Source organism: Pristiophorus japonicus, unplaced genomic scaffold (assembly GCF_044704955.1).
Source record: "Pristiophorus japonicus isolate sPriJap1 unplaced genomic scaffold, sPriJap1.hap1 HAP1_SCAFFOLD_312, whole genome shotgun sequence".
NCBI classification, from domain to species: domain Eukaryota; kingdom Metazoa; phylum Chordata; class Chondrichthyes; family Pristiophoridae; genus Pristiophorus; species Pristiophorus japonicus.
The window spans coordinates 638271-710359 of NW_027252911.1; the positions used below are offsets into that span (position 1 = coordinate 638271).

At 46.5% G+C, this 72089-nt stretch overlaps 2 long non-coding RNA genes across 3 annotated transcripts; one reads left to right on the plus strand and one right to left on the minus strand.

Annotated features, from left to right (window-relative positions):
• The first annotated feature begins 4013 nt into the window (after window positions 1-4013).
• LOC139249394 (uncharacterized) lies at window positions 4014-39545 on the plus strand. 2 transcript variants are annotated; one of them, XR_011591166.1, is made up of 6 exons: window positions 4014-4097; window positions 5332-5418; window positions 25450-25613; window positions 27124-27204; window positions 28820-28945; window positions 39134-39545. It is a non-coding gene; the product is annotated as an uncharacterized lncRNA (long non-coding RNA). The 2 variants fall into 2 exon arrangements; XR_011591165.1 differs by lacking the exon at window positions 27124-27204.
• Window positions 39546-45021: 5476 nt separating this feature from the next.
• LOC139249393 (uncharacterized) lies at window positions 45022-56038 on the minus strand. The gene is made up of 3 exons (XR_011591164.1): window positions 55974-56038; window positions 52322-52408; window positions 45022-45404 (listed from the first exon to the last, which is right to left on the minus strand). It is a non-coding gene; the product is annotated as an uncharacterized lncRNA (long non-coding RNA).
• Window positions 56039-72089: the final 16051 nt, after the last annotated feature.

Below are 72089 nucleotides of genomic sequence, written 5' to 3' on the forward strand. Positions count from 1 at the left end.
ATTCAGTGGGAAATGGGATTAAATCTCACCGAGGGTAATGAGCAGCCACCCACCAGTCTCTGCACTTTATTGTCCAGTGATCACCTCACCATCACACAGAAGATCCTAGATTTACCTCCAGTGTGGATGACTTGTGTAAGTGATGTTAAAATTTAATTGTAGGGGTAAAAGAGGAGTTGGGGTGAGGGATGTTTGGGGAGTAGGGGTGAAAGAGGAGTTGGGTGAGGGGTTTGGAGAGTAGGGGTGATAGAGGAGTTGGGTGAGGGGTTTGGGGAGTAGGGGTGATACAGGGTTTGGAGAGTAGGGCTAAAAGAGGAGTTGGGGTGAGGGTTGTTTGGGGAGTAGGGGTGAAAGAGAAGTTGGGTGAGGAGTTTATAAAGTAGGGGTGATAGTGGAGTTGGGGTGAGGGATGTTTGTGGAGTAGGGGTGATAGAGGAGTTGGGTGAGGGGTTTGGGGAGTAGGGGTGATAGAGGAGTTGGGTGAGGGGTTTGGAGAGTAGGGGTGATAGAGGAGTTGGGTGAGGGGTTTGGGGAGTAGGGGTGATAGAGGAGTTGGGTGAGGGATTTGGGGAGTAGGGGTGATAGAGGAGTTGGGTGAGGGGTTTGGGGAGTAGGGGTGATAGAGGAGTTGGGTGAGGGGTTTGGGGAGTAGGGGTGATAGAGGAGTTGGGTGAGGGGTTTGGGGAGTAGGGGTGATAGAGGAGTTGGGTGAGGGGTTTGGGGAGTAGGGGTGAAAGAGAAGTTGGGTGAGGGGTTTGTAGAGCAGGGGTGAGAGAGGAGTTGGGTGAGGGATGTTTGGAGAGTAGGGGTTAAAGAGGAGTTGGAGTGAGGGATGTTTGGGGAGTAGAGGTGATAGAGTAGTTGGGGAGGGGGAGTTGGAGAGTAGGGGTAAAGAAGGTGTATGAGTGATTGGGATTTACTGCCCATTACTTGCCTCTGTTGCACTATGATGGGGTTAATCTTCCCTTTAAAATGTCTTGTATGGTGTGTTTCACTGAAGTTAGACGTGGGGCTGCAGTTCCTTGCAGGCACTGAACTGTTTCTGGTGAATTAATGTGGGTAGTGTTAATTGGGAATAGATTTGAGTGGGATCATTCTGTGCTGAATGAGATGCTGGGCTGTGGGTTTACCATCAGTCCCAGTGACGAGATGCTGTTGACAACAAATCCAGGGACCACATACATTGTGACTCCAAATCCAGGGACCACATACATTGTGACTCCAAATCCAGGGACCACATACACTGTGACTCCAAATCCAGCGACCACACACACTGTGACTCCAAATCCAGGGACTACATACACTGTGACTCCAAATCCAGGGACTACATACACTGTGACTCCAAATCCAGGGACCACATACACTGTGACTCCAAATCCAGGGACCACATACATTGTGACTCCAAATCCAGGGACCACATACACTGTGACTCCAAATCCAGGGACCACATACACTGTGACTCCAAATCCAGGGACCACATAAATTGTGACTCCAAATCCAGGGACCACATGCACTGTGACTCCAAATCCAGGGACGACTTACACTGTGACTCCAAATCCAGGGACCACATACATTGTGAATCCAAATCCACGGACGACTTACACTGTGACTCCACATCCAGGGACCACATACACTGTGACTCCACATCCAGGGACCACATACATTGTGACTCCAAATCCAGGGACCACATACATTGTGATACCAAATCCAGGGACCACATGCACTGTGACTCCAAATCCAGGGACGACATACACTGTGACTCCAAATCCAGGGACTACATACATTGTGACTCCAAATCCAGGGACTACATACATTGTAACTCCAAATCCAGGGACCACATACATTGTGACACCAAATCCAGGGACGACTTACACTGTGACTCCAAATCCAGGGACTATATACACTCTGACACCAAATCCAGGGACTACATACATTGTGACTCCAAATCCAGGGACTACATACATTGTGACTCCAAATCCAGGGACCACATACATTGTGACACCAAATCCAGGGACGACTTACACTGTGACTCCAATCCCAGGGACTATATACACTCTGACTCCAAATCCAGGGACTACATACATTGTGACTCCAAATCCAGCGACGACTTACACTGTGACTCCAAATGCAGGGACTACACACATTGTGACTCCAAATCCAGGGACGACTTACACTGATGCATCAAATCCAGGGACTTCTTACACTGAGGGACCAGTTACAATGAGACATCAAATCCAGGATGAATTACATCGTGACACCAAATTGAGGGATTACTAATACCGTGACAACAAATCCAGGGACCAATAACACTGAGACATCAAATCCAGGGAGCACTTACACTGAGACTACAACATTACATAGGATATACGGCACAGAAACGGACCATTCGCATTATCCAGTGCATGCCGGTGTTTCTGCTCTGCTCGGTAATTAGAGAGCATCAGTATGGGGAATGGCCATGCAGGTGAATCCAGCTCTAGTTAGGGTGAAAGGTGGGTAATGAATGAAGATATGATGGTGGAATCAAACGGTGACCAGTGGGGTCTGGTGACAGATTGTCAGAAGCCCTTTTCAGGCAGATGGATGATTAGATGTAACCAGCACAACAACTATATCCATCTGTTCTTGTCCAACATCCCCAAATCTAATGTCACTAATTAATTTTCCGTGAGAAATGTAGAGATGTGAAAGAACAGAGGAAATGAGGCTTGCACAGGAAAGAAGATTCCTTGAGTGAACACATTGTGAGGCTGTTTAGTGACTTGTCTGTGTGAGGTTAAAAACATGAAATGGAAAATGGCACGTCCAGTGACACTTATATTGCCAAAAGTGCTTTCTAAGTTAATCACTATATCCTAAGCCGAATATCCTACTGACTATCCCAATCACTAATCCCAGTCCTAAAAAATAACCATAAACCACACCCACTAACTGCTAAACCTACATCTAAACCCATTCCCTAACCAAGGCTAAGAACATAAGAAAATTCAATAAGTTCATGGCTTATATGATCTTGGCTTCAATTCCACTTCCCTGCCCTCTCCCCATAACCCTTGACTCCCCTATCTTACAAAAATTAGTACATCTGCAACTTAAATATCCCTCATATGCGGTCCCTCAAAATGAGATATATTCAATATCCAGCCTCCATTGCACTCTGGGGCAGAGAATTTCAAAGATTCACGACTCTCTGAGAGAAGAAATTCCTCCTCATTTCGGTTTTAAATGGGCGGCCTCTTATTCTCAGACTATGCGACCTAGTTCTGGATTCCCCCACAAGAGGTAACAAAGGTCAGTGGGGAAGATAAAGAGCTTATAAAGGAAGTATTTAAACAATTATGTTGATGCAAACATTACTGCAAGGTATGTTAGTAACAAGTAATTATAATCAACTAACCCATCAAAATTAGCAAAGACAATTACAAAGATTAGAACATTTCAATGTTGATCACATGCAGTATGTGTGGAGATCTATTAACCGCATCCAACAATCGTTAAACAATACAGAAAATAACAGATTTACAGTCTTAAGCCTTTAGTTCTTTCAAGGGTTGGTTGAAAGGAACGTCAAATGAGTGTAAAGTGAGACACGCCGATTCAGTCCATGACACCCACAAGCCGTATACTCAAATGAAACAAGTTTGGGATTTGATGTGGCAAAAGATGAATTACGTGAGAAGTGAAACAATCTAGAGTAAGAAAAGGCCCAAAATGGAAGGGACGGGAACATTAATGAGTCTATTTTTCTGGAGAAATCCAATATTGGACACAGGGTGTTTGAAACAATCCTGAGACAGAACATTACTGTCCAGCTCAGGGACAGGGTTATACAGAGCAGCAGGAACAATGACCGAGGGCCAGAATGACCATGTTCAGTGCCCAATGGGGGCCCAGTAAATCCTGTCCCAGTCATGACGTTCCATTCCTATTTACCCAGCATTCCCCGCGACGGAGAATGTGCCGAGCCCAGACTACAGGGGCCCAGTGCGCAGGTGCGAGACCGAGCTGTGTTTGGAGCATGCGCGGTGCGTGTAATGGCGGAAAGGACATGGTGAACATCTGTTCCGCAAAACAGCTCCATTTTCAGCGGGGCGGAGGTGAGTAATGGACCAGCGGGGAGCCGGGGAGGCTTCATAAACAACCGGTGCCCGCCGGAAGCCCGGAATAATAACCGGAATATCGGCGGCTGCAGCCTCGAGGCTTTCTCCCGGTCACAAGCCCATGGTAACGGCGGCCATCTTTGTACAGGAAGGCAGGGTCAGTCCTCCGCCATCTTGGTTCAGCGAGCAGCAAAGCGCATGCGCGGCCATCTTGGTAAAGTAACAGCTGAGTTCCTTTGCTCAGATTCTGATAAAAGTAAATTGGATTTTACAGATTGAATTAATACAGAGAGCTGCGCATGCGCGGTTCACCCCACCCCCTGTGTCATTCCCAGTGAGCAGAATAGCACATGCACCCTCCCCTGCCCCAGCCCTGCCTGGGATCACCATTCACTCAGTGAGCAGAAGAAGATGGTTTAAAACAGCCGGGAATGGAGGCACCGCGGCCCCGGGGTAAGGCAGCGAGCAGCAGCCTCCTTACAGCAGCGCAGCGCTTTGGGAGTGTGTCCGCAGATGGGCTCAGAGATCGGCATTGAGTCCGGGGGGAGTTCAGGGGGAGTCGGGGGCTGTGTGTAAGGGGCAGAGTGGAGCAAGAACCAGTGTCAGTGTGTGGTGTGAGTGGGGGAAGGGAGAGGCCATTCTCGGGCTGTGTGTGGACAGTGTGTGTCCAGGGTAAGGGAGACAGAATGATCAGAATCCGCTATTTATAACCTGCTGCTTTCTCTCTCCACACCAGGAGTGAACGTTCCTGGTTTAGTTCCCTCGGGGGCTGTGTGTAAGAGGCAGAGTGGAGCAGGAACTCGTTCCGGGACATGGTGTGAGTGGGGGAAGGGGGAGGCCATTCTCGGGCTGTGTGTGGACAGTGTAAGGTAACAGAGAAAGTAAATCACCTCGCAGTTTCAAATCATTGCTGCTTTCTTTCCCCAAATCAGTAGTGAATGTTCCTGATTCAGTTCCAATCTCACCGTGTCTGTTCTTGGGCAGTGAGCAGTGGAAACACAGTCTGACAGTGAGGATGTGAGGAATTTCACAAAGTGCATCTATTGCAGGTACCAGGAGAGGAGAGTGGGAGAAGATATTTTAAAGACGCGTTATATTTCGGTGAACTGAGTTCCCCAAAACCGTGTTGCTGATGATCGCGAGCTACATTGTCACTCCCTCAGATACATCGTATTGTCCCCCGAATCCATATCTTAGAACTAATAATGTTCTCGTATTATTATTCTCACAGCAAAATTCTTCAACCAGCCAGAACAAATTAGATCTTTCCTCCACCCAGAATACAAGGAACAGTGCAGGCAGCTCCTTCTCACACACAGTAAGTAGATTATCACTCAGAGTGCACAGACACACAGAACTGGCCTCAATCCTATTGTCACAGACAGCAGAAGCTGTCAGTCCCACAGTGATCCGAAGTGACAGAGTTACATTGTGAATCTTACAGCCACATGGAGCAGTAGAATCAGATGCTGTTTCACCATTGAAACAGATCCCACTGACAGGTACATTAAACACACACACTCACTTGCCAGAAACTGGCAGGTAGAGAATAAAAGACAATCATCTATCAGAAAAAATGTCAAACAGAAAGTATAAACCACACTCGCATATCAGAAGCTGACGGGTACAGAGCAAAAGCCATATTCATGTTTCAGAATCTGACGGATTCAGTATTTAACCCGCCGAACATACCAGAAGATGACAGGTGCAGAATACAACCTACATTCCCGTACCACAGACTGACAGATACAGTATACAACACACACCCACATATATGAAAGTGACAGTAACAGAATAAAATCGGCACTTACATACCAGAGAGTGACAGGTAAAGTGTAAATCCCATGTGCACATGTCGGAAAACTGAAAGACAGTAAGTAAAATTGTTACTTACATCGCAGAAACTGATCGGGGCAGAGTAAAACCCACACACACACATCTGAAAAAATGACACGTGGAAGGCAAAATCTTCACTAACATATCAGAGAAATACAGGTTTAAAAAGTTAAATTGATTATCACGTTCACATACCAGAGACTGGCAAATACAGATTAAACCCAGACTACCATCGCAGAAACTGAGAGGCACAGATTAAACCTCAACACACACCAAAACCTGACAGTTACAGAAAAATACACACACTTGCATATCAGAGACTGAGAGATACAGTATAAAACCCACACTCACATATCAGAGGCTCACATGTTAAAATCCATATTCCCATAACATAAATTGACATACAGTGACATGCCCATACTCAGGAACCAGGAATTGACAGGTACAGGGTAAAGAACTCTCTTTCATTCCAGAAACTGACAGGTACAAAGGAAAGTCCACTCAAAATTAAACAGAAACTGGCAGGTATAGAGTAAGGCCCACAATCACATATCAGAGCTTGACGGGTACAGAATAAAACCCAGGCTCCTATAACAGAAATGGAGAGATACAGAGAAAGGCCCACACTCACATACCAGAGGCAGCTCGATACAGAGTAAAACTCAGATTCAATTACCAGGACCGACAGATTCAGCATAAAACTCACCTCCATAACACAAATTGACAGTTGGAAAGCAAAACCAATACTCTATCAGGAATTGGTGGTACACAGTAAAACAATACCAACATACTGGAGAATGCCGGGTATGGAGTAGAGCTCACATTCACATAACAGAGATGGACAGATACAGCACAGAACACACACTCACACACCAGGAATGGAAAGAAATATAGAAACATAGAAAATAGGTGCAGGAGCAGGCCATTCAGCCCTTCGAGCCTGCACCGCCATTCAATATGCTCATGGCTGATCATGCAGCTTCAGTACCCCACTCCCGCTTTCTTTCCATACCCCCTGATCCCCTTAGCCGTAAAGACCTCATCTAACTCCCTCTTGAATATATCCAACGAACTGGGCTCCACAACTTTCTGTGGTAGAGAATTGCACAGGTTTACCACTCTCTGGGTGAAAAAGTTTCTCCTCATTTCAGTCCGATATGGCTTACCCCTTATCCTGAGACTGTGACCCCTGATTCTGGACTTCCGCAACATCGAGAACATTCTCCTGCATCTAACCTGTCCAGTCCTGTCATAGTTTTATATGTTTCTATGAGATCCCCTCTCATTCTTCTAAATTCCAGTGAGTGTTAGCCTAGCCGATCCAGTCTTTCGTCATATGTCAGACCTGCCATCCCGGGAATCAGTCTGGTGAACTTTCGCTGCACTCCCTCAATAGCAAGAATGTCCTTGCTCAGATTAAGACATCAAACCTGCACACAGTACTCAAGGTGTGGTCTCACCAAGGCCCTGTACAACTGTAGTAAGACTTCCCTACTCCTATACTCAAATCCTCTTGCTATGAAGGCCAGAATGCCAGTTGTTTTCTTTACTGCATGCCTACCTTCAGTGACTGATGTACCATGACACCCAGATCTCTTTGCACCTCCCATTTTACTAATCTGTCACCATTCAGATAATAATCTGCCTTCCTGTTTTTGCCACCAAAGTGGATAACCTCAATTTATCCACATTATACTGCATCTGCCATGCATTTGCCCATTCACCTAAGCTGTCCAAGTCACCCTGCAGCCTCTGAGCATCCTACTCACAGCTCACACTGCCACCCAGCTTAGTATCATCTGCAAACTTGGAGATATTACCTTCTATTCCATCATCTAAATCATTAATATATATTGTAAATATATGGGATCCCAGCACTGAACCTTGCGGCACCGCACTAGTCACTGCCTGCCATTCTGAAAAAGACCTGTTTATTCCTACTCTTTGCTTCCTGTCTGCCAACCGGTTCTCTATCCACGTCAATACATTACCCCCAATACCATGTGCTTTAATTTTGCACGCTAATCTCTTGTGTGGGACCTTGTCAAAAGTTTTTTGAAATTCCAAATACATCACATCCACTGATTCTCCCTTATCCACTCTACTAGTTACATCCTCAAAAAACTCTAGAAGATTTGTCAAGCATGATTTCCCTTTCATAAATCCAAGCTGACATGGACCAATCCTGTCACTGCTTTCCAAATGATCTGCTATTACATCTTTAATAATTGATTTCAGCATTTTCCCCACCACCGATGTCAGGCTAACAGGTCTATAATTCCCTGTTTTCTCTCCCCCTCCTTTTGTTTAAAAAGTGGGGTTACATTTGCTACCCTCCAATCTATAGATACTGATCCATAGTCCATGGAATTCTGGAAAATGACCACTAATGCATCTACTATTTCTAGGGCCACTTCTTTAACTACTCAGACTATCAGACCCTGGGGATTTATCGGCCTTCAGTCCCATCAGTTTCCCTGCAAACATTTCCTGACTAATAAGGATTTCCCTCAGTTCCTCCTTCCCGCTAGATCCTCGGGAGGTTATTCGTGTCTTCCTTAGTGAAGACAGAACCAAAGTATTTGTTCAATTGGTCTGCCATTTCCTTGTTCCCTATTATGAATTCACCTGATTCTGACTGCAAGGGACCACGTTTGTCTTCGTTAATCTTTTTCTCTTCACATACCTCTTGAAGCTTTTGCAGTCAGTTTTTAATGTTCCCTGCAAGCTTACTCTCATAGTCTATTTTCCACCTCCTAATTAGACCCTTAGTCCTCCTCTGCTGAATTCTAAATTTCTCCCAGTCCTCAGGTTTGCTGTGTTTTCTGGCCAATTTATATGCCTCTTCCTTGGATTGAACACTGTCCCTAATTTTCCTTGTTAGCCACGGTTGAGCCACCTTTTCGGTTTTATTTTTATGCCAGACAGGGATGTACAATAGTTGTAATTCATCCATGTGATCTTTAAATGTCTGCCATTGCCTATCCACCGTCAACCTTTTAAGTATCATTCGTCAGATAATCCTAGCCAAATCACGTCTCATACCATTGAAGTTTCCTTTAAGTTCAGGACCCTAGTCTCTGAGTTAACAGTGTCACTCTCCAGCATGATGAAGAATTCTACCATATTATGGTCACTCTTCCCCAAGGGGCCACGCATGACCAGATTGCTAATTAATCCTCTCTCGTTGCACAAGACCCAGTCTAGGATGGCCTGCTCTCCAGTTGGTTCCTCGACATATTGGTCTAGAAAACCATCCCTTATACACTCCAGAAAATCCTCCTCCACAGTATTGCTACAAGTTTGGTTAGCCCAATCAATATCTAGGTTAAGGTCACCCATGATAACTGCATTATCCTTATTGCACGCATCCCTAATTTCCTGTTTGATGCCATCCCCAACCTCCCTACTACTGTTTGGTGGTCTGTACACAACCCCAACTAACGTTTTCTGCCCTTTGGTGTTTCGCAGCTCGACCCATATAGGTTCCACATCATCCCAGCCAATGTCCTTCCTTACTATTGCATTAACCTCCTCTTTAACCATTAACACTACCCCACCTCCTTTTCCTTTCTGGCTATCCTTTCTGAATATTGAATTCCCCTGGATGTTATGTTCCCAGCCTTGGTTACCCTGGAGCCATGTCTCAGTAATCCCAATTACATCATATCCGTTAACAGCTATCTGTGCAGTTAATTCGTCCACCTTATTACGAATGATCCTCGCTTTGAGACTCAGAGCCTTCAGGCTTGTTTTTTTAACAATCTTTGTCCTTGAAGAATTATGTTGTAATGTGGCCCTTTTTGATACAGAATGAAACCCACAGGCAATTACCAGAAATTGACAGGGACAGGATAAAATCCACCTCTCGTATCAGAAACTAACATGCAGAGTAAAACCCTCATCCACATACCAGAGATGGACAGATACAGAGTCAAATCCACACTCCCACACCAGGCACCCACTATATAAGAAAATAAGAACAGAAGAAATAGGGGCAGGAGTAGCCATACGGCCCCCCGAGCCTGTTCCAGCATTTAATATGATCATGGCTGATCCAATCATGGACCCAGGTCCTCTTCCCTGCCCGCTCCCCATAACCCCTTATTCCCTTATCGGTTAAGACAATGTCTATCTCTGTCTTAAATATATTCAATGTCCCAGCTTCCACAGCTCTCTGAGGCAGCGAAATCCACAGCATTACAACCCTCTGAGTAAAAATTCCTCCTCACCTCAGTTTTAAATGGGGGCCCCTTATTCCAAGATTATTCCCCCTAGTTCTATTCTCCCCGATCAGTGAAAACATCCTCTCTGCTACCACCTTGTCAAGCTGCCTCATTATCTTATACGTTTTGATAAATCACCTCTCATTCATTCTTCTGAATTCAATGAGTAGAGGCCCAACCTCCTCAACCTTTTCTCATAAGTCAACCCCTCATCTCCGGAATCAACCGAGTGAACCTTCTCTCAACTTCCTCCAAAGCAAGTATATCCTTTCATAAATATAGAAACCAAAACTGCACGCAGTACTCCAGGTGTGGCCTCACCAATAACTTGTATAACTGTAGCAAGACTTCCCTGCTTTTATACTCCATTCCATTTGCAATAAAGGCCAAGATTCAGTTGACCTTCCTGATCACTTGCTGTACCTGCATACTATCCTTTTGTGTTTCATACACAAGTACCCCCAAGTCCCGCCGTACTGCAGCACTTTGTAATCTTTCTCCATTTAAATAATAACTTGCTCTTTGATTTTTTTTTTGCCATAGTGCATGACCTCACACTTCCCAACATTATACTCCATCTGCCAAATTTTTGCCCACTCACTTAGTCTATCTGTGTCCTTTTACAGATTATTTGTGTCCTCCTCACACATTGCTTTTCCTCCCATCTTTATATCGCCAGAAAACTTGGCTACGTTACAGTCAGTCCCTTCTTCCAAGTCGTTAATATAGATTGTAAATAGTTGGGGTCCCAGCACTGATCCCTGCGGCACCCCACTATTTACTGATTGCCAACCCAAGAATTAACATTTATCCCGAATCTTTGTTGTCTGTTAGTTAGACAATCCTCTATCCATGCTAATATATTACCCCCATCCCGTGAACTTTTATCTTGTGCAGTAACCTTTTATGTGGCACCTTGTCAAATGCCTTCCGGAAATCCATATACACCACACTCACTTTATCCACCCTGTTCATTACATGCTCAAAGACTTCCAGCAAATTTGTCAAACTTAACTTCCCCTTCATAAATCCATGCTGACTGCCTGACCGAATTATGCTTTTCCAAATGTCGTGCTAATGCTTCTTTAAGAATGAACTCTTCAACATTTTCCCAACCACAGATGTTAGGCTAACTGGTCTATAGTTTCCTGCTTTTTGTCTGCCTCCTTTTTAACTGAGTGCGGTTCTCAGTCCCCGGGCAACACCGAGTGTGGCTCTCAGTCCCCGGGCAACACCGAGTGTGGCTCTCAGTCCCCGGTCAACACCGAGTGTGGCTCTCAGTCCCCGGGCAACACCGAGTGTGGCTCTCAGTCCCCGGGCAACACCGAGTGTGGCTCTCAGTCCCCGGGCAACGCCAAGTGTGGCTCTCAGTCCCCTGGCAACACCGAGTGTGGCTCTCAGTCCCCGGGCAACACCGAGTGTGGCTCTCAGTCCCCGGGCAACACCGAGTGTGGCTCTCAGTCCCCGGTCAACACCGAGTGTGGCTCTCAGTCCCTGGGCAACACCGAGTGTGGCTCTCAGTCCCCGGGCAACACCGAGTGTGGCTCTCAGTCCCCGGGCAACACCGAGTGTGGCTCTCAGTCCCCGGGCAACACCGAGTGTGGCTCTCAGTCCCCGGGCAACACCGAGTGTGGCTCTCAGTCCCCGGGCAACACCGAGTGTGGCTCTCAGTCCCCGGGCAACGCCAAGTGTGGCTCTCAGTCCCCTGGCAACGCCGAGTGTGGCTCTCAGTCTCCGGGCAACAGCGAGTGCGGCTCTCAGTCCCCGGGCAACACCGAGTGTGGCTCTCAGTCCCCGGGCAACGCCGAGTGTGGCTCTCAGTCTCCGGGCAACACCGAGTGTGGCTCTCAGTCCCCGGGCAACACCGAGTGCGGCTCTAAGTCCCCGGTCAACACCAAGTGTGACTCTCAGTTCCCGGGCAACACCGAGTGTGGCTCTCGTTCCCCGGGCAACACCGAGTGTGGCTCTCGGTCTCCAGGCAAAACCGAGTGTGGCTCTCAGTCCCCGGGCAACACCGAGTGTGGCTCTCAGTCCCCGGGCAACACCTAGTGTGGCTCTCAGTCCCCGGGCAACACCGAGTGAGGCTCTCGGTCCCCGGGCAACACCGAGTGTGGCTCCCAGTCCCCGGGCAACACCGTGTTTGGCTCTCAGCCCCCGGGCAACACCGAGTGTGGCTCTCGGTCCCCGGGCAACACCGAGTGCGGCTCTAAGTCCCCGGTCAACACCGAGTGTGACTCTCAGTCCCCGGTCAACACCGAGTGTGGCTCCCAGTCCCCGGGCAACACCGTGTTTGGCTCTCAGCCCCCGGGCAACACCGAGTTTGGCTCTCAATCCCTGGGCAACAACGCGTGTGGCTCTCGGTCCCCGGGCAACACCGAGTGTGGCTCTCAGTCCCCGGGCAACACCGAGTGCGGCTCTCAGTCCCCGGGCAACACCGAGTGCGGCTCTCAGTCCCCGGGCAACACCGAGTGCGGCTCTCAGTCCCCGGGCAACACCGAGTGTGGCTCTCAGTCCCCGGGCAGCACCGAGTGTGACTCTCAGTCCCCGGTCAACACCGAGTGCGGCTCTCAGTCCCCGGGCAACACCGAGTGTGGCTCTCAGTCCCCGGACAACACCGAGTGTGGCTCATTTTCCCCGGGCAACACCGAGTGTGGCTCTCAGTCCCCGGTCAACACCGAGTGTGACTCTCAGTCCCCGGTCAACACCGAGTGTGGCTCACAGTCCCCGGGCAACACCGAGTGTGGCTCTCAGTCCCCGGGCAACACCGAGTGAGGCTCTCAGTCCCCGCGCAACACCGAGTTTGGCTCTCAGTCGCCGGGCAACACCGAGTGTGGCTCTCAATCCCTGGGCAACAACGCGTGTGGCTCTCGGTCCCCGGGCAACACCGAGTGCGGGTCTCGGTCCCCGGGCAACACCGAGTGCGGGTCTCGGTCCCCGGGCAACACCAAGTGTGGCTCTCGGTCCCCGGGCAACACCGAGTGCGGGTCTCGGTCCCCGAGCAACACCGAGTGTGACTCTCAGTCCCCGGGCAACACCGAGTGCGGCTCTCAGTCCCCGGGCAACACCGAGTGCGGCTCTCAGTCCCCGGGCAACACGGAGTGTGGCTCTCAGACCCCGGGCAACACCGAGTGTGGCTCTCAGTCCCCGGGCAACACCGAGTGCGGCTCTCAGTCCCCGGGCAACACCGAGTGTGGCTCTCAGTCCCCGGGCAACACCGAGTGTGGCTCTCAGCCCCCGGGCAAGACCGAGTGCGGCTCCCAGTCCCCGGACAACACCGAGTGTGGCTCTCGGTCCCCGGGCAACACCGAGTGTGGCTCTCGGTCCCCGGGCAACAGCGAGTGCGGCTCTCAGTCTCCGGGCAACACCGAGTGTGGCTCTCGGTCCCCGGGCAACACCGAGTGTGGCTCTCAGGCCCTCAGTCAGAGCCACTGGCCCCAGCAGCAGCAACCCCGGGGGCAGCACCTCCACCACAACAGGAAAACAACAACTTACATTTAGACAGCAGGCCCAGCAATTCCCAGCCGCTCTGTATCAGGGGGCGCTGGATGTGGAAGTCACTCACTGGCCTCCTGTGTGGGTCTGTTTGTTACATCAGTTTGAGCTAGATGGAGAGCGGGGAGAAGCTGCTAGGTTTCACCCCCAGTACCTCTGGGCCCAGTGGGAACAACAATTTCCCATGTGGGCCTGTCGAGGGAGGTGGGTTCCATTCCCTGAAGGACAACAGTGACCCAGATGTGTTTTTACGACAATCCGGCAGCTTTCATGGTCACTTTTTTCTGGTGCCGGCCCCACAAATGACCAGACTCATTAAGCTCAATTTCACAACCTGCCTTTGTGTTTTTGTGGGTTCTCTCTCTCACTCACTTTTCCTGTTTGAAATTCACTTTACACGGTGTTAAAAGGGGAGGATTTGTAGACTGGAAGCTCAAACCAAACATCACCTCAAGATCTGACAGTCACTCGGTACATCGGGACTGGAATATCATCAGCTTTTGACCATAGAAACATAGAAAATAGGTGCAGGAGCAGGCCATTCGGCCCTTCTAGCCTGCACCGCTATTCAATGAGTTCATGGCTGAACATGTAACTTCAGTACCCCATTCCTGCTTTCTCACCATACCCCTTGATTTCCCTAGTAGTAAGGACTTCATGGAACTCCTTTTTGAATATATTTAGTGAATTGGCCTCAACAACTTTCTGTGGTAGAGAATTCCACAGGTTCACCACTCTCTGGGTGAAGAAGTTCCTCCTCATCTCGGTCCTAAATGGCTTATCCCTTATCCTTAGACTGTGTCCCCTGGTTCTGGACTTCCCCAACATTGGGAAAATTCTTCCTGCATCTAACCTGTCTAACCCCGTCAGAATTTTAAACGTTTCTATGATGTCCCCTCTCATTCTTCTGAACTCCAGTGAATACAAGCCCAGTTGATCCAGTCTTTCTTGATAGGTCAGTCCCGCCATCCCGGGAATCAGTCTGGTGAACCTTCGCTGCACTCCCTCAATAGCAAGAATGTCCTTCCTCAGGTTAGGAGACCAAAACTGTACACAATACTCCAGGTGTGGCCTCACCAAGGCCCTGTACAATTGTAGCAACACCTCCCTGCCCTTGTACTCAAATCCCCTCGCTATGAAGACCAACATGCCATTTGCTTTCTTAACCGCCTGCTGTACCTGCATGCCAACCTTCAATGACTGATGTACCATGACACCCAGGTCTCTTTGCACCTCCCCTTTTCCTAATCTGTCACCATTCAGATAATAGTCTGTCTCTCTGTTTTTACCACCAAAGTGGATAACCTCACATTCATCCACATTATACTTCATCTGCCATGCATTTGCCCACTCACCTAACCTATCCAAGTCACTCTGCAGCGTCACAGCATCCTCCTCGCAGCTCACACTGCCACCCAACTTAGTGTCATCCGCAAATTTGGAGATACTACATTTAATCCCCTCGTCTAAATCATTAATGTACAGTGTAAACAGCTGGGGCCCCAGCACAGAACCTTGCGGTACCCCACTAGTCACTGCCTGCCATTCTGAAAAGTCCCCATTTACTCCTACTCTTTGCTTCCTGTCTGACAACCAGTTCTCAATCCATGTCAGCACACTACCCCCAATCCCATGTGCTTTAACTTTGCACATTAATCTCTTGTGTGGGACCTTGTCGAAAGCCTTCTGAAAGTCCAAATACACCACATCAACTGGTTCTCCCTTGTCCACTCTACTGGAAACATCCTCAAAAAATTCCAGAAGATTTGTCAAGTATGATTTCCCTTTCACAAATCCATGCTGACTTGGACCTATCATATTACCTCTTTCCAAATGCACTGCTATGATATCCTTAATAATTGATTCCATCATTTTACCCACTACCGATGTCAGGCTGACCGGTCTGTAATTCCCTGTTTTCTATCTCCCTCCTTTTTTAAAAAGTGGGATTACATTGGCTACCTCCACTCGATAGGAACTGATCCAGAGTCAATGGAATGTTGGAAAATGATTGTCAATGCATCCGCTATTTCCAAGGCCACCTCCTTAAGTACTCTGGGATGCAGTCCATCAGGCCCTGGGGATTTATCGGCCTTCAATCCCATCAATTTCCCCAACACAATTTCCCGACTAATAAGGATTTCCCTCAGTTCCTCCTCCTTACGAGACCCTCTGACCCCTTTTGTATCCGGAAAGTTGTTTGTGTCCTCCTCTGTGAATACCGAACCAAAGTACTTGTTCAATTGGTCCGCCATTTCTTTGTTCCCCGTTATGACTTCCCCTGATTCTGACTGCAGGGGACCTACGTTTGTCTTTACTAACCTTTTTCTCTTTACATATCTATAGAAACTTTTGCAATCCGTCTTAATGTTCCCTGCAAGCTTCTTCTCGTACTCCATTTTCCCTGCCCTAATCAAACCCTTTGTCCTCCTCTGCTGAGTTCTAAATTTCTCCCAGTCCCCGGGTTCGCTGCTATTTCTGGCCAATTTGTATGCCACTTCCTTGGCTTTAATGCTATGTCTGATTTCCCTTGATAGCCACGGTTGAGCCACCTTCCCTTTTTTATTTTTACGACAGACAGGAATGTGCAATTGTTGTAGTTCATCCATGCGGTCTCTAAATGTCTGCCATTGCCCATCCACAGTCAACCCCTTCAGTATCATTCGCCAATCTATCCTTGTCAAGTCACGCCTCATACCTTCAAAGTTCCCCTTCTTTAAGTTCTGGACCATGGTCTCTGAATTAACTGTTTCATTCTCCATCCTAATGCAGAATTCCACCATATTATGGTCACTCTTCCCCAAGGGGCCTCGCACAATGAGATTGCTAATTAATACTCTCTCATTACACAACACCCAGTCTAAGATGGCCTCCCCCCTAATTGGTTCCTCGACATATTGGTCTAAAAAACCATCCCTTATGCACTCCAGGAAATCCTCCTCCACCGTATTGCTTCCAGTTTGGTTAACCCAATCTATGTGCATATTAAAGTCACCCATTATAACTGCTGCACCTTTATTGCACGCACCCCTAATTTCATGTTTGATGCCCTCCCCAACATCACTACTACTGTTTGGAAGTCTGTACACAACTCCCACTAACGTTTATTGCCCTTTGGTATTCTGCCCATGGAAGCAGAAGGCACCGTTCACAGTGGGGAGAAACGGTACACGTGCTCTGTGTGTGGACAAGGCTTCAGCCGATCATCCAAACTGGAGAGACACAAGTGCAGTCACACTGGGGAGAAACCGTGTAAATGTGGGGATTGTGGGAAACTTTTCAACTACCCATCCCAGCTGGAAACACATCGGCGAGTTCACACTGGGGAGAGTCCATTCACCTGCTCCGAGTGTGGGAAGGGATTCACTCACTTATCCAACATACTGACACACCAGCGAGTTCACACTGGGGAGAGGTCATTCACCTGCTCCGACTGTGGGAAGGGATTCACTACATCATCCAGCCTGCTGATACACCAGTGAGTTCACACTGGGGAGAGGCCGTTCACCTGCTCCGACTGTGGGAAGGGATTCCTTCTATCATCCCACTTGCTGATACACCAGCGAGTTCACACTGGGGAGAGACCGTTCACCTGCTCCGACTGTGGGAAGGGATTCCTTCTATCATCCCACTTGCTGACACACCAGCGAGTTCACACTGGGGAGAGGCCGTTCACCTGCTCCGACTGTGGGAAGGGATTCACTCAGTTATCCCACCTGCTGAAACACCAGCGAGTTCACAGTGGGGGGAGACCGTTCACCTGCTCTGACTGTGGGAAGGGATTCACTGCATCATCCAGCCTGCTGAGACACCAGCGAGTTCATAATGAGTAGAGACCTTGTAAATGTTCTGACTGTGAGAAGAGTTTTAAAAGCAAAGAGCAACTGATGAGACACCAGCGAGTTCACACCGGGGAGAGGCCGTTCAGCTGCTCTGAATGCGGGAAGGGATACATTACCTCAACCAACCTGCTAACACACCAGCTAGTTCACAGTGGGGAGAGGCCATTCACCTGCTCTGAGTGTGACAAGGGATTCTCTCTGTCAGGCAACCTGCTGAGACATCAGCGAGTTCACAAGTGACCGCAGGGGTTGGATTCTGCTATTATTCACATCCCGGACTGAATCGTGTTCATTCTGACAGTTGGGGTTTATAAATCCTGTAACGCTGATGTTAATAACTCCTGAAATCGACTGGAGTTTAATATTTGGGATCTAGACACATACATTAGTTTTGCTTTCAACACATTGCTGTGGATTTTTGTCTTTCTCACCTGAGTGTTTAGCATCACCTGACTGGAGCTGAGAAAGGACATTCTGTGGGGAGGATCTTACAGGGGGCTCAGAATTTCAGCCTGGACACTGACCTTCAGGGCCACACTTAGATCTCATTCTTCTGAACTCCAATATGTTTAATCCAACCTCCTCAACCTACTCAACCATAAGTCAAACCCCTCAACTCGGGAATCAACTCTGGAATCTGCAGCAGACATGAGCAAGGACCTGAGGCTTATTAAAAGACACATATTTAATTACAGACAAGGTTACGCTGGGAGAAATGTTCAGTTAGAACATAAGAAAAAGGAGCCGGAGTAGGCCATTTGGCCCCTCGGGCCTGCTCCACCATTCAATAAGATCATGTCTGATCTGATCATGGACTCCGTTCCACTTCCCTGCCCACTCCCCATAATCCTTTACTCACTTATCGCTCAAAATCTGTCTATTTCCACCTTAAATATATTCAAAGACCCAGCCTCCACACCTCTCCTTGGCAGAGAATTCCACAGATTTATAACCCTCAGAGAAGAAATTTCTCTTATCAGTTTTAATTGGGTGGCCCCTTATTCTAAGACGATGTCCCCAAGTTTTAGTTTCCCGTTTAACTGGAAATATCCTCTCTACATCCACCTATCAAGCCCCCTCATTATCTTATATTTTAATAAGATCACATCTCATTCTTCTGAACTCCAATGTGTTTAGGCCCAACCTACTCAAGCTATCTTCATAAGTCAACCCCCTAATCTCCGGAATCAACCGAGTGAACCTTCTCTGAACTACCACCAATGCAGATATATCCTTCCTTAAATACGGAGACCAAAATACAGAGTCCATTACAGGCAAAATGCCAATCAAACCAGCAACACACTGGCACCTTAACAGTGTCTCATCGGCCTACAGGCTTTTCTTAAATAGATTTGCTGAGTGGATATGAACTTAAACCAGGTTTGCAGGCGTGATGCTCTATTCACATATTGAAGGTAGAAGAGATGCTGTGGGACACATGCTAAGTCCAGTAGCTGAAAGTGATTAACAGACTGGGTTTTGTGTTTACTGATCCCGGGCGTGTTACCAACACCAGCAAAATCGAAGCCCATGGAATAACGGGGACAGTGGGAGCATGGATTGAATGTGGCTAAGTGATACACACAGAGTAGTGGTGAATGGTTGTTTTTCAGACTGGAGGAAGTGGTGTTCCCCAGAGGTCGGTATTGGGGCCACTGCTTTTTTTGATCTATATTAATGAGCTAGACTTGGGTGTACAGGGCACAATTTCCAAATCTACAGCTCACACAAAACTTGGAAGTACAGTGAACAGTGAGGAGGTAGTGATAGACTTCAGAAAGACACAGACATGCTGGTGGAATGGGCAAACGTGGCAGATCAAACTTAACGTGGAAAAGTTCAAAAATGATACATTTTGGTAGGAAGAAAGAGGAGAGGAAATATAAACTAAAGGGTACAATTGTAAAGGGGGGCGTGAACAGAGAGACCCAGGAGTATGTGTACACCAATCACTGAAGGTGGCAGCACAGGTTGAGAAAGTGGTTACAACGACTTACGGGATCCTAGGCTTCATGAATAGAGGCATAGAGTACAGGAGTGTGGATATTATGTTGAACCCACGTAAAACTCTGGTTCGGCCTCAACTGGACTGTTGTGTCCAATTCTGGTTCATCATCATCATAGGCAGTCCCTCAGATTGCGGAAGACTTGCTTCCACTCTAAAAATGAGTCCTTAGGTGGCTGAACAGTCCAATACGAAGCTACAGTCCCGGTCACAGGTGGGATAGATAGTCGTTGAGGGAAGGGATGGGTGGGACAGGTTTGCCGCACGCTCTTTCTGATGCCTACGGTTGATTTCTGCATGCTCTCGGCGATGAGACTCGAGGTGCTCAGCGCCCTCCCAGAAGAACTTCCTCCACTTAGGGCGATTTTTAGCCAGGGACATCCAGGTGTCAGTGGGGATGTTGTACTTTATCAGGGAGGTTTTGAGGGTGTCCCTGTAACATTTCCTCTGCCACACCTTTGGCTCGCTTGCTGTGAAGAAGTTCTGAGTAGAGTGCTTGCTTTGGGTATCTCGTGTCTGGCATGTGAACAATGTGGCCTGTGCAGTGGAGATGATCAAATGTGGTCCGTGCTTCAATGCTGGGGATGTTGGCCTGGTCGATGACGCTAACGTTGGTGCATCTGTCCTCCCAGGGAATTTGTAGGATCTTGCGGAGACCTCGTTGGTGTTATTTCTCCAGCAATTTGAGGTGTCTACTGTACATAGTCCATGTCTCTGAGGGTGGGTATTACTACAGCCTGTAGACCATGAGCTTAGTGGTAGATTTGAGGGCGTGGTCTTCAAACACTCTTTTCCTCAAACGGCCGAAGGCTGCACTGGAGGCGGTGTTGAATCTTGTCGTCAATGTCTGCTCTTGTTGATAACAGGTTCCCGAGGTATGGCAAATGGTCCACGTTTTCCAGGGCCGCGCCATGGATTTTGATGACTGCAGGGTGGGGGGGTGGGTGGAGTGGGGAGTGCTATTTGGCGAGGACAGGCTGGTGGAGGACCTCAGACTTACAGATGTTTAGTGTAAGGCCCATGCTTTTGTACGCTTCACTAAATACGTTGACTATGACTTGAAGTTCAGCCTCTATATGTGCGCAGACACAGGTATTGTCCGCGTACGGTAGCTCAACGACAGAGATTGGGGTGGTCTTGGACCTGGCCTGTAGACGATGAAGGTTGAAAAGGTTCCCACTGGTTCTGTAGTTTAGTTCCACTCCAGCAGGGAGCTTGTTGACTGAACTGGAGCAATTCTGGCTTCCACATTTTAGTAAGTATACAAAGGCTTTTTGAGAGCGTGCAGAAAAGATTTACGAGTATGATTCCAGGGATGAGGAACTTCAGTTACGTGGATAGTCTGCAGAAGTTGGGGTTGTTCTCAGAACAGAGAAGATTGAGAGGAGATTTGACAGAGGTGCTCAAAATCATGAGGGGTCTGGACAGAGTAGATCGAGTGGGATTCGTAGAAGCTCTTGCAGATAGCCGGCATAGGCTCGATGGGCCAAATGGCCTCCTTCCATGTTGTAACCAGTCTCTGATTCTATGATGATGAAAAGTGTGTTGCCCAGGATGCTCCATCTCCCGGGCACTGGGACCCAGTTGGGAACAGAGACCCTGAAGCCCCGCCCACTCTCAGTTCCTGAACCAAGATGGCCGCACATGCGCCCTGATCCCGCCCTGTGCAAGAAGGCGGCCCGTGACCCTGCTCCCCCGTGCCTGTCAGCACGGGGCCTGTGGGCTCTAATTCGGGGCCTGAGATTTATTCTGTATCTAAGCCGTGCTGTACCTGCTCTGGTAGTGTTCGATGGGACAGTGTAGATGAAGCATTTTAATACATACGAAAATTGACGGACAGGTAAAGACCATCGGTCCATCAAGCCTGTCCCACACAATTGCGATATGTCACAGCGTATACACTCCACTCCACCCGAATCCATGTGATCTCCTGGGAGAGGCAAAAATACAGATTTAAAAAAAAACGAGGACAATTTGGGAAAATAAATCTGGGAAATTCCTCTCCAAGGCATCTAAGTGATGGAAACTAGTCCAGGAGATCACTCTGGCCATTAAACTCCCTGCAGTACCTACCTTCTGTAAGTGTTAATCTCCGCCGCAGCCAGAAACAAATCCAGCTTTTACTTGAAGGAATTCAATGAGTCTGCATCCACCACATGAGAGGGCAGCTTGTTCCAGAGGTCTACTGTTCTCTGGGAAAAGAACCACCTCCTGATGTCTAACCTAGATCTATCCTTATACAACTGAAATTTGTGTCCCCTGGTGCTGCCTAACCTATTTAATTGACATAAACAAACAGTCAGCTGGAACAATCTCTTTCACCTTCATTATCTTATAAACCTCAATCATATTGCCCTAATTCTGCACTACTCTAAGGTAAAGAGTCCCAACTCTTTTAACCTATCTTGGTTACTAAGATGCTTTAGACTTGGAATTAGTCTGGTGGCCCTTTCCAGAACCTCAATATCACCCACCATGATAGGAGACCAAAACTGGACACAGTATTCCAAGTGTGGCCTGACTAAGGTCTTGTATAAGGACAAAACAGTACTCCTCGTCTTATACTGAATTGTCCTATGGATACACCCCAACACCTTATTTGCTCTAACTGTCAGTACACTGCATTGCTCGTGTACCTTTAAGGATGTATTCACTAGAATGTCTAAATCTCGTTCTCTCTCCACCATCTTTAATGCCTTTCCCTGGAGGGTGTATGCATGTTGAGCATTTGCCCTGCCCACATGCATAACACTGAACTTATCTAAGTTATACATCATTTTCCAGTCATGAGGCCAGTGTCCCAACACATTAAGATCTGCCTGAATCAGACGAGCCTCTTCTACAGTTCGAGCACTCGCACAGATCTTGGTATCATTTCAAAATTTGCAAATTGTGCCCCCAACCCCAAAATCCAGATCATAAATACAAATAGTAAAATGAAATGGTCCCAACACTGATCCCTGCTGGACACCACTGGTGACCGGTACCAAACAGATCCAAATCCATCTATAACTGCTCTTTACCTACATCCTGCCGGCCAGTTCTGTATGCAGCTCAATATATTATCACCACCAGAGGCTCCTATCTTATAGAGAAGCCTCTTGTGTGGCACCTTGTCAAAAGGGTTTTGGAAATCGAAGCAGACAATGTCTACTGGGCTTCCCTCATCCACCAACTTTGTAACTTCTTCAAAAAGTGCAATTAGAGTATGGAGACATGAACTCTTTATAATGGGTTGTGTAGTTCCTAATATGTCCCTCCCTATCCAAGTATTCATATATTGCATCCGTTATGATTCTTTCAAGCATCTTACCTATTACTGATGTTAACCTTATGGCCTCTGGTAACCCGGGTCTGCCTTGTCACATTTTTATTAAAATGGGGACTTCATTAGACTCCTTCCAATCTGTCGGAACTATTTCAGAATGAGCTATTAAACGTACATGTCAGGGGCTCGCACAACACAAGTCCCATCTCCCGGAGGGGTTTTCACAGCACGTGTCCCATCTCGCGGATAACCCTCACACAGCACATGTCCCCATCTCCCGGAGGACCATCACACAGCACATGTCCCATCTTCCATCTCCCAGAGGGGTTCACACAGCACATGTCCCATCTCCCGGAGGGGCTCACACAGCACGTGTCCCATCTCCCCGTGGACCCTCACACAGCACATGTCCCATCTCCCGGAGGATGCTCACACAGCACATGTCCCATCTCCCGGAGGACCCTCAGATGTATATACTCCGGCCCTGCTGCTCTATCTCTTTTTAAGTTCTGAATGTTTTCTAAAACAACATGTTTATCTAAGTTAATGTTACTGAAAAAACTAGTATCATTATTAAATTCTAATATTTGAGCATGATGTTAAAGGGTGAAGACTGATGCACAGTACTCACTAATATTCCCGCCATACTCAGTGAGTCCTGTGTAACCTGTCCTTGAATACCCTTCAGTGGATCAATATAGACTTTGATAGTTCTCGGACTCTCCACATAACTGAAAAAGCTCTGCCCATGACGGCCAGTTGAATACAATCCTTTTATTCCCAGAGCCTTTTTGCTGATCAAATAGCAGCCTTCGTTTTCTTTAGTTGTTCCTTGTATTCACCCTATTTATTTACGGTAAAATTATTTAATTTATGGAAACTTTTCTGTTTACATCTTTGTACAGAGCCAGTCTGCCACCTCGGCTTTTTCTTACCATATTTCTGTCTTTTAATTTTGACCACGTTTGTTTACCACATTTTTAAACTTGTTTTTAAAACCTTTCCATTGATATCCAACATCGGTCACATCACCACCGAGGAGGGTTGACCAATTTACCTGTTACAGTCCTCTGCCAGTTTGGAGAAGATTGCACTGAAATGCGGTCCGTGTCGCAGGTTCTCAGTCCCTTTGGTTCTCCCGGCCAATCGGGAAGGTATAATGTGATCAGTGTTGCCCAGATGTTCCCCACACGGAGGCCTGATCCGAGGTCAGGCTCACTATTAAACACCAGATCCAATCTCTGGTTTTCCCCAGTTACTGCATTAACATGTTGTGGCTGGAAACACTGCTGTATATTGTCACTCAATCTTTCAGCTGCACTGTCCCCAGCAGCAGGTAAAGCCCCGTGACCCTGAATGTCAGGCCAATGACAATGATCTTCCTTCAGCTCCATTCTCTCTCTCTCCCCCCACACACACTACCTGAGCTCTCAGGCTGACTGTTCCCAGCACCTTCTCTCTTTATTCTCTCACATTGCAGCATTCCCGCTGCTGGGCTCAGGGGCTGTGTGGGCGGGGCCCTGACCTCACACACGGTGGGCTGTCCCTCTCTCAGACAGGAATTGAGAGCGAATTGAATGTCCATTGTTGTCTCTCCGGACACAGAGAGAGCCCCAGACAGTGGGAGGGAGAAAGCCCATGTTAATCAATGTCATTAAAGCTGGCCAACGCTCCAGGGAAGTTGCTGAGTGTCTGAGCTGAATATATAGTCTCTCAGCTCTCTCTTTGCCTGAGGTGTCACTGAGAGAAAGCAAAACACGAGGGACAGACAGACAGGTGGAGACGGGGCGGGTGTGTCCTGGATGGGCTTCAGCCAGGAATATAAAGGAATGGGCAGTGATTGTAGATAGCGGAGAAAGCATGCTGGCCTTCATAGCGAGAGGATTTGAGTATAGGAGCAGGACAGTCTTACTGCAGTTGTACAGGGCCTTGGTGAAGCCACACCTGGAATATTGTGTGCAATTTTACTCTCCTAATCTGAGGAAGGACATTCTTGCTATTGAGGGAGTGCAACGAAGGTTCATCAAACTGAGTCCGGGGATGGCAGGATTGAAATATGAGGAAAGACTGGATCGGCTAGGCTTATCCTCACTGGAATTTTGAAGAATGAGAGGCGATCTCATAGAAACATAAACAATTCTGATGGGATTGGACAGGGTAGATTCAGGAAGAATGTTCCCGATGTTGGGGAAGTCCAGAACCAGGGGACATAGTCTAAGGATAAGGGGTAAGCCAGTTAGGACCGAGATGAAGAGAAACATCTTCACTCAGAGAGTGGTGAACCTGTGGAATTCTCTACCACAGAAAGTTGTTGAGGCCAGTTCACTAAATATATTCAAAAGGGAATTAGATGTGGCCTTTAGGGCTCAAGGGATCAAGGGGTATGGAGAGAAGGCAGGGATGGGATACTGATTTTGAATGATCAGCCATGATCTTATTGAATGGCGGTGCAGGCTAGTACGGCTGAATGGCCTGCTCCTGCACCTATTTTCTATGTTTCCAACTTCAATATGTGACCTACTCCTGGAAAATGCACGTCCAGTATATGAGGAGTCTCTAATCGCGGAATATGGAATTATTTTTACTTGAATGTTTTGTTTCGACCAGTAACTACAAGGTAGGTTAACATCGCACTCTATTTCACCCCGATAATATTGTTCTCATTTTCTGTCCTGATTAGATATCCCGGTGAATGTAGGAGTGCTTGAGAAAATTCCAGCTGTGGACCTAACAGGGATTGTAGACTGAGGAACAACACCAGGTGAACGAGCCCAGGATTTTGATAGCACCAAACAGAGAAAACTATCGATTCAAAGAACTTTCATCCATCGATACGGGCGAAAGGTAAGAGAGAGTCCCATGGATTCAGATACAGACTGGTCCTGGGGATGGACAATGGCGAAAGGTCAGAGAGAGTCCCATTGACTCAGATAAACACTGGTCCTGGGGATAGACTGGGGAGAAAGTTCAGAGAGTACCATTGACTCAGATACACACTGGTCCTGGGGATAGAATGGGGAGAAAGGTCAGAATGAGTCCCATTGACTCAGATAAACACTGGTCCTGGGGATAGACTGGGGAGAAAGGTCAGAATGAGTCCCATTGACTCAGATAAACACTGGTCCTGGGGATAGACTGGGGAGAAAGGTCAGAGAGAGTCCCATTGACTCAGATACACACTGGTACTGGGGGACTGGGGAGAAAGGTCAGAGAGAGTCCCATTGTCTCAGATACACACTGGTCCTGGGGATAGACTGGGGAGAAAGATCAGAGAGAGTCCCATTGACTCAGATAAACACTGATCCTGGGGATAGACTGGGGAGTAAGTTCAGAATGAGTCCCATTGACTCAGATAAACACTGGTCCTGGGGATAGACTGGGGAGAAAGGTCAGAGAGTCCCATTGACACCGATACACACTGGTCCTGGGGATAGACTGGGAAGAAAGATCAGAGAGAGTCCCATTGACTCAGATACACTCTGGTCCTGGGGATAGACTGGGGAGAAAGGTCTGAGAGAGTCCCATTGACTCAGATACACACTGGTCCGGGGAGTCTGGGGAGAAAGATCAGAGAGAGTCTCATTGACTCTGATACACATTGGTCCGGGGGATAGACTGGGGAGAAAGGTCAGAGAGAGTCCCATTGACTCAGATACACATTGGTCCTGGGGATAGACTGGGGAGAAAGGTCAGAGAGAGTCCCATTGACTCAGATACACACTGGTCCTGGGGGACTGGGGAGAAAGGTCAGAGAGTCCCATTGACTCAGATACACACTGGTCCTGGGGATAGACTGGGGAGAAAGGTCAGAGAGAGTCCCATTGACTCAGATAAACACTGGTCCTGGGGATAGACTGGGGAGAAAGGTCAGAGAGAGTCCCATTGACTCAGATACACACTGGTCCTGGGAGTCTGGGGAGAAAGATCAGAGAGAGTCTCATTGACTCAGATAAACACTGGTCCTGGGAGTCTGGGGAGAAAGATCAGAGAGAGTCTCATTGACTCTGATACACATTGGTCCGGGGGATAGACTGGGGAGAAAGGTCAGAGAGAGTCCCATTGACTCAGATAAACACTGGTCCTGGGAATAGACTGGGGAGAAAGGTCAGAGAGAGTCCCATTGACTCAGATAAACACTGGTCCTGGGGTTAGACTGGGGAGAAAGGTCAGAGAGAGTCCTATTGTCTCAGATACACACTGGTCCTGGGGATAGACTGGGGAGAAAGGTCAGAGAGAGTCCCATTGACTCAGATAAACACTGGTCCTGGGGATGGACTGGGGAAAAAGGTCAGAGGGAGTCCCAATCCACGTCACTTTATCAATATTTATCTAATTTTCTGTCTCGCATAATTAGATCTCGGGTAAATGATGGAGTCATAGAGAAAGGTCCACAGCTGGATGTGAACAGGGGTTCCAGACTGAGGAACAACAGCAGGTGAACCATCTATTGCTGAAAACCTTATCTCATCCTTTGCTACCTCTAGACTTGAATATTCCATCATTCTCCTGGCCGGCCTCCCTTCTTACAGCCTCCGTAAACTTGCACTCATCCAAAACCCTGTTGCTCATTTCCTAACTCCTCACAAATTAATGCCAGAGAATAACTTCAACACCTGTTTGGAGAAATTCCTTATCCGAGACTGAATCGCTTGCATTTCCACAGTGGGGAGAGGAAAGGATGCTGAGAGTTAACGTGCATGAGCGTGTGTCTGCACACGCACAAGTGGAGAATTGTGATTGTAAAACATCAGCTAATTCTACCAATGATATATTTATGGTGTTTTGAGATTGTAAAACACCTAAAGATAATGAAACAAATCAATGTTATGTATCCCCTGACTGTGAAGGTACACAATTCATTCTACATTATGTTATCAGTGGGACAGTGGGAAATGTCCTCACCCCCTAAAGTGCTCATTCTTTATCATCGCAGGCAGTCCGTTAGAATCGAGGAAAACTTGCTTCTACTCTAACAGTGAGTCCAATACGAGAACCACAATCTCTGTCACAGGTGGGACAGACAGTGGTTGAGGGAAAGGGTGGGTGGCGCTGGTTTGCCGCACGCTCCTTCTGCTACCTGAGCTTGATTTCTGCATGCTCTTAGCAACGAGACTCGAGGTGCTCAACGTCCTCCCGGATGCACTTCCTCCACTGAGGGCGGTCTTTGGCCAGGGACTCCCAGGTGTCGATGGTAATGTTGCATTTCATCAAGGACGCTTTGAGGGTGTCCTTGAAATGTTTCGTCCGTCCACCTTGGGCTTGTTTGCCGTGAAGGAGTTCCGAGCAGAGCACTTGCTTTGGGAGTCTTGTGTCAGGCATGTGAACAATGTGGCTTGCCCAGTGGAGTTCATTAGTCAGGTGCTGACACCATGAGATATGGTCAATATATTCAAATAGAAGCAGCAACCAGTTCACATCTCCCTGAACACACGGACAATATCACTGCCCATCGAGACCAGAGGAATTACACCCAGCTATATGTTGTGTACGTGGATAGATATAATAGTCATAAAATGCCATAAATTAATATCCCAACTCAAAAATATTAAACACACATCTGTGAATAAAAATAATACAATACCACCATTAAATGGCGGAGCAGGCTTGAGGGCCAGATGACCTACTCCTCCTATTTCATATGTTCTTATGCCAGACCAAGTAAAACTGAATGAAGGATCATTTAATTCATCAATTATCACCCGCTCCACATTTCCCTGCTGAATATTCCCTACCTTGGGAATAATGGTTTGGGCCTACACTGTGAGTAAATCTCACCAATGGGTGCTCCCAGTGCGGACTCTCGGCCGACGGGAGCCCGTCTGGAACTGGGTTGTGGAGATCAGTGGGACTCACTGGATATACTGGGCAGCTTTCTGTGTCACACCTGATGTGAAGAGTTCATCGTAACATTCGGGAAATGCTCGATCCCAGAGCTAACCGCTGTTGTACCGGTGGGGGAGGAGGGACAAGGTATCATGTTTACCAAGGCAATGTCATCCTTCCCATTTAAATATTTCCCTCTAACCCTCCCATTAATATATTTATTATAGAGCATCAGAACCTGGGAACGCCTGTCACCACCATGGCTGAAGGTCCAAACATGGGGAGAAGATCCAACATCTTCAACAAGAATGAGAATGGACACAGCTAGGTTCACTTCACCACTCCCAGAGCAGGTACAGCACGGGTTATATATGGAGTAAAACTCCCTCTACACTGTCCCATCAAACACTCCCGGGGCAGGTACAGCACGGGGTTAGATACAGAGTAAAGCTCCCTCTACACTGTCCCATCAAACACTCAGGCAGGTACAGGGGGTTACATACAGAGTAAAGCTCCCTCTACACTGTCCCATCAAACACTCCCAGGGCAGGTACAGGGGGTTAGATACAGAGTAAAGCTCCCTCTACACTGTCCAATCAAACACTCCCAGGGCAGGTACAGGGGGTTAGATACAGAGTAAAGCTCCCTCTACACTGTCCCATCAAACACTCCCAGGGCAGGTACAGCACGGGTTAGGTGCAGAGTAAAGCTCCCTCTACACTGTCCCATCAAACATTCCCAAACACATACAGCAGAGGTTACATGCTGAGTGAAGCTCCCTCTACAATGTCCCATGAAACAATCTCAGGACACCTACCACATGGGTTACAAACATAGTAAGGCTTCCTCTACACTAACCCATCAAATACTTCCAGTACAGGTTCAACATTGTTTAGATACAGAATAAAGCTCCCTCTACATTGTCCCATCAATCACTCCCTGTACAGGTACAACATGGGTTAAATACAGAATAATGCTCCCTCAAAAGTAGTAATCTCAAGATTGCTACCAGTGCCACGTGCCACGTGCTAGTCAGAGTAGGAATCTCAGAAAAGCTCAGATGAATATGTGGCTTGAGGAGTGGTACAAACGGGAGGGATTCAAATTCCTGGGACATTGGAACCGGTTCTGGAGGAGGTGGGACCAGTACAAACTGGACGGTTTGCACCTGGGCAGGGCTGGAACCAATGTCACAGGGGAAGTGTTTGCTCATGCTGTTGGGGAGGAGTTAAATTAATATGGCAGGGGGATGGGAACCTATGCAGGGAGACAGAGAAGTAGAATGGGGGCAGAAGCAAACGATAGATAGAAAGAAGAAAAGTAAAAGTGGAGGGCAAAGAAACCTAAGGCAAAAAGGGCCACATTACAGCAAAATTCTAAAGGGGCAAAGTGTGTTAGAAAGACTGGCCTGAAGGCTCTGTGCCTCAATGCGAGGAGTATTCGGAATAAGGTGGACAAATTAACTGCGCAGAGAGCAATTAACTGGTATGATGTAATTGGCATCACGGAGACATGGCTCCAGGGTGACCAAGGCTGGGAACTCAACATCCAGGGGTATTCAACATTTAGGAAGGGTAGACAGAAAGGAAAAGGAGGCAGGGTGGCATTGTTAGGTAAAGAGGAAATTAAAGCAACAGTAAGAAAGGACATTTGCTTCGATGATGTGGAATCGGTATGGGTGGAGCTACGGAATACGGAAAGGCAGAAAACGCTAGAGGGAATTGTGTACAGACCGCCAAACAATAGTAGTGAGGTTGGGGACAGCTTCAAACAAGAAATTAGGGATGCATGCAATAAAGGTACAGCAGTTATCAGGGGCGACATTAATCTACATATAGATTGGGATAACCAAACTGGTAGCAATGCGGTGGAGGAGGATTTCTTGGAGTGTATTGGGGATAGTTTTCTAGACCATAAGGTTGAGGAACCAACGAGGGAGCTGACCATCCTAGACTGGGTGATATGTAATGAGAAGGGACTAATTAGCAATCTAGTTGTGTGAGGCCCCTTGGGGAAGAGTGACCATAACATGGTAGAATTCTTTATTATGATGGAGAGTGACACACTTAATTCAGAAACTAAGGTCCTGAACTTAAGGAAAGGTAACTTTGATGGTTTGATGTGTGAATTGGCTCGAATAGACTGGCAAATGATGCTTAAAGGTTTGACGGTGGATAGGCAATGAAAAACATTTAAAGATCACATAGAAACATAGAAACATAGAAAATAGGTGCAGGAGTAGGCCATTCGGCCCTTCTAGCCTGCACCGCCATTCAATGAGTTCATGGCTGAACATTCAACTTCAGTACCCCATTCCTGCTTTCTCGCCATACCCCTTGATCCCCCTAGCAGTAAGGACCTCATCTAACTCCTTTTTGAATATATTTAGTGAATTGGCCTCAACAACTTTCTGTGGTAGAGAATTCCACAGGTTCACCACTCTCTGGGTGAAGAAGTTCCTCCGCATCTCGGTCCTAAATGGCTTACCCCTTATCCTTAGACTGTGACCCCTGGTTCTGGACTTCCCCAACATTGGGAACATTCTTCCTGCATCTAACCTGTCTAACCCCGTCAGAATTTTATATGTTTCTATGAGGTCCCCTCTCATTCTTCTGAACTCCAGTGAATACAAGCCCAGTTGATCCAGTCTTTCTTGATAGGTCAGTCCCGCCATCCCGGGAATCAGTCTGGTGAACCTTCGCTGCACTCCCTCAATAGCAAGAATGTCCTTCCTCAGGTTAGGAGACCAAAACTGTACACAATACTCCAGGTGTGGCCTCACCAATGCCCTGTACAACTGTAGCAACACCTCCCTGCCCCTGTACTCAAATCCCCTTGCTATGAAGGCCAACATGCCATTTGCTTTCTTAACCGCCTGCTGCACCTGCATGCCAACCTTCAATGACTGATGTACCATGACACCCAGGTCTCTTTGCACCTCCCCTTTTCCTAATCTGTCACCATTCAGATAATAGTCTGTCTCTCTGTTTTTACCACCAAAGTGGATAACCTCACATTTATCCACATTATACTTCATCTGCCATGCATTTGCCCACTCACCTAACCTATCCAAGTCGCTCTGCAGCCTCACAGCATCCTCCTCGCAGCTCACACTGCCACCCAACTTAGTGTCATCCGCAAATTTGGAGATACTACATTTAATCCGCTCATCTAAATCATTAATGTACAGTGTAAACAGCTGGGGCCCCAGCACAGAACCTTGCGGTACCCCACTAGTCACTGCCTGCCATTCTGAAAAGTACCCATTTACTCCTACTCTTTGCTTCCTGTCTGACAACCAGTTCTCAATCCATGTCAGTACACTACCCCCAATCCCATGTGCTCTAACTTTGCACATCAATCTCTTGTGTGGGACCTTGTCGAACGCCTTCTGAAAGTCCAAATATACCACATCAACTGGTTCTCCCTTATCCACTCTACTGGAAACATCCTCAAAAAATTCCAGAAGATTTGTCAAGCATGATTTCCCTTTCACAAATCCATGCTGACTTGGACCTATCATGTCACCTCTTTCCAAATGCACTGCTATGACATCCTTAATAATTGATTCCATCATTTTACCCACTACCGATGTCAGGCTGACCGGTCTATAATTCCCTGTTTTCTCTCTCCCTCCTTTTTTAAAAAGTGGGGTTACATTGGCTACCCTCCACTCCATAGGAACTGATCCAGAGTCAATGGAATGTTGGAAAATGACTGTCAACGCATCCACTATTTCCAAGGCCACCTCCTTAAGTACTCTGGGATGCAGTCCATCAGGCCCTGGGGATTTATCGGCCTTCAATCCCATCAATTTCCCCAACACAATTTCCCGGATAATAAGGATTTCCCTCAGTTCCTCCTCCTTACTAGACCCCCCGACCCCTTTTATAACCGGCAGGTTGTTCGTGTCCTCCTTCGTGAATACCGAACCAAACTACTTGTTCAATTGGTCCGCCATTTCTTTGTTCCCCGTTATGACTTCCCCTGATTCTGACTGCAGGGGACCTACGTTTGTCTTTACTAACCTTTTTCTCTTTACATATCTATAGAAACTTTTGCAATCCGTCTTAATGTTCCCTGCAAGCTTCTTCTCATACTCCATTTTCCCTGCCCTAATCAAACCCTTTGTCCTCCTCTGCTGAGTTCTAAATTTCTCCCAGTCCCCAGGTTCGCTGCTATTTCTGGCCAATTTGTATGCCACTTCCTTGGCTTTAATACTATCCCTGATTTCCCTTGATAGCCACGGTTGAGCCACCTTCCCTTTTTTATTTCTATGCTAGACAGGAATGTACAATTGTTGTAGTTCATCCATGCGGTCTCTAAATGTCTGCCATTGCCCATCCACAGTCAACCCCTTCAGTATCATTCGCCAATCCATCTCAGCCAATTCACGCCTCATACCTTCAAAGTTAGCCTTCTTTAAGTTCTGGACCATGGTCTCTGAATTAACTGTTTCATTCTCCATCCTAATGCAGAATTCCACCATATTATGGTCACTCTTCCCCAAGGGGCCTCGCACAACGAGATTGCTAATTAATCCTTTCTCATTACATAACACCCAGTCTAAGATGGCCTCCCCCCTAGTTGGTTCCTCGACATATGGGTCTAAAAAACCATCCCTTATGCACTCCAGAAAATCCTCCTCCACCGTATTGCTTCCAGTTTGGTTAGCCCAATCTATGTGCATATTAAAGTCACCCATTATAACTGCTGCACCTTTATTGCACGCACCCCTAATTTCCTGTTTGATGCCCTCCCCAACATCACTACTACTGTTTGGAGGTCTGTACACAACTCCCACTAACGTTTTTTGCCCTTTGGTGTTCTGCAGCTCTACCCATATAGATTCCACATCATCCAAGCTAATGTCCTTCCTAACTATTGCCTTAATCTCCTCCTTAACCAGCAATGCTACCCCACCTCCTTTTCCTTTTATTCTATCCTTCCTGAATGTTGAATACCCCTGGATGTTGAGTTCCCAGCCCTGCTCATCCTGGAGCCACGTCTCCGTAATCCCAATCACATCATATTTGTTAACATCTATTTGCACAGTTAATTCATCCACCTTATTGCGGATACTCCTTGCATTAAGACACAAAGCCTTTAGGCTTGTTTTTTTAACACCCTCTGTCCTTTTAGAATTTTGCTGTACAATGGCCCTTTTTGTTCTTTGCCTTGGGTTTCTCTGCCCTCCACTTTTCCTCATCTCCTTTCTGTCTTTTGTTTTTGCCTCCTTTTTGTTTCCCTCTATCTCCCTGCATTGGTTCCCATCCCCCTGCCATATTAGTTTAACTCCTCCCCAACAGCACTAGCAAACACTCCCCCGAGGACATTGGTTCCGATTCTGCCCAGGTGCAGACCGTCCGGATTGTACTGGTCCCACCTCCCCCAGAACCGGTTCCAATGCCCCAGGAATTTGAATCCCTCCCTGCTGCACCATTGCTCAAGCCACGTATTCATCTGAGCTATCCTGCGATTCCTACCCTGACTAGCACGTGGCACTGGTAGCAATCCCGAGATTACTACTTTTGAGGTCCTACTTTTTAATTTAGCTCCTAGCTCCTTAAATTCATTTCATAGGAACTCATCCCTTTTTTTACCTATGTCATTGGTACCAACGTGCACCACGACAACTGGCTATTCTCCCTCCCTTTTTAGAATGTCCTGCACCCGCTCCGAGAACTTCAGCAATTGTACATCCCTGTCTGGAGTAACAATAAAACTGGGAAGGTGGCTCAACCGTGGCTAACAAAGGAAATTAAGGACAGTGTTAAATTGAAGAAAGCGGCTTTTAAATTGGCCAGAAAAAGCAGCAAATCTGAGGACTGGGAGAAATTTACTATTCAGCAGAGGAGGACAAAGGGTATAATTAAGATGGGGGAAATTGAGTACGAGACGAAGCTTGCCGGCAACATAAAAACTGACTGCAAAAGCTTATATAGATATGTGAAGAGAAAAAGTTTAGTGAAGACAAACGTAGGTCCCTTGCAGTCGGATTCAGGTGAATTTATAATGAGGAACAAAGAAATGGCAAACCAATTGAACAAATAATTCGGTTCTGTCTTCACGAAGGAAGACACAAATAACCTTCTGGAAGTACTAGGGGACAGAGTGCCAGTGAGAACTGAAGGATATCCATATTAGGTTGGACATTGTGTTCAGGAAATTGATAGGATTGAAGTCCGATAAATCCCCGGGGCCTGATAGTCTGCAACCCAGAGTACTTACGGAAGTGGCCCTAGAAATAGTAGATTCATTGGTGATCATTTTCCAACAGTCTATCGACTTTGGATCAGTTCCTATGGACGAGAGGGTAGCGAATGTCACAACACTTTTTAAAAAGGGAGGGAGAGGGAAAGCGGGTAATTATCGACTGGTTAGCCTGACATCAGTAGTGGGGAAATTGTTGGAATCAATTATTAAAGATTAAATAGCAGCACATTTGGAAAGCAGTGACAGGATCGGTCCTAGTCAGCATGGATTTATGAAGGGGAAATCATGCTTGACAAATCTTCTGCAATTCTTTGAGGATGTAACTAGTAGAGTGGATAAGGGAGAACCAGTGGAAGTCATGTATTTGGCCTTTCAAAAGGTTTTTGACAAGGTCCCACACAAGAGATTGGTGTGCAGAATTAAAGCACATGGTATTGGGGGTAATATACTGACATGGATAGAGAACTGGTTGGCAGACAGGAAGCAGAGAGTCGGGATAAACGGCAGGCAGTGACCAGTGGAGTGCCGCAGGGCTAAATGCTGGGATCCCAGCTCTTTACAACATACATCAATGATTTGGATGAAGGAATTGAATGTAATATCTCCAAGTTTGCAGATGACACTAAAGTGGGTGGCAGTGTGAGCGGTGAGGGGGACGCTAAAAGACTGCAGGTTGACTTGGATAGGTTAGGTGAGTGGGCCAATGCATGGCAGATGCAGTATAATGTGGATAAATGTGAGGTTATCCACTTTGGGGGCAAAAACGCGATGACAATATTATTTGAATGGTGGCAGATTAGGAAAAGGGGAGGTGCAACGAGACCTGGGTGTCATGGTTCATCAGTCATTGAAAGTTGGCATGCAGGTTCAGCAGGTGGTGAAGAAGACAAATGGAATGTTGGCCTTCATAGCTAGGGGATTTGAGTATTGGAGCAGTTATACAGGGCCTTGGTGAGGCGTCACCTGGAATATTGTGTTCAGCTTTGGTCTCCTAATCTGAGGAAGGACGTTCTTGCTATTGAGGGAGTGCAGCGAAGATTCACCAGACTGATTCCCGGGATGGCAGGACTGACAAATGAGGAGAGACTGAATCACCTGGGCCTTTATACATAGGAATTTAGAAGAATGAGAGGGGATCTCCTAGAAACATAAAAGATTCTGACAGGACAGGATAGATGCGGGAAGAATGTTCCCAATGTTGGGGAAGTCCAGAACCAGGGGACACAGTCTTAGGATAAGGGGTAGGCCATTTAGGACTGAGATGAGGAGAAACTTCTTCACTCAGTGAGTTGTTAACCTGTGGAATTCCCTGCCGCAGACAGTTGTTGATGCCAGTTCATTGGATATATTCAAGAGGGAGTTAGATATGGCCCTTACGGCTAAGGGGATCAAGGGGTATGGAGAGAAAGGGATACTGAGGGAGTGATCAGCCATGATCTTATTGAATTGTGGTGCAGGCTCGAAGGGGCGACTGGCCTACTCCTGCACCGATTTTCTATGTTTCTATGAATGAGAGGTGATCTTATAGAAACATATAAGATTATGACAGGGCTTGACAAGGTGGATGCAGAGAGGATGTTTCCACTGATGGGGAAGACTATAACTAGATGGCTTGATCTTAGAATAACGGGCCGCCCATTTAGAACTGAGATGACGAGAAATTTCTGCTCTCAAACGGTTGTGAATCTGTGGAATTTGTTGCCTCAGAGAGCTGTGGAAGTTGGGACATTAAGAAACTGTCTATTTCTGTCTTAAATTTATTTAAACGATAAGGGGTTAAGGGGTTATGGGGAGCGGGCAGGGAAGTGGAGCTGAGTCCATGATCGGATCAGCCATGATCTTATTGAACGGAGGAGCAGGTTCAAGAGGCCTTATGGCCTACTCCTGCTCCTATTTCTTCTGTTCTTATTTATTGAATATATACAGGAATGTTTCCTGACTCAAAATGTTAATGACGTAACTTGGGAAAATTATATATTGGATGTGGTGTTTAGTAGTGCGCCTGACCTCGTATCAGGTCTCCGTGTGGGGGAACATCTGGGCAACAGTGATCACATTGTAGGGTCCCAATTGGCCGGGTAAACCAAAGTGACTGAGAACCTGCAACTCGCACCGCATTTCAGAAAGGCAAACTTCTCCAAAATGGCAGAGGACTTGCAACAGGTAAATTGGTCAACCCTACTCGGTGGTGATGTGACCGATGTTGAATACAAATGGAACGTATTTCTGAATTAAAATGTGGAAAACTAACGTAGCCAAAATCTAAAGATGGAAATGTGGTAAGAAAAAGCCAAGGTGGTTGACTGGCTCTGTCCAAAGACAAATAACATGTAAACAGAAATGTCTCTATAAATTAAAGAAATTTAACACTCAAATAAATAGCGTTGAATTCAAAGAAAACGGAAGCTGCTATTCGATCAGCAAAAAGGTTATTTGGAAAAAAGAATTGTAGGCAACTGTGGCAGTCATGGGAAGAGCCTTTTCTATTTATGTAAAGAGTCAGAGAACTATTAAAGACTGTGTTGGGCCACTGAAGGGTGTTCAAGGACAGGTTACAAAGCACTCTCTGAGTATGGCGGAAATATTAATGAGTACTTTGCATCAGTCTTCACCCTTGAAGATCATGCTCAAATATTAGAATTTAATAACACTAGTTTTCCTCAGTAACATTAACATAGATAAGAATATTGCTTTAGAAAAAAATTAAGAACTTAAAAATACATAGAGTAGCCAGCCGAGGGTCCTCCAGGAGATTGGACATGTGCTGTGTGAGGGTTCTCCGGGAGATGGGACATGTGCTGTGTGAGGGTCCTCCGGGAGATGGGACATGTGCTGTGTGAGCCCCTTCGGGAGATGGGACATGTGCTGTGTGAGGGTCCTCCGGGAGATGGGATATGTGTTGTGTGAGGGTCCTCCGGGAGATGGGACATGTGCTGTGTGAGGGTCCTCCGGGAGATGGGACATGTGCTGTGTGAGCCCCTCCGGGAGATGGGACATGTGATGTGTGAGGGTCCTCCGGGAGATGGGACATATGCTGTGTGAGCCTCTCCCGCAGATGGGACATGTGCTATGTGAGACCCTCCGGGAGATGGAACATGTGCTGTGTGAGGGTCCTCCGGGAGATGGGACAAGTGCTGTGTGAGGGTCCTCCGGGAGATGGGACATGTGCTGTGTGAGGGTCCTCCGGGAGATGGGACATGTGCTGTGTGAGCCCCTCCGGGAGATGGGACATGTGATGTGTGAGGGTCCTCCGGGAGATGGGACATGTGCTGTGTGAGCCTCTCCCGGATATGGGACATGTGCTGTGTGAGCCCCTCCGGGAGATGGAACATGTGCTGTGTGAGGGTCCTCCGGGAGATGGGACATGTGCTGTGTGAGCCCCTCCGGGAGATGGGACATGTGCTGTGTGAGGGTCCTCCGGGAGATGGGACATGTGCTGTGTGAGGGTCCTCCGGGAGATGGGACATGTGCTGTGTGAGCCCCTGGCCTGTATGTTTAATAGCTCACTGCACTCTGGAATGGGCCTTACAGATAGGAAGGAGGCTAAAGTAGTCCCCATTTTTAAAACAATGTGACAAGGCAGGCCTGGGTAACTATAGGCCCATCAGTTTAATATCAGTAATAGGTAAGATGCTGGAAAGAATCATAAACGATGCAATATATGAATACTTGTATCGGGAGGGACATATTAGGGAAAGCCAACATGGCTTCATAAAGAGTTCATGTCTCACAACTCTAATTGTATTTTTTGAAGAAGTTACAAAGTTGGTGGGTGAGGGAAGCCCAGTCGACATTGTCTGCTTAGATTTCCAAAAACCTTTTGATAAGGTATCGCACAAGAGGCTTCTCTAAGATCGGAGTCTCTGGTATTAGTCAAATATATTGAACTGGATACAGAACTGGCCGGCAGGATGTCGGTAAAGAGCAGTTATAGATGGATTTGGATCTGTTTGGAGACCAGCCACCAGTGGTGTCCTGCAGGGATCAGTGTTGGGACCATTGCTTTTCCCTATTTTTATTAATGATCTGGATTTTGGGGTTGGGGCACAATTTTGAAATGATACCAAGATCTGTGCGAGTGCTCGCACTGTAGAAGAGGCTCGTCTGATTCAGGCAGATGTTGAAGTGTTGGGACACTGGCCTCATGACTGTGTTGTAGGTATTAGGCACCCTCGGGCAACGGCACCTGTAGGATAAGGTGAGAATTAAATATGTAACATGTAACTTGTACCATAAAATGATTACCAGTGAAGCGTCAAGGGATTTCTGTTAGCTGAAATAGACTGCATTCCTGGAGACTGATACTTGTTGTTTCCCACACACAGGACCAGCATGCAAGCTCTGCAGGTGTCTCTAATCAGCAAGGCCTCAGGACCAAATGTTCTAGTAACAATACGGCTCTGTAGCAGGATGGGGATAAGGAGGCTACCCAATTCCAGCATCCAAGGACAGTAAGATAACAGAAGCCCAGGCCATGTTACAAGACACATGAGTCATCCCTAGCAACACACCCCTTAGCAACACATCTCTTGGCAACACATGAGCCACTTTACGTTTAGAGACTAACGCTATTGGTCTAATGTAAGTGTAGTAAACTGTTGTATGTAACTGTAGTAAACTGTTGTAAAACCTATAAAGATCCATGAAACCCTTTGTTCAGCGGAGAGAAGCCTGGACTCAGTCTTGTGATTTCCTCCCCGCTGGCGTAAATAAAGGCCGCACTGGCGTTGGAACCGACTCTGAGTGTTGAGTGATTCTTCTGATTAAAAACTAACACTAACAACTGGAAAATGATGTATAACTTAGATAAGTTCAGTGTTATGCATGTGGGCAGGGCAAATGCTCAACATTCATACACCCTCCAGGGAAAGGCATTAAAGATGGTGGAGATAGAAAGAGATTTAGACATTCTAGTGAATACACCCTTAAAGGTACACGAGCAATGCAGTGCAGCGACAGTTAGAGCAAATAGGGTGCTGGGGTGTATCCATAGGACAATTCAGTATAAGACGAGGAGTATTGTTTTGTCCGAGTACAAGACCTTAGTCAGGCCACACTTGGAATACTGTGTCCAGTTTTGGTCTCCTCACATGGTGGGTGATATTGAGGTTCTGGAAAGGGTCACGAGACTAATTCCAAGTCTAAAGCATCTTAGTTATCAAGATAGGTTAAAAGAGTTGGGACTCTTTACTTAGAGCAGTGTAGACTTAGGGCGATATGATTGCGGTTTATAAGATAATGAAAGTGAAAGAGAGTGTTCAAGCTGACTGTTTATTTCACTTAAATAGGTTAGGCAGGACCAGGGGACACAAATTTCAGTTGTACAAGGCTAGATCAAGGTTAGACATCAGGAGGTGGTTCTTTTCCCAGTTAACAGTAGACCTCTGGAACAAGCTGCCCTCTCATGTGGTGGATACAGACTCATTGAATTCCTTCAAGTAAAAGCTGGATTTGTTTCTGGCTGCGGCGGAGATTAACACTTACAGAAGGTAGGTACTGCAGGGAGTTTCATGGCCAGAGTGATCTCCTGGACTAGTTTCCATCACTTAGATGGGTTGGAGAGGAATTTCATAGATTTTATTTTCCCAAATTGTCCTAGGTTTTTTTTAAATCTGTACTTTAGCCTCTCCCAGAAGATCACATGGATTCGGGTGGAGTGGAGTGTATACGCTGTGATATATCGCAATTGTGTGGGACAGGCTTGATGGACCAGATGGTCTTTACCTGTCCGTCATTTTACGTATGTATTAAAATGCTTCATCTACACTGTCCCATTTAACACTACCAGAGCAGGTACAGCACGGCTTAGATACAGAATAAATCTCAGGCCCCGAATTAGAGCCCACAGGCCCCGTGGTGACAGGCTCCGGGTGAGCGGTGTCACTGGCCGCCATCTTGCACAGGGCGGGATCAGGATGCATGCGTGGCCATCTTCGTTCAGGATCAGAGAGTGGGCGGGGCTTCAGAGTCTCTGTTCCCAACTGGGTCCCAGTGCCCGGGAGATGGAGCATCCTGGGCAACACATTTTTCTTCTTGATAGAATCAGAGACTGGTTACAAAATGGAAGGAGGCCATTTGCCCGTCGAGCCTATGTTGGCTATCTGCAAGAGCTTCTGCTAATCCCACTCCAGCTACTCTGACCAGACCTCTAATGATTTTGAACACCTCTGTCAAATCTCCTCTCAATCTTCTCTGTTCTGAGAACAACCTCAACTTCTCCAGACTATCCACGTAATTGAAGTCCCTCATCCCTGGATTCATTCTCGTAAATCTTTTCTGCACGCTCTTAAAAGGCCTTCGCATGCTTACTAAAATGTGGTAGCCAGAATTGCTCCAGTTCAGTCAACAAGCTCCCCGCTGGAGTGGAACTATACTACAGAACCAGTGGGAACCTGTTCAACCTTCGTCGTCTCCAGGCCAGGTCCAAGACCACCTCAATCTCTGTCGTTGAGCTACCGTACGCGGATAATACCTGTGTCGGCGCACATATAGAGGCTGAACTTCAAATCATAGTCGACGTATTTACTGACGTTACGAAAGCATAGGCTTTACACTAAACATCCATAAGAGAAAGGTCCTCCACCAGCCTGTCCTCGCCACATAGCGCTCCCCACTTCACCCACCCCCCGTAGTCATCAAAATCCATGGCACGGCCCTGGACAGTGTGAACCATTTCCCATACCTCAGGAACCATTTGTCAGCAAGAGCAGACATTGACGACAAGATTCAACACTGCCTCCAGTGCAGCCTTCGGCCGCTTGAGGAAAAGTGTCTTTGAAGACCACGTCCTCAAATCTACAACCAAGCGCATGGTCTACAGGGCTGTTGTAATACCCACCCTCCTGTATGGCTGAGAGACATGGACTATGTACAGTAGACACCTCAAGTTGCTGGAGAAATACCAATAACGATGTCTCCGCAAGATCATACAAATTACCTGGGAGGACAGACACACAAACGTTAGCGTCATCGACCAGGCCAACATCTGCAGCATTGAAGCACTGACCACATTTGATCAGCTCCGCTGGGCAGGCCACATTGTTCGCATGCCAGACACGAGACTCCCAAAGCAAGCACTCTACTCAGAACTCCTTCACAGCAAACGAGCCAAAGGTGTGGCTGATGAAATGTTACAAGGACACCATCAAAGCCTCCCTGATACACCTGGGAGTCCCTGGCTAAAGACCGCCGTAAGTGGAGGAAGAGCATCCGTGAGGGCGCTGAGCACCTCGAGTCTCATCGCCGAGAGCATGCAGAAATCAACCGTGGCATCAAAAAGGGCGTGCGGCAAACCTGTCCCACCCAGCCCTTCCCTCAACGACTATCTGTCCCACCTGTGACAGGGACTGTGGCTCTCGTATTGGACTGTTCAGCCACCAAAGGACTCATTTTTAGAGTGGAAGCATGTCTTCCTCGATTCGAGGGACTGCCTATGATGATGATGACGACCCAGAACTGCACACAATACTCCAGTTGAGGCCGAACCAGAGTTTTATGCAGGTTCAACATAATATCCACACTTCTGTACTCTATACCTCTATTCATGAAAAATAGGATCCCGTAAGTCTTTGTAACCACTTTCTCAACCAGCACTGCCACCCTCAGTGATTGGTGCACACATACTCCTGGGTCTCTCTGTTCACGCACCCCTTTACAATTGTACCCTTTAGCTTATATTTCCTCTCCTCTTTCTTCCGACAAAGATGTATCACTTTTGAACATTTCTACGTTAAATTTCATCTGCCACATAGACACGCTGGTGTAATGGGTGGGCTGTTCAGCCACCAAAGGACTCATTTTTAGAGTGGAAGCTAGTGGGCCTAAACACATTGGAGTGCAGAAGAATGAGAGGTGATTTTATCGAAACATAAGATAATAAGGGGGTTCGAAGTCTATCACTACCTCCTCACGGTTCACTGTACTTCCAAGTTTTGTGTGAGCTGTAGATTTGGAAATTGTGCCCAGTACACCCAAGTCTAGGTCATTAATATAGATCAAAAAAAGCAGTGGACCCAATACCGACCCCTGGGGAACACCACTTCCTCCAGTCTGAAAAACAACCATTCACCACGACTCTGTTTGTGTCACTTAGCCACTTTCATATCCATGCTGCCACTGTCCCCGTTATTCCATGGGCCTCGATTTTGCTGGTGTTGGTAACACGCCTGGAATCACTAAACACAAAACCCAGTCTGTTAATCACTTTCAGCTACTGGACTTAGCATGGACCCCACAGCATCTCTTCTACCTTCAATATGTGAATAGAGCATCACGCCTGCAAACCTGGTTTAAGTTTATATCCACTCAGCAAATCTATTAAAGAAAAGCCTATAGGCCAATGACACACTGTTAAGGTGCCAGTGTGTTGCTGGTTTGATTGGCATTTTGCCTGTAATAGACTCTGTATTTTGGTCTCCATATTTACAAAAGGATATATCTGCATTGGAGGCTGTTCGGAGATGGTTCACTCGGTTGATTCTGGAGATGAGGGGATTGATTTATGAAAATAGGTTGAGTAGATTGGGCCTAAACACATTGGAGTGCAGAAGAATGAGAGGTGATTTTATCGAAACATAAGATAAAAAGGGGGTTCGACAAGGTGGATGCTGAGAGGATATTTCCACTCATAGGGGAAACTAAAAGAAGGAGACATAGTCTTAGAATAAGGGACCACCCAATTAAAACTGAGATGAGGAATTTCTTCTCTGAGGGTTGTAAATCTGTGGAATTCTCTGCCCAGGTGAGCTGTGGAGGCTGGGTCTTTGAATATATTTCAGGCGGAAACATAGACAGATGTTTGAGCGATTAAGGGAGTACAGGATTATGGGCAGTGGGCAGGGAAGTGGAACTGAGTCCATGATCAGATAAGCCATGATCTTATTGAATGGCGGAGCAGGCCCGAGGGGTCAAATGGCCTACTCCAGCTCCTATTTATTATGTTCTCATTTTCTAATTGAACATTTCTCCCAGTCTAACCTTGTCTGTAATGAAATATGTGTCATTTAATAAGCCTCAAGTCCTTGCTCATGTCTGCTGCAGATTCCAGAGTTGATTCCGGAGATGAGGGGGTTGACTTATGACGATAAGTTGAGTAGGTTGGACCTAGACACATTGGAGTTCAGAAGAATGAGGTGATCTCTGTGTGGCACTGAAGGACTGTGTCCAGGCTCAAGTTCTGTTCCCCCTGTAAAATCCTCCCCACAGAATGTCCTTTCTCAGCTCCAATCAGGTGATGCGAAACACTCAGGTGGTAAAGACAAAAATCCACAGCAATGTGTTGAAAGCAACACTAATTTGTGTGTCTATATCCCAAATATTAAACTCCAATCCAGTTACAGGAGTTATTAACATCAGCGTTACAGGATTTATAAACCCCAACTATCAGAATTAACACAATTTAGTCCAGGATGTGATTACCAGCAGCAATAACAACAGAATCCAACCCCTGCAGTCACTTGTGAACTCGCTGGTGTCTCAGCAGGTTGCCTGACAGAGAGAATCCCTTCCCACACTCAGAGCAGGTGAACGGCCTCTCCCCAGTGTGAACTCGCTGGTGTGTCAGCAGGTGGGATGACCGAGTAAATCCCTTCCCACACTCAGAACATTTAAAAGGTCTCTCCCCAGTGTGAAGTCGCTGGTGTTTCAGCAGGTGGGATGATGCAGTGAATCCCTTCCCACAGTCAGAGCAGGTGAACGGCCTCTCCCCAGTGTGAACTCCCTGGTGTATCAGCAGGCTGGATGATACAGCGAATCCCTTCCCACACTCGGAGCAGGTGAACGGTCTCTCCCCAGTGTGAAGTCGCTGGTGTATCAGCAGGCTGGATGATGTAGTGAATCCCTTCCCACAGTCGGAGCAGGTGAACGGTCTCTCCCCAGTGTGAACTCGCTGGTGTATCAGTAGGTGGGATAACTGAATGAATCCCTTCCCACACTCGGAGCAGGTGAATGGCCTCTCCCCAGTGTGAACTCGCTGGTGTTTCAGCAGGTGGGATGATGTAGCGAATCTCTTCCCACACTCGGAGCAGGTGAACGGTCTCTCCCCAGTGTGAACTCGCTGGTGTATCAGCAGGTCGGATGACTGAATGAATCCCTTCCCACAGTCGGAGCAGGTGAACGGTCTCTCCCCAGTGTGAACTCGCTGGTGTTTCAGCAGGTCGGATGACTGAATGAATCCCTTCCCACAGTCGGAGCAGGTGAACGGTCTCTCCCCAGTGTGAACTCGATGGTGTATCAGCAGGTCGGATGATGCAGTGAATCCCTTCCCACAGTCGGAGCAGGTGAACGGACTCTCCCCAGTGTGAACTCGTCGATGTATTTCCAGCTGGGACGGGCAGTTGAAACGTTTCCCACAGTCCCCACATTTAATTGGTTTCTCCCCAGTGTGACTGCACTTGTGTCTCTCCAGGTTGGACGATCGACTGAAGCCTTGTCCACACACAGAGCACGTGTACCGTTTCTCCCCACTGTGAACGGTGCCTTCTGCTTCCATGGTCAAAAGCTGATGATATTCCAGTCCCGATGTATTGAGTGACCGTCAGATCTTGAGGTGATGTTTGGTTTGAGCTTCCAGTCTACAAATCCTTCCCTTTTAACACCCTGTAAAGTGAATTTTAAACAGGAAAAAGTGAGTGTGAGAGAGAACCCACAAAAACACAAAGGCAGGTTGTGAAATTGAGCTTAATGAATCTGGTCATTTGTGGGGCCGGCACAAGAAAAAAGTGACATGAAAGCTGCCGGATTGTCGTAAAAACACATCTGGGTCACTGTTGTCATTCAGGGAAGGGAACACACTCCCTCGACAGGCCCACATGGGAAATTGTTGTTCCCACTGGGCCCAGAATTACTGGGGGTGATACCCAGCAGCTTCTCCCCCATCTCCATCCAGCTCAAACTGGTGTAACAAACAGACCCACACAGGAGGCCAGTGAATGACTTCCACATCCAGCGCCCACCCTGATACAGAGCGGCTGGGAATTGCTGGGCCTGCTGTATAAATGTAAGCTGTTGTTTGCCTGGTGTGGGGGAGGTGCTGCCCCCGGGGGTTGCTGGGGCCGGGCCCGGTGGCTCTGACTCGGGGCCCGAGAGCCGCGCTTGGCATTGCCCGGGGACCGAGAGCCGCACTCGGTGTTGTCCAGGGACCGAGAGCCTCACTCGGTGTTGCCCGGGGACTGAGAGCCACACTCGGTGTTGTCCGGGGACTGAGAGCCACACTCGGTGTTGCCCGGGGACTGAGAGCCACACTCGGTGTTGTCCGGGGACTGAGAGCCACACTCGGTGTTGCCCGAGGAATGAGAGCCACACTCGGTGTTGCCCGGGGCCCGGGAGCCGCACTCGGTGTTGCCCGGGGACTGAGAGCCGCACTCGGTGTTGCCCGGGGACTGAGAGCCACACTCAGTGTTGTCCGGGGACTGAGAGCCACACTCGGTGTTGTCCGGGGACTGAGAGCCACACTCGGTGTTGTCCGGGGACTGAGAGCCGCACTCGGTGTTGGCCGGGGAATGAGAGCCACACTCGGTGTTGCCCGGGGACTGAGAGCCGCATTCGGTGTTGCCCGGGGCCCGGGAGCCGCACTCGGTGTTGCCCGGTGACTGAGAGCCGAACTCGATGCTGCCCGGGGCCCGAGAGCCGCACTCAGTGTTGCCCGGGGCCCGGGAGCCGCACTCGGTGTTGCCCGGGGACTGAGAGCCACACTCGGTGTTGTCCGGGGACTGAGAGCCACACTCGGTGTTGCCCGGGGACTGAGAGCCACACTCGGTGTTGTCCGGGGACTGAGAGCCACACTCGGTGTTGCCCGGGGACTGAGAGCCACACTCGGTGTTGTCCGGGGACTGAGAGCCGCACTCGGTGTTGCCCGGGGACTGAGAGCCACACTCGGTGTTGCCCGGGGACTGAGAGCCGCATTCGGTGTTGCCCGGGGCCCGGGAGCCGCACTTGGTGTTGCCCGGTGACTGAGAGCCGCACTCGGTGCTGCCCGGGGCCCGAGAGCCGCACTCAGTGTTGCCCGGGGCCCGGGAGCCGCACTCGGTGTTGCCTGGGGACTGAGAGCCGCACTCGGTTAAAAAGGTGGCAGACAAAAAGCAGGAAACTATAGACCAGTTAGCCTAACATCTGTGGTTGGGAAAATGTTGAAGAGTTCATTTTTAAAGAATCAATAGCACGACATTTGGAAAAGCATTATTCGGTCAGGCAGAGTCAGCATGGATTTATGAAAGGGAAGTTAAGTTTGACAAATTTGCTGGAATTCTTTGAGCATGTAATGAACAGGGTGGATAAAGTGGGTCTTTTGTATTTGGATTCCCAGAAGACATTTGACAATATGCCACATAAAAGGTTACTGCACAAGATAAAAGTTCACGGGGCTGGGGGTAATATATTAGCATGGATAGAGGATTGGCTAACTAACAGACAACAGAGAGTTGGGGTAAATGGTTCATTCTTGGGTTGGCAATCAGTGACTAGTGGGGTGCCGCAGGGATCAGTGCTGGGACCCCAGCTATTAACAATCTATATTAACGACTTGGAAGAAGGGACCGACTTTAACGTAGCCAAGTTTGCTGACGATATGAAGATGGGAGGAAAAGCAACGTGTGAGGAGGACACAAATAATCTGTAAAAGGACATAGACAGGCTAAGTGAGTGGGCAAAAATTTGGCAGATGGAGTATAATGTTGGAAAGTGTGAGGTCATGCATTATGGCAGAAAAAAATCAAAGAGCAAGTTATTATTTAAATGGAGAGAGATTGCAAAGTGCCGCAGTACAGCGGGACCTGGGGGTACTTGTGCATGAAACACAAAAGGTTAGTATGCAGGTGCAGCAAGTGATCAGGAAGGCCAATGCAATCTTGGCCTTTATTGCAAAGGGGCTGGAGTATAAAAGCAGGGAAGTCTTGCTACAGTTACACAGGGTATTGGTGAGGCCACACCTGGAATACTGCATGCAGTTTTGGTTTCCATATTTATGAAAGGATACACTTGCTTTGCAGGAAGTTGAGAGAAAGTCCACTGAGTTGTTTCCGGAGATGAGGGGGTTGACTTATGAGAAAAGGTTGAGGAGGTTGGGCCTCTACTCATTGAATTCAGAAGAACGAATGAGAGGTGATTTATCGAAACGTATAAGATAATTAGGGGGTTTGACAAGGTGGTAGCAGAGAGGATGTTTTCACTGATCGGGGAGACTAGAAATAGGGGCCATAATCTTAGAATAAGGGGCCCTCCATTTAAAACTGAGATGAGGAGGAATTTCTTCTCTGAGGGTTGTAAATCTGTGGAATTCGCTGCCTCAGAGAGCTGTGGAATCTGGGACATTGAATATATTTAAGACAGAGATAGACAGTGTCTTAACCGATAAGGGAATAAGGGGTTATGGGGAGTGGGCAGGAAAGTGGACCCGAGTCCATGATCGGATCAGCCATGATCGTATTAAATGGTGGAGCAGGCCCGAGGGGCCGTATGGCCTGCTCTTGCTCCTATTTTTTTATGTTCTTATTTTCTAATGTAGTCTCGTATGGGAGTGTGGATTTTACTGATATCTGTCCATCTCTGGTATGTGGATGAGGATTTTACTCTGTATGTTAGTTTCTGATACGAGAGCGTGGATTTTATCCTGTTCCTGTCAATTTCTGGTAATTGCCTGTGGGTTTCATTCTGTATCAAAAAGGGCCACATTACTACATAATTCTAAAAGGATAAAGAGTGTTAAAAAAACAAGCCTGAAGGCTCTGAGTCTCAAAGTGAGGATCATTGGGAATAAGGTGGACAAATTAACTGCACATATAGCTGTTAATGGATATGATGTAATTGGGATTACAGAGACATGGCTCCAGGGTAACCAAGGCTGGGAACATAATATGCAGGGGTATTCAATATTGAAGAAAGAAAAGGAGGTGGGGTAGAGTTAATGGTTAAAGAGGAGGTTAATGCAATAGTAAGGAAGGACATTGGCTGGGATAATGTGGAATCTGTATGGGTCGAGCTGCGAAACAACAAAGGGCAGAAAACGTTTGGTGCTCTGTAAACAAACCCAACTAACAGTAGTAGGGAGGTTGGGGATGGCATCAAAAAGGAAATTAGGGAGGCGTGCAATAAGGGTACAGCAGTTACCATAGGTGACTTTTACCTACATATTGATTGGGCTAACCAAACCGGTAGCAATATTGTAGAGGAGGATTTCCTGGAGTGTATAAGGGATGGTTTTCTAGACCAATATGTCGAGGAACCAACTAGAGAGCCGGCCATCCTAGACTGGGTCTTGTATAACGAGAGAGGATTAATTAGCAATTAGTCGTGCGTGGCCCCATAGGGAAGAGTGACCATAATATGGTAGAATTCTTCATTAAGATGGAGAGCGACACAGTTAACTCAGAGACTAGGGTCCTGAACTTGAAGGAAACTTCGATGGTATGAGACGTGATTTGGCTGTGATAAACAGGCGAATAATACTTAAAGGGTTGATGGTGGATAGGCAATGGCAGACATTTAAAGATCACATGGATGAATTAAAACTATTATACATCCCTGTCTGGCGTAAAAATAAAACATGAAAGGTGGCTCAACCGTGGCTAACCAAGGAAATTAGGGGCAGTGGCACATAAATTGGCCTGAAAAAGCAGCAAACCTGAGGACTGGGAGCAATTTAGAATTCAGCAGAGGAGGACTAAGGGTGTAATAAGGAGGGGGAAAATAGAATATGAGAATAAGCTTGCAGGGAACATAAAAAACTGACTGCAAAAGCTTCTATAGATATGTGAAGAGAAAAAGATTAGTGAAATCTAATGTCGGCCCCTTGCAGTCAGAATCAGGTGAATTTATAATGGGGAACAAGTAAGTGGCAGACCAATTGAACAAATGCTTTGGTTCTGTCTTCACTAAGGAAGACACGAATAACCTGCCGAAAATACTAGGGGACCGAGGGTCTAACGGGAAAGATGAACTGAGGGAAATCCTTATTAGTCAGGAAATGGTTGTAGGGAAACTGATGGGACTGAAGGCCGATAAATCCCCAGGGTCTGATAGTCTGCGTCCCAGAGTAGTTAAAGAAGTGGCCCTAGAAATAGTAGATGCATTGGTGGTCATTTTCCAACATTCGATAGATTCTGGATCAGTACCTATGGATTGGAGGGTAGCTAATGTAAACCCACTTTTTAAAAAATGAGGGAGAGAGAAAACAGGGAATTATAGACCGGTTAGCCTGACATCGGTGGTGGGGAAAATGCTGGAATCAATTATTAAAGATGTAATAGCATAGCATTTGGAAAGCAGTGACAGGATCGGTCCAAGTCAGCATGGATTTATGAAAGGGAAATCATGCTTGACAAATCTTCTTGAGTTTTTTGTGGATGTAACTAGTAGAGTGGATAAGGGAGAACCAGTGGATGTGGTGCATTTGGAATTAAAAAAGGCTTTTGACAACGTCCCACACAAGAGATTAGTGTGCAAAATTAAGGTACATAGTATTGGGGGTAATGTATTGATGTGGAGGGAGAACTGCTTGGCAGACAGGAAGCAAAGAGTGGGAATAAACGTGTCCTTTTCAGAATGGCAGGCATTGACTAGTGGGGTGCCGGAAGGTTCAGTGCTGGGATCTCAGTAATTTACAACATCCATTAATTATTTAGATGAGGGAATTTAACGTAATATCTACAAATTTGCAGATGATACTAAGCTGGGTGGCAGTGTGAGCTGTGAGTCGGATGCTAAAAGGCTGCAGGGTGACTTGGACAGGTTAGGTGAATGGGCAATTGCATGGCAGATGCAGTATAATGTGGATAAATGTGAGATTATTCACTTTGGGTGCAAAAACAGGAAGGCAGATTATCTGAATGGTGACAGATTAGTAAAATGGGAGGTGCAAAGAGACCTGGGTGTCATGGTACATCAGTCACTGAAGGTAGACATGCAGGTCCAGCAGGCAGTAAAGAAAGCAACTGGCATGCTGGCCTTCATAGCAAGGCGATTTGAGTATACGAGCAGGGAAGTCTTACTGCAATTGTACAGGGCCTTGCTGAGACCACACCTTGAGTATTGTGTGCAGTTTTGGTCTCTTAATCTGAGGAAGAACGTGCTTGCTATTGAGGGACTGCAGCGAAGGTTCACCAGACTAATTCCCGGGATGGCAGTACTGACATATGAAGAAAGACTGGATCGGCTAGGCTTACACTCACTGGAATTTAGAAGAATGAGAGGGGATCTCATAGCAACATATAAAATTATGACGGAACTGGACAGGTTAGAGGCAGGAAGAATGTTCCTGATGTTGGGGAAGTCCAGAATCAGGGGTCACAGTCTAAGGATAAGGGGTAAGCCTTATCGGACTGAAATGAGGAGAAACTTTTTCACCCAGAGTGGTAAACCTGTGAAGTTCTCTACCACAGAAAGTTGTGGAGTACTGTTTGTTGGATTTATTCAAGAGGGAGTTAGATGTGGCCCTTACGGCTAAGGGGCTCAGGGGGTATGGAGAGAAAGCGGGAGTGGGGTACTGAAGTTGCATGATGAGCCATGATCATATAGAATGGTGGTGCAGGCTAGAAGGGCCGAATGGCCTGCTCCTGCACCTATTTTCAATGTTTCAATGTATCTTTCCATTTTTGGTGAGTGAGTGTGTATTTTGTGCTGTATTTGTCCATCTCTGTGATGTGAATGTGAGCTCTACTGCATACCCGTCATTCTCCAGTATGTTAGTATTGTTTTACTGTGTACCCCCAATCTCTTATAGTATTGGTTTTACTTTCTAACTGTCAATTTGTGTTATGGAGGTGAGTGTTTATGCTGAATCTGTCGGTCTCTGGTAAATGAGTCTGAGTTTCACTCTGTTTCTATCTGTGTCTGCGATGTGAGTGTGGGCCTTTCTCTGTATCTCCATTTCTGTTATGGGAGTCTAGGTTTTATTCTGTACCCGTCAAGTTCTGATATGTGATTGTGGGCCTTACTCTATAACTGCCAGTTTCTGTTTAATTGCGAGTGGGCTTTCCTTTGTACCTGTCAGTTTCTGGAATGAAAGAGAGCTCTTTACCTGTCACTCTCTGGTATGCAAGTGGGGATTTTATTCTGTTACTGTCACTTTCATATATGTGGGTGTGTGTTGTAAACTGTATCTGTCAGTCTGTGGTACGGGAATGTGGGGTTTATTCTGCACCTGTCATCTTCTGGTATGTTCGGTGGGTTTAAATACTGAATCTGTCAGATTCTGAAACATGAATATGGCTTTTGCTCTGTACCCATCAGCTTCTGATATGCTAATGTGGTTTATACTATCTGTTTGACATTTTTTCTGATAGATGATTGTCTTTTATTCTCTACCTGCCAGTTTCTGGCAAGTGAGTGTGGGTGTTTAATGTCAGGGTGATCTGTTTCAATGGTGAAACAGCATCTGATTCTACTGCTCCATGTGGCTGTAAGATTCACAATGTATCTCTGCCACTTCGGATCACTGTGGGACTGACAGCTTCTGCTGTCTGTGACAATAGACTTGAGGCCAGTTCTGTGTGTCTGTGCTCTGTGAGTGATAATCTACTTACTGTGTGTGAGAAGGAGCTGCCTGCACTGTTCCTTGTGTTCTGGGTGGAGGAAAGATCACATTTGTTCTGGCTGGTTGAATAATTTTGCTGTGAGAATAATAATACGAGAACATTATTAGTTCTAAGATATGGATGCAGGAGAGAATATGATGTACCTGAGGGAGCAACAATGTAGCTCTCAATCACCAGCAACACGGTTTTGGTGAACTCAGCTCACCGAAACAATATAACCCGTCTTTAAAATATCTTCTCCCACACTCCTCTCCTGTTGCCTGCAATAGATGACCTTGTGAAACTCCCAACATCCTCACTGTCAAGCTGTTTCCCCCGGACTCAATGCCGATCTCTGAGCCCATCTGCGGACACGCTCCCAATGCGCTGTGCTGCTGTAAGGAGGCTGCTGCTCGCTGCCTTACCCCGGGGCTACTGTGTCACCATTCCTGGCTGTTTTAAACCATCTTCTTCCGCTCACTGAGTGAATGGTGATTGCAGGCAGTGCTGGGGGAGGGGAGGGTGCATGTGCTCTTCTGCTCACTGGGAATTGACACAGGGGGTGGGGCTGAACCGCACATGCGCAGCTCTCTGCAATAATTCAGCCTGTTAAAATCAAAGTGCACTTTTCCCAATTTACTTTTATCAGAATCTGAGCAAAGGAACTGGGCTTGGGGGGAAAGGACAGAGAATGATTAAAGCTGGGAGCTTTGTCCCTTGGAGATGCTCAATTTGAGATCATTCCGTGCAGGGTGTTTCTCTCCATGAGCCCATCTTCACAAAGCTATCCTGCAGCAACATCGGAGGGGTGAGGGAGTGGGAGTGTTTGCTGGGACCGTGCAGGAGTTAATATCTAACAGAAACAAACTGAGATCAGTTTAATTAGAGTAAAACACTCGGTCACTGAGAGTAATACCGAAGTGGATAATCAAGGGGCTTTCATGAGGCAGGAACTTAATACAATCACTATTCATTATGAAGTGGAACTCGGTAAAATAATGGGACTAAAGGCAGACAAGTCACCTTGCCCTGATGGCTTACATCGTAAGGTCTTAAGAGAAGTGGCTGCAAAGATGGTGGACACATTAGTTGTAATCTACCAAAATTCCCTGGATTCTGGGTTGGTCCCAACAGATTGGAAACCAAAAATGTAATGACTCTATTTAAAAAAGGAGGCAGACAAAAAGCAGGAAACTATAGACCAGTTGGCCTAACATCTGTCATTGGAAAAATGCTGGAGACCATTATTAAGGAAGCAGTCGCGAAACATTTGGAAAAGCATGATTCAATCCAGCAGAGTCAGTATCGCTTTATGAAAGGGAAATCATGTTTGACAAATTTGCTGGAGTCCTTTGATGATGTAAGAAGCAGAATAGATAAGGCGGAACCAGTGGATGTGGTGTATTTGGATTTCCAGAAGGCATTTGATAAGGTGCCATATAAGAGATTACTGCACAAGATAAACCTCATAGTGTTGGGGGCAGTATATTAGCATGGATAGAGGATAGGTTAACTAACAGAAAACAGAGAGTCAGGATAAATGGGTCTTTTTCCGGTTGGCAAATGGTGACTAGTGGGGTGCCTCAGGTATCGGTGCTCGTTCCTCAACTATTTACAATCTATATTAATGACTTGGAAGAAGGCACCGAGTGTAATAGAGCCAAGTTTGCCGATGATACAAAGATGGGGGGGAAAGCAAATCGAGAACACGAAAAATCTGCAAAGGGATATAGACAGGCGAAATGAGTGGGCAAAGATTTGTCAGATGTAGTATAATATGGGAAAATGTGAGGTTATCCACTTTGGCAGAAATAATAGAAAAGCAAATTCTAATTTAAATGGAGAAAAATTGCAAAGTGCTACAGGACAGAGAGACCTGAGGATGTTTGTGCATAAAACACAAAAAGTTAATGTGCAGGTACGGCAAGTAATCAGGAAGGCGAATGGAACATTGGCCTTTATTGCAAGGGGGATAAAGCAGAGAAGTCCTGCTACAATTGTACAGGGTTTTGGTGAGACCACACCCAGAATACTGCATGCAGTTTGGTCTCTGTATTTAAGGAAGGATATACTTGAATTGGAGGCTGTTCAGAGGTTAATTCTGGCGATGAGGGGATTGTCTTATGAGGATAGGTTGATTAGGGTGGGCCGATACACATTGGAGTTCAAAAGAATGAGAGGTGATCTTATTGAAACATATAACGAGGGGACTGGACAAGGTGGATCCAGAGAGGATATTTCCACTCAGGGTAAACTAAAACTAGGGTGCATAGTCTCAGAATAAGGGGCCACCCATTTAAAACTGAGATGAGGAGAAATTTATTCGCTCAGATAGTTGTAAATCTGTGGAATTCTCTGCCCGAGATCTGTGGACGCTTGGTCATTGAATGTATTTAAGGCAGAGATAGACAGGTTTTTGAGCGATAAGGGATTAAAGGGTGATGGGGAGCGGGCAGGGAAGTGGAGTTGAGTCCATGATCAGATCAGCCATCATCTTATTGAATGGCAGAGCAGGATCCAGGGGCCAAATGATCCACTCCTGCTCCTATTTCTTAGGTTATTATGTTCTTATGAGATAATAACCCTGTGACTGTATATGGGGACTCTAACCCTGGGACTGTACATGGGGACTCTAACCCTGGGACTGTACATGGGGACTCTAACCCTGGGACTGTACATGGGGACTCTAACCCTGGGACTGTACATGGGGACTCTAACCCTGGGAATGTACATGGGGACTCTAACCCTGGGAATGTACATGGGGACTCTAAACCTGGGACTGTACATGGGGACTCTAACCCTGGGAATGTACATGGGGACTCTAACCCTGGGAATGTACATGGGGACTCTAAACCTGGGACTGTACATGGGGACTCTAAACCTGGGACTGTACATGGGATTCTAACACTGGGACTGAACATGGGGACTCTAACCCAGGGACTGTACCCGGGGACTCTAACCCTGGGACTGAACATGGGGACTCTAACCCTGGGACTGTACATGGGGACTCGAACACTGGGACTGTACATGGGGACTCTAACCCTGGGACTGTACTTGGGGACTCTAACCCAGGGACTGTACATGGGGACTCTAACCCTGGGACTGTACCTGGGGACTCTAACCCTGGGACTGTACCTGGGGACTCTAACCCTGGGACTGTACCTGGGGACTCTAACCCTGGGACTGTACATGGGGACTCTAACCCTGGGACTGTACATGGGGACTCTAACACTGGGACTGTACCCGGGGACTCTAACCCTGGGACTGTACATGGGACTCTAACCCTGGGACTGTACCTGGGGACTCTAACCCTGGGAATGAACAGCTCTGGGGCTTTCCTGTTACAATTGTCTGGGATGTAACCAGAAGCTGAGCACTGAGCAGCGCCTCTCGGAGATGGTGAGAAATCCGAGGTGTCAGAATATAACTCAGCTGTTACTTTACCAAGATGGCCGCGCATGCGCTTTGCTGCTCACTGAACAAAGATGGCGGAGAACAGACTCTGACTTCCTGTACAAAGATGGCCGCCGTTACCCGGGGCCTGTGACCGGGAGAAAGCCTCGAGGCTGCAGGCGCCGATATTCCGGTTATTATTCCGGGCTTCCGGCAGGCACCAGGTGTTTATGAAGCCTCCCCGACTCCCCGCTGGTCCATTACTCACCTCCGCCCCGCTGAAAATGAGCTGTTTTACGGAGCACATTTCATCACAGCCGCTCCGCCATTACACGCACCGCGCATGCTCCAAATACAGCCAGTTCTCGCGCGTGCGCACTGGTCCCCTGAAGTCTGGGGTCGGCACATTCTCCATCGCGGGGAATGCTGGGTAAATACCCAAGACTCCTTAAGTGACTGGGACAGGATTTACTGGCCTCCCATTGGGCACTGAACCATGTTCATTCTGCCACTGAGACTTTGTTCCTGCTGCTCCAATAACCCTGTCCCTGAGCTGGAGATTAGTGTTCTGTCTCAGTATTGTTTCAAACACCGGGTGTCCAATATTTCATTTCTCCACAACCATCATCATCATCACAGGCAGTCCCTGGAAGCGAGGATGATTTGCTTCCACGCCAAAAAGGAATGAGTTCACAGGTGTTTTAATGAAGGACCTAGTATTCCAGATCCCGAGCTACATCTTGAAGGGTGGAACCTGCCTGTGTTTGGATTTTGCACACCAGTCACCACACTGGCTTGTCAGAGCTCGGTCTTGGTCCAGTGGCAAGGATTATCCCAGACGACTGGAGACCAGCTGTGCTGCACGGACTGAGTGCACACATATAGCAGTCTGGACTGGGCCATGCTGCCCCTAGGCCCTTGCCCCTTCTGGGCCCCAGACTCATGCCTCTCCTGGGCCCCGGTCACGTCCTTCTATAATCTATTGCCGCTCCTTCGCCTCTCCTGCTGTGCCTGCCCGCACTGCAATTAGCGACGTGACTTTGCAGCCGTTACCATCCTACAATGGAATGCCACCGCCGCACCCTGCTCCCTCTGATGGCCCCGACCTGCTGATGGTCATCCAGGCCGGGTCCATGCCGCTGCACGGGAGACTAATTCATGTTCCCTTCCCTTCCATTTTGGGCCTTTTCTTACTCTAGATTATTTCACTTCTCACGCAATTCATCTTTTGCGACATCAAATCCCAAGCTTGTTTCGTTTGAGCATACGGCTTGTGGATGTCATACACTGAACCGGCGTGTCTCACTTTACACTCATTTGACGTTCCTTGAAAGAACTATCTTGCTTAAGACTGGAACTCTCTTATTTTCTATATTGTTTAACGATTTTTGAATGCGGTTAATAGATCTCCACACATACTGCATATTGCCTTTGAAATGTTCTGGACTTTGTAATTGTCTTTGCTAATATTGATGGGTTATTTGATTATAATTACTTGTTACTAAATGCGTTGCAGAAATTTTTGCATCAAAATAATTGTTTAAACACTTCCTTTATCGGGTCTTTAGCTTCCCCACTGATCTCTGTGTCCTCTTGTGGGGGGAATCTAGAACTAGGTGGCAAAGTCTGAGCATAAGGGGTCACCCATTTTAACCGGAAATGAGGATGAATTTCTTCTCTCAGAGAGTAGTGAATCTTTGAAATTCTTTACCCCAGAGAGCAACGGGGGCTGGGTCATTGAATATATTTAAGTTGCAGACAGACTGATTTTTGAAAGATAGGGAAGTCAAGCGTTCTGTGGAGCGGGCAGGGAAGTGGAATTGAGGCCAAGATCAGATCAGCCATGATATTATTGAATGGCAGAGCGGACTCAAGGGGCTAGATGACCTACTTCTGCTCCTATTTCTTATGTTCTTAGCATTGATTATGGGCTGGGTTTAGATGTAGGTTTAGTGGTTAGTGGGTGTGGTTTGTGGCTATGTGTTAGGATTGGGATTAGTGATTGGGATAGTCAATATGATATTCGGCTTAGGATATAGTGATTAACGTAGAAAGCACTATTGGCAATATAAGTGTCACTGAACTTGCCCTTTTCCATTTCATGTTTTTAACCTCTCACAGACGAGTCACAAAACACCCTCAAAATGTGTTATTTCAAGGAACCTTCGTTTCTGCGCAAGCCTCATTTCCTCCCTTCTTTTAAATCTCTACAATTCTCACAGAAAAATCAATTAGTGACATTAGATTTGTGGATTTTGGGACAATAACAGACGGATACAGTTGTTGTGCTGGTTACATTTAATCCTCAGCCTGCTTGAAAAGGGCTTCTGACAATAATCTGTCACCAGGCCTCACCAGTCACCGTCTGATTCCACCATCATATCTTCATTCATTACCCACCTTTCCCCCTAACTAGAGCTGCTTTCAGCAGTATGGCCATTCCCCATACTGAGGCTCTCTAATTACCGAGCAGAGCATGAACACCAGCACAGACTGGTTAGTCTGAATGGCCCATTTCTATCCCATATATCTGATGTAATTCTATAGTCTCAGTGTAAGTGGTCCAAGGATTTGGTGCCTCAGTGTTATTGGTCCCTGGATTTGTTGTCACGTTATTAGTAATCCCTCAATTTGCTGTCACGATGTAATTCATCATGGATTTGATGTGTCATTGTAACTGGTCCCTGTATTTGTTGCCTCAGTGTAAGGGTTCCCTGGATTTGGAGTCACAATGTATGTGGTCCCTGGATTTGGTGTCAACAACTCCTCGTCGCTGGGACTGAGGGCAAACACGCCGCCCAGCCACGCATTCAGCACTGAATGATCCCACTCAAATCTATTCCCCATTAACACTGCCCACGTCTAACTTCAGTGAAACGCACAATACAAAACATTTTAAAGGAAAAATAAACCCCATCATAGTTCAACAAAGGCAATTAAAGGGCTGTAAATCCCATTCACTCATACACCTTCTTCACCCCTACTCTCCACCTCCCCCTCCCCAACTACTCTTTCAACCCAACTCCCCAACCCCTCACCCCAACTCCTCTATCACCGTATTTCTCTCAAACCCTCAACCCAACTCCTCTTTTACGCCTACACTCCAAACCCTCCTCACCCAACTCCTCTTTTAACCTACAATTTAATTTTTAACATCACTTACACAAGTCATCCACACTGGAGGTAAATCTCAGGACCTTCTGTGCGATGGTGAGGTGATCACTGGGCAATAAAGTGCAGAGACTGGTGGGAGGCTGCTTATTACCCTCGGTTAGATTTACTCCCCTTTCCCACAGTATACTGCGGACAAGTGGTCACCTTGGTAACGGAATGGTCATCGTGACATCATTTTCGAAACAGGAGCACATAAGACAATGGGTCATCAATAAATGGTAAAGGGATTAAACACTCTGCAATTACATTGTAAATAAGAGCAAATGAAATGCTGGAAAATAACTGGCGAAGATAACAGCTTATCTCTGTGGAATTCAGTGTCAAACATTAAGAATGATGTGTTTTGGTTACACAAACGCACACACCCACGCATATATAGCAAAGACTTTGTGTGTGAACTTTTCAGTTGTTGTGCTGAACCAGATGCGTCTATTTTTTTGGCCTTTAAGACCTTGCGGGAGCCCACCGGTGGTGCTTGCAGTGTGAGGATATAAGGAGACCCCGCGCGTTTGCTCCTCCCAAACCTGGTTGAATGGATCAGATATTTAAAGGGACCCGGACTCCCTTTTTACTGCCTATTTATACTTAAAGGAACAGTGCAGTTTATCTCGGAGTGTCGGAGGACTTCACGCACCGACCTCCCATTAACAGTTGTTCCCTTCTGTACTGTGCAGTGATTGAAAAGCTGTTGATTTCAGTAACTTGCGCCTTTCTAAAATGTCACACTCTTTTGGATGATCCATTGGACTGAATTTGGAAAGACGTCAGAATGGTGCAGTGTGACGAAAGTTTCGTTTAAAGCTGGAGTAAAATGTCTTTCAAAATATTATTTCTAACCCTCCCCCACCCCCCAAATTTTAGAACAATCTGCAATATTGACTGGGAAGTTCTCAAGTTCGTTCCTTGATCGGTGCTGTTAGTTGATCTTAGCCAAGGCAGCAGTTCAGGGGTTATAATTGTCCTCGGTACCAGTGGGCTAAATATTATTAAAAATTAGTCAGTGCCCATGCTCTTGATACCGATCCAATGACGTCAACTTGGAAATGACCTCAACTGGGAAATGACCTCAACTGGGAAGTGTGTGGATGCAATTTGAGGGCAGGACTGCATTCGACTCTGATGCCTACCACAATGGAAATGTCTATCCTGTACTTAAAGTAACAACGTTTGTAACCTCAATTTGCAGGGTATCAGAAGGTGACGGTCTACAGCTGGGAAACTGAAACCAAACATCACGTCAAGATTTGAGAGATTCACCGGATTGATCAAGATCAACCTATCATCAGCCTTTGGAAAAACACCAATCACAGCGGTGAGAAACAGGACACATGTTCTGTGTGTGGATGCACCTTCAAACAATCGTCTAGCCTGTGAGACTCGTGTGGCCAGCTGACTCAAAACTGTGAATGTTGGGACAGTGGGAATGGATGCAGATGCACGTTGGGTGGAAAGACATCAGGGAGAGACCGTTTACCAGCTGAATGTGAAAAGTGATTCAGTCTCTCATCTCACCAACTGACATTCGAGGACTTAGATAACAGACTTTCTCCTGTGAATATCGAGCTGGGTTACTGGGCCGTGATATTTTTACTTGTTCATCTTGTTGACTGTAAACCTTTGCCAATTACTTGATGTGATGGGTTTTCTTGTACATTTTTCTTTAAATACATTTACTGAGTGGATTCAAATTTAACTCGAAACCAGATTTGCACGATTCTCTATTCACACATCGAAAGTGAGAGAGATGCTGCCAGGAACGAGCTAAGTCCTGCAGCTGAAAGGGATTAACAGACTGTGTTTTGTGTTTAGTGATCCCAGGCGTGATCGCTATCCCTACTCTGGACAACAAGGCAAAGAGAGGCACACTGGAATGTATAAGGAACTGGGATTTCTCCCTGAGAGTAACCAAAGACATGAGAACTGAAACAATCTAGAGATACAAAGGAGAAAAGGACCAAAATATAACAGGACCTCAATTAGTCTCCTCTTATCATGGATATTTCAAATATCGACACATTATATTATTTGAAATTTCAAAATATTAAACTCCATCCCAGTTTTCGGGGTTAGTAATATCTCCAGAAACAAATCCCAACTGACAGAACGAACACGATTCAGTCAGGATGCTATTAACAGCAGTAATAACAGTAGAACATAACCCGTGCAGTCACTTGTGAACACGCAATTCAGATGACTGAGTGAATCCCATCACACACTTCCCCAGTGTGAACTCGCTGGAGTTTCAGCAAGTTGGATGACTGAGTGAACCCCTGCCCACACACAGAGCAGGTGAACGGCCTTTCTTCGGTGTGACTGTGACAATGAATTTCTAGATCAGACGGGGAACTGAATCCCTTCTCACAGTCTCCACATTCCCACGGTTTCTCCATGATGCAGGTGTCTTTGTGTCTCTCCAGGTTGGATGATCTGTTGAAGTTTTGTCCACACACAGAACATGCGTAGTTTCTCCCCGCTGTGAATGGTGCAATATTTTTTCAGCTGTGTAACAGATTGAAGCTCTTTCCACAGTCAGTGCACTGGTATACTCTCACACGGCTGTGTGTGTGCTTTTCCAGTCACACTGATGTCTGAAATATTTTCCCACACACATGTTGTGGAAAAATATTTCCAAGACTGTATAATATATAAAGAGAGGTTTATTAAATCGGAGACAAAGCTCTGTGAGAAGTGTTAGAGACCACTGTCTCTGAACCAGCTTCTCAATTTGATATCTCCAGTGAGGTTCTTTTATCTTACAAATTAGGTCACTTTACATCACATGCTTTAGCACTAGTCCTTCAGTCTAATCATCGCATTACAAGGTTTACAAAGCTTTTCATACAATTACTATCCAAGGCTGAGCTCTTGATATAAACCATCCTCGCATTGTGACAGGGCATTATAAACAAGTGCAGGCTTTTTGGCACCGGTATAGACAAACATACGCCCACTTATCTCTCCAGTCGTTCATTATCTCACTTTCCAATCTCCATAACTCAAGGCCAGCATACCTTGTAGTCTAACAGTGTTTTTTTCTTATATAAAGCATAATGCATCAGTATTGTCACTTACAAAATTCATTAAAGGGGAAAATAAAAACAAATGTTTAGTCCCGTATACTAGTCAAGTATATGTTCAAAAATCCGCTCTAACAATATTCACGTCTTGGTCGTGGAGGATGTTCATGAAATCCAGATGACCACAATGATAATAGCATGGTGTCATATATTCGTCCTTTGGGGTATGTTACTTCCCTGATGTTCCGTATGTCCACCTTGCCTGTAGCTCTAGGCTACCCTTCAAAGATAGTAGTCGGTGTCATCATCGTCTGTTTCTTCATCCTTGGTGCCTTCAGGTATTTCCATCAGGTCTGCTTCTCCTTCGGCGATTACACTGGCTACTGGCATCACTCGAGCCATCATAACTTTACAGCAGATATTAAAACACCCGATAATCAGACAGCAAGTAATTATTATTACAACCAGAATAATTACTCCATGCATAAGATAGGACCCACAGGATGCCCCTAACAGCCAATCAAACCAGCCAGATCCTCCTGCTGTCGTGGATAACTTATTTACATCCCTCTTACGTGATCAGCGAGGTTGGTTATGTTTTCTGAATTATCGGGAATGTAAGTGCAACATTCAGCTCCAATAAAGGCACATGTGCCCACACTTTGTGCTAGTATCTAGGGCTATTCGGTTCTGGAGTACCATTGTGCGTATGACTACTATTTCAGCCGTTATGCTCTCTATTGCTTCAGCACTGTCGTTAACTATCTGTTCCAGTACCCTCTCTAGGTTACGTAATTCATCTATGGTGCGTCCTATCCCGAATGGGTATGGTTCATGCGCTCTACCTCCCAGAACTCTGCGGGTGGTAGGGGATGTGGAATTATTGTTTTAAGCCCATCAACTGGCATATATTTTTAACAATTTTTTTCCGGTGAAGTGGGTACCTTGGTCAGAATATCCTTGCCACTGTTGAGGCAGTGCAATCACGTGTGATGAAAGCTTCCACCCACCGGGTAAATTGATCTATAATCACTAGGCAATATCTTTTTGCATGGGATGGGGGCAAAGGACCTGTGAAATCAATTTTTACGTGTTCCCATGGCCCCCGGGGACGGGGCTGGTGTCCCATTTTAATTTTAATGGGCCTACCTGGATTATATTTTGCACACGTAACGCCTCGATGGCAATATTTGGCGATATCTCAACCCATCCCTTTCCACCACGAATCTCTTCCAAGACTCCCGGTCAAGGCCTCTCGTCCTGATTGAGACAGGCCATGATGCAACTCCAATAAGGTATTCTGTATGCATTCAGGCGCCGTTACTTTGTCGTTTCGTCTCCAAACGTTAACCTTCCCTTGCGTTGCGCCCTGCTTTGTCCACATACTTATTTCCTCCTCAGAAGTGTCCTGGGGTAGTTTCTCAATACTTAAATGTTCGTCTCGGACCCCGGCGGCACTGACTGAGGCTTCCTCACACTCTTCCTGTTCTAATGCCTTCTGTGCAGCTACGTCTGCAGCTCTATTTCCCTGGTGACTCAGCCAATCTGGACTGGTTCGGTCCGGCTCCCTCCTGTGGGCTTTAATTTTAATGACCGCTACTTGTTTTGGTTTATTACTGGCTGCTAAAAGAGCTTCTATTCTCAGCTGATGCTTGATGGGATGTCCGCTAGTTGTGATAAAACCCCTTGTCCCCCATGCTGTCATATAATCGTTACTACCCCGAATGCATATCTACTGTCCGTATAGATATTAACAATCTTATTTTCCGATAATTCCAGTGCCCGGGTGAGGGCTACCAGTTCTGCCACTTGAGCTGACGACACCCCATTAATTCGCCCTGATTCAACTGTCTCTAGATCCTGGTTAACTCTGTCCCATCCGGTACGAGGTAGTCACTCTACGTATTTTCGTGAGCCGTCCACAAACAAGGTTTGTTCTGCGGTTTGAAGTGGGGTGTCTTTTATTCTATCCTCTTCCATATCCTCACATACCTCTTCACAAAAGTGGCGTTCCCCTTCACCCATCATACCTTCTGCGGGGTTGTTCCCGACATCTCTAATTATGGTTACCGCTTTGTTGGGTGGTAAGTGGACTGCTTCCCACGTCTCATATTAGATACGGTTCTCAGTTTTCCTGTGTTTAACATTTCTACCAATGTGTGTTTAGTGTGGAGAATGATGTTTCCAGTCATCTCCACAGGCTCGCTTACTTTTACCGCCCAGGCTGCGCAATCTAGCGCGGCTATACATCTGGACAACCCAGTCATCACCGGGCTTTCGGTGGTACAGTAGTAGGCTATAGGTCTCCTTTTATCCCCGCGATCTTGGGTGACCACGGCCATATAGAACCCACCTTCATTATTACAGTTGGATGTGGAAATACTTACTCATGTCAGGCTGTCCCAATGCGGAGACTAGTTCTGACTTGAGTTTACTATACACCTGTTCTTGTTCAGGGCCCCATTCTATGAGGTCTAGGTCCGGTTTCCCCCCTTTCACTAATCTTTGTATTGGCTCAGCAATTTCTGCACAATCAGGGATAAAGTTCCGTCTGTAATTAAGGAGGCCCAGTGCCTTCCTCACCCCCCTTACCGTTACTGGTCGAGGCTTGACCTTGACAGCCTTTTTCCTACCCGAGGGCATTTCTTTCAGCTCCTTTGAGAGCCAGTACCCTAGGTACAGGACCTGGGATTTCCCTACCTGGGCCTTTTTGGGGTTAATCTTAAGGCCCGCCGTTTCCAGCGCCCTTAATACTAAGTATAGTGTTGCCTGATGTCCTTCCTTGGTTTCTGAGGCTATTAATATGTCGTCGACATATTGTAAAATACTATTTCCTGCCGGTACCTCTATTTGTTTTAGTATATCCCTCATGACTCGATGGAATATGGCAGGACTATTATGGAATCCTTGTGGTAATCGGGTCCAAGTATATTGTTTATCCTCCACCTAGAAGGCAAATTTTTCTTGTGATTCTGGGTCGAGTGTAAGGGCCCAAAACCCATTGGCTATGTCTAGGACTGTAAAGATCTTATGTCCAGGGGGTAATCCATTAACGATTGTGGAGTGGCTGGCCACTATCGGGTGTAATTTGGGGGTGACCTTGTTAAGGGTATTGTCGTCGATAGTGAGTCTATAACTCCCATCTGGTTTCCCCACCGGCCATGTTGGAGAGTTAGTGGTGCTAAATGTTTCTATTTAAGAAACCCTTTTCCACTAGCCCTTTTACTATTTGTACAACCGCTGTTCTAGCTTCAGGTCTTATAGGATATTGTCGATGTGGTTTATGAGGTGGTCCAGGGAATTTAATAGGATCCATCTTCACCTTTCCAGTATACAATGTTGTCTGTGCCCAGACCCCGGGCACAGAGGCACATATGCCTCCATACCCTCCAGTCCTGATAAGCCAGTCAGTTTTTGTGGCTGTAGCTAAACCTATACTTTCCACATGGTGGGCTATTTGTCCTATATCTCCCTTACTTCCATCCGCCTTTAGCAATGTCAGTTTCCCCTTGCCGCAATCAATCAGGGCCTTAAATTCCCTCATTACATCATTCCCCAATATTGTTCTCTCACGATTCTTGCATACGTAAAATCTCATGGGTAAATATAAGTTATCAATTTCCACCAATTGGGTGGTGCTCAGGTTGCCAGTGTGGGCCGTCCATCTATTCCGTTTATCAGAGCCTTTTTGTCGTTGACGGGAAGGGGCATATTGGTAATGGATATTGAGGCTCCCGAGTCCACTTGCATCTCACACTGTCGGCCCCATACTCGTTCAGACACATATATCCTTCCCTCCTTTTTACGTTGTACAGCGGCCGCCGGACATCACAGAGTGGCTTTGTACGCCTGCCACTGCTGGTATTCCTATTGTGACAGGGTCCTTGCCTTTTTAGCATATTCATTTTTACCATAGCATGTCACTTCCAGGTGCCCTTTCTTACCACAATACGTGCTTTTCACTGTCTTTCCCTTTGCATTCCCTGGCAAAATGGCCCGGTTTTCCACAATTATGTCAAGTCCCCCTTTTCTGCCCTCCTCCTGTTCCCGTGACAGATACCTTTTCCTGCTTTATCTTTGTCTGAGATTTTTCATCGCCCCCTCCCTGGACGCCACTAGCCCACTCGACCAGTTCATCATAATCCTGGGTTACAATTACTCCCATTTTTATAATGGTCTGGTGTGCAGCGGATAGTCCGTCCTTGAATGCCTGAATAAATGTTCGGTCACCGCGGCCTGGGTTTCCATGTCCAGAGCATTCTTGATATATCTGGAACAATCGTTCCCCATACTCTGAGGCTCCTTCCCCTTTTTGCTATTTGGTTGTCGTAATTTTACCCCAATTAGTAGGGGCGTTACCTAAAACCCGTTGGATCTCGGTTTTAAAAGGGACAAAGGCCGCCTGTTGACCATCTACTTCGGTGGTTAAAGGTACCGCGTGTGTCCAACGTCCCCCTGAAAAGTCGACATTGGCTGCTACCGCGGCTCCTCCGGCCACTGCTCCCCACCGATCTGCCGGGCAAGCCGCTCGGACTAGTTGGTGGATATCTCTGAGGTGTAGTTGGTGGCCCAACAAACTGTATCCAGCTCTGCCCAACATTTAATATGCGCACACCGGGGCTGTAATTTACCCAGGGATGCCATTATCTGCTGTCTTTCGACGGGGGTAAAGGGCTTAATTTCGCAATGGGATTTACGGCCGTCCCCCCTCTTGTTACCGGCGCCACCGGGAGGGTTTCTAAATCATCCTGACCCGGGGCAGTTGCTTCTCGTGAGGGGACAGCGATCCCCCGCATTGAGATCAACCCTGGATCTGTTGTTCCAGCGCCAGGCATTTATTTTCCCACTGTACATTTTTCCTTTGTGCCTGGTTTAATTGTTTACTTTTTTCATCCATTTTCTCTTTAAACTCATTAACCTGTTCCATTAGTCCTGCTAACTGATGCACCAATAATACTCCGGCTTTTTTAGTTTTATCTTTCTTTTGTTTAACTATCCAACTTCGCTGTTGTTCTAACGTCTGGGATACATCCCAACCGTCCTTTTGCATTTTCTTGATTAAGACCTGTCGATCGGTCATATAGGAATTAATTAACGACCCGGGCGGCCCGCGTTTTACATTCCCTTCCTTACCTTCCATCTTCGCCAGGCTCGGACGTTTCCCTTTGTTCCTGGATTACTCACGACCACGACTACTCTGTGGGGACTCTTTGTCTTCGCAACAAAGCTAGTGTGTTTCCTTATCACAGGAGTTTTTCGGCTCTAGGTTGGAGTGATCAGTTCCCTTCCGCACCGACCTTATTAACCAAAGGGAAAAATCAAACTGTTCGTCTGCCTCTTCCCGCTATCTACTTACTCGTATCTTATACACTATCCCATCGTGCCCGTACACCTCTCTTTTCAGTCTCTAACACCAGATTCCAGATACTGTCTTAAATGATCACGTCTGATCAGAGAGTATCCAGTCATGACGCCATTTTGTTGTGGAAAAATATTTCCGAGACTGTATAATATATAAAGAGAGGTTTATTAAATCGGAGACAAAGCTTTGGTAGAAGTGTTAGAGACTCCTGTCTCTGAACCACGACTCAAATTGGTATCTGCAGTGAAGTTCTTTTATCTTACAAATTACGTCACTTTACAACACATGCTTTAGCACTGCAAAGCTTTGACTATCGAAGGCTAAGCTTTTGATATAACACATCCTGCATTGTGACAGGGCAGTGCAGGCTTTTGACACCGGTATAATCAAACATACTCAGCACTTAACTCTTCAGTGTTCTTTATCTCACTTTCCTATCTCCATTAACTCAAGGCCATTATACCTTGAAGTTTAACTGTTGAAAGCACAATGCATCAGTATTATCTCTTACAAAATTCATTTAAAGGGGAACATTAAAAAAATGTTGGCAAGTATATGTCCAAAAATCCGCTCCAACAGCCTGGATGATGTGGAATCGGTATGGTTCGAGCTTCGGAATTTAAAGGGCAGAAAACGCTAGTAGGAGTAGTGTGTAAACCACCAAATGATAGTAGTGAGGTTGGGGACAGCATCAAATAAGAAATAAGGGATGTGTGCAATATAGGTATGGCAGTAATCATGGCGACTTTAATCAACATATTACTTGGGCTAAGCTAACTGGTAGCAATGCGGTGGAGGAGCATTTCCTCGAGTGTATTAGGGATGGTTTATGAGATCAATATGTCGAGGAACCAACCAGGGAGCTAGGCATCCTAGACTGGGTGATGTGTAATGAGAAGGGACTAAACTTGTTGTGCTTGGCCCCTTGGTGAAAAGTGAACATAATTTGGTAGAATTCGTTATTAAGACGAAGAGTGACAAAATTAATTCGGAAACTAAGGTCCTGAACTTAAGGAAAGGTAACTTCGACGGTATGAGGCGTGAATTGGCTAGAATAGACTGGCAAACGACACTCAAAGGGGAGACGCTGGATAAGCAATGGCAAAGATTAAAAGATCACATGGATGAACTTCAGCAAATGTAAATCCCTGTCTGGAGTAAAAATAAAACTGGGAAGGTGGCTCAACCATAGCTAACAATGGAAATTAAGGATAGTGTTAAAGCCAAGAAAGAGGCATGTATATTGGCTAGAAAAAGCAATAAACCTGAGGACTGGAGAAGTTTAGAATTCGACAGAGGAGGACTTAGGGTTTAATTAAGAGGGGGAACAAACACTTCGAGAGGAAGCTTGCAGGGAATATAAAAACTGACTGCAAAAGCTTCTCTAAATATGTGAAAAAAAATAAGATTAGTAAAGCCAAACGTAGGATCCTTGCAGTCGGATTCAGTTGAATTTATAATGGGGAACAAAGAAATGGAGGACCAATTGAACAAATACTTCGATTCTGTCTTCACGAAGGAAGAAACAAATAACCGTCTGAAGGTACTAGGGACAGTGGGTCTAGTGAGAAGGAGGAACTGAAGGATATCCTTATTGGGCGGGAAATTGTGTTCTGAAAATTCATGCGATTGAAGGTCGATAATTCCGATGGGCCTGTCGTCTGCATTCCAGAATGCTCAAGGATGTATCTCAAGAAATAGTGGATGCATTGGTCATCATTTTACAACAGTCGATCGACTCTGGTACAGCTCCTATGGACTGGAGAGTAGGTAATTTACCATCACTTTTTAACAAAGGAGGGAGAGAGAAAACAGGTAATTATAGACCGGTTCACTTGACATCAGTAGTGGGGAAAATGTTGGAATCGATCATGAAGGATGAAATAGCAACGCATTTGGAAAGCGGTGACAGGATCGGATCAGGTCAGCATTGATTTATGAAAGGGATAGCGTGATTGACGAATCTTCTCGAAATTTGTGAGGATGCAACTAGTAGAGTGGACAAGGGAGAACCAGTGGATGTGGTGTATTTGGACTTTCAGAAAGCTTTTGCCAAGGTCCGGCACGAGAGATTGTTGTGCAAAATCAAAGCACATTGTATTGGAGGTAATATACTGAGGTGGATAGGGAACTGGTTGGCAGACAGGAAGCAGAGATCGGGATAAACGAGTCCTTTTCAGAATGGCAGGCAGTGACCACTGGAATGCCGCAGGGCTCAGTGCTGGGACCCCAGCTCTTTGCAATATACATTACCGATTTGGATGAAGGAATAGAGTGTAATATCTCCAAGTTTGCAGATGACATTAAACTGGGTGGCGGTGTGAGCTGTGCGTAGGACGCTAAGACACTGCAGGGTGACTTGGACAGATTAAGTTAGTGTTCAAATGCATGGCAGATGCAGTATAATGTGGATAAAATTGAGGTTATCCATTTTTGGGCAAAAACACGAAGGCAGAATTTTATCTGAATGGCGGCACACTCGGAAAAGGAAAGGTGCAACGTCTCATGTCATGGTTCATCAGTCACTGAAAGTGTGCACGCAGGTACAGCAGGCGATAAAGAATGCAAATAGTATGTCGGCATTCATAGCTAGGGGATTTGAAAATCGATGCTGGGAGGTCTTACTGCAGTTGTCCCGGGCCTTAGTGAGGCCTCATCTTGTGTTTAGTGTCTGAGGAATGATGTTCTTCCTCTTGAGGGAATGCAGCGTACGTTCAACAGACTGATTCCAGGGATGGCTGGACTGTCATATGAGGAGAGACTGGATCAACTGGGCCTTTAGTCACTGGAGTTTAGAAGGATGAGAGAAGATCTCATAGAAACATATAAGATTCTGACGGGACTGGACAGGTTTGATGCGGGAAGAATGTTCCCGATGTTGGGGAAGTCCAGAAACAGGGAACATAGTATTAGGATAAGGGGTAGACCATTTAGGACTGAGACGAGGAGAACCTTCTTCACTCAGAGAGTTGTTAACCTGTGGAATTCCCTGCCGCAGAGCGTTGTTGATGCCAATTCACTGGATATATTCAAAAGGGATTTAGATATGGCTCTTACGGTTAAGGGGATCAAAATGTATGGAGATAAATCAGGAAATGGCTACTGAAGGATTGATCAGCCATGATCTTATTGAATGGCGGTGCAGGCTCGAAGGACCGAATGGCCTACTCCTGCACATATTTCCTATGTTTCTATGTTTATATGTAACAGGATGTGGATCACGCGGTCAGAATGAGCTCGTCGCCAACACGACAGGAAATGGGAATCATCAGGGTATTCATGGTAATAAATTTACTGTTAAATTACATATATAGGTCAGGTGAATGTGGAGGGATGCAGTCACAGTTTAATCTGAAACAGAGATCTGGTGCATTTAGGGCAATAGAACAACTGTTCAGTTATAAATCATATAAAGGTAATTGCAGAGAAATAAAGTCATTGTCTAATTAGAAATAGAGGACTGGGGAATTTAGCGGAAAACTGTGAGAGTTTAAATAGAATGGGACGACTGGGGAATTAAGGGCAACATAGTAAGTTTTTAATTAGAAATAGAGGACTGAGGAATTTAGGGAACACTGTGAGTGTTTAATGAGAATTAGAGGGCCGGTGAATTTCGGAGAACACAGTGCATGTTTAAGTAGAAATAGAGGTCTGGAGAATTTAGGGGAACACATTGAGAGTTACATTTGAATTAGAGGACTGGGAAATTTGGGAGAACACAGTGAGTGTTTAATTAGAATTAAGAACAAAGGAACATAAGAAATTGGAACAGGAGTAGGCCATACAGCCCCTGGAGCCTGCGCCGCCGTTTAATATGATCATGGCTGTTCCGATCATGGATTCAGCACCAGTCCCTGCCCGCTCCCCATAACCCCTTATTCACTTAACGTTTAAGAAACTGTCTATCTCTGTCTTACATTTATTCAATGACCCAGCTTCCACAGCTCTCTGAGGCAGCGAATTCTACAAATTTACAACCTTCTGCAAGAAGAAAATTGTCCTCATCTCAGCCGTGAATGGTTGGCCCCGTATTCTAAGATTATGCCCCCTTGTTCTAGTTTCCACTATAAGTAGAAACATCCTCTCTGCATCCACCTTGTCAATCCCACTCATAATCTTATACGTTTCGATAAGATCACCTCTCATTCAGCATTTAATGCAAATGTCGATCTAGCAATTTTTTTGCAGACGGCAGATGTAACCATGCATGCAGTATGCATATCTTTTACGGTGGATAGTCATGTATGTTGTGTTGTGTTGCGTATTAATAACATTAATGATAATAATAAAATATCTGTCAGTAATCTATGTATCTCTATCTGTAACAATACCTGACAATGATCTTACGCCATGACATGCCGTTGTCACCTTTTGCAGAAAAAACTTTCATAGAACAGGGATGAGCAGCGGAGCACGGGTGACGGCCCAGCAGATCTATGTCCCCTCACCGATCTCGAGGAGCCGGTGCTGGCACTTCTGGAGTTCCACAATCGTTTGCCCACCTGTGCTGCTTCAGAACCTGTCGTCAGGCCACGTGAGTAAACTATAAACCATTGGGTGATGTAAAGTCAATTGATGCCTCATATATCCATAAAATATATCATTGATGATTTATCGATGCAATGTTATGTAATATTATGTTATGTAATGTACTGTTATGTAATTAATGATGGGATCATGAAAGTTATTGTAATGCTAATTTTGTACGATCATGATGTTCATCAAACGTGAAGTCTGTCATCATTCTTACAACATTAGAGCTGCTCTCATGCACATGGCTGTGTAGCGTTTGGATTCCGATGTGACCCAAGCACCGCCTTCTCCTCTAATT